Below are 69,314 nucleotides of genomic sequence, written 5' to 3'. Positions count from 1 at the left end.
TCGATCCCATCGAGACATTTAACAAACGTGTTGTCAGGCCGAGTGGTATCAAGTGCTTGATTAAGTGTGTTGAGGTGTCGGTTCAAATCCCACCCTTGAGGTTGCCCTTGGTGAAGCTATTCTTCAATACCTGAATATAATTGACAGCTTTGGAAAGAAAACACTGACGTTTCCAAAACGGCAAAGATATTATCTGTGAGTGCCACAGAACTGATGCTACAGGCGAAACCAAGATGAAATTTCAAAGAGGACGTGCCCCAGATTTTGAAGGCGCTGTGTTCCAATGTCTCCTTATATGGCTGTGAATGCGCCAGGAATGGGCTTACACTTTCTGTCGTTTCCCCAATGTATCTGCAGCATTGTGACGTATTTGTAGGCATATCATTGGAAGATTGACCATTTTACAATACATCTACCAGGTGCTCTCTTGGTGTCCTCCGTCGCAATTATTGCGTAATCTCCAGCTGCGTGTATTTTTCCATTTGCTTCCGAGGAGAAACCCAACTGCCACAAATGATTTATCATCGAATAGATATGTGAAAAACACCTTGAGAATTGATTCTAAACAATGTTTGCCATGTTTCTGTCGATATTATGGAGTTAATTTGGAAAAAAGTTTGGCGTTGTAATGACTAAATTTTCAGTTTTTTTTCTTAGCCAAACGTGATGAACAAAACGGAGCAATTTCTCCTACACAAATAATATTTTTGGAAAGAAATGAACATTTGCTATCTAACTGAGAGTCTCCTCGTTGAAAACATCCGAAGTTCTTCAAAGGTAAATGATTTTATTTGAATGCTTTTCTTGTTTTTGTGAAAATGTTGCCTGCTGAATGCTAGGCTTAAGAGGCTCCTCTGTCCTCCATTCGTTACCTGTATTAATGGCACCTGTTTGAACTTGTTATCAGTAGAAAAGACACCTGTCCACAACCTCAAACAGTCACACTCCAAACTCCACTATGGCCAAGACCAAAGAGCTGTCAAAGGACACCAGAAACAAAATTGTAGACCTGCACCAGGCTGGGAAGAATCTGCAATAGGTAAGCATCTTAGTTTGAAGAACTCAACTGTGGGAGCAATTATTAGGAAATGGAAGACATTCCAGACCACTGATAATCCCCCTCGATCTGGGGCTCCACGCAAGATCTCACCCCGTGGGGTCAAAATGATCACAAGAACGGTGAGCAAAAATCCCAGAACCACACAGGGGGACCTAGTGAATGACCTGCAGAGAGCTGGGAACAAAGTAACAAAGCCTACCATCAGTAACATACTACACCTGGGACTCAAAATCATGCAGTGCCAGACGTGTCCCCCTGCTTAAGCCAGTACATGTCCAGGCCCATCTGAAGTTTGCTAGAGAGCATTTGGATGATCCAGAAGAAGATGGGAGAATGTCATATGGTCAGATGAAACCAAAATATAACTTTTTGGTAAAAACTCAATTCGTCGTGTTTGGAGTACAAAGAATGCTGAGTTGCATCCAAAGAACACCATACCTACTGTAAAGCATGGGGGTGGAAACATCATTATTTGGGGCTGTTTTTCTGCAAAGGGACCAGGACAACTGATCCGTGTAAAGGAAAGAATGAGGCCATGTATCGTGAGTATTTGAGTGAAAACCTTCCATCAGCAAGGGCATTGATGATGAAACATTACTGCGTCTTTCAGCATGACAATGATCCCAAACACACCGCCCGGGCAACGAAGGAGTGGCTTTGTAAGAAGCATTTCAAGGTCCTGGAGTGGCCTAGCCAGTCTCCAGATCTCAACCCCATAGAAAATCTTTGGAGGGAGTTGAAAGTCTGTGTTGCCCAGCAACAGCCACAAACCATCACTGCTCTAGAGGAGATCTGCATGGAGGAATGGGCCAAAATACCAGCAACAGTTTGTGAAAACCTTGTGAAGACATACAGAAAACGTTTGACCTCTGTCACTGCCAATAAAGTATTGAGATAAACTTTTGTTATTGACCAAATACTTATTTTCCACCATATTTTTCAAATAAATTCATAAAAAATCCTACAAATGTGATTTTCTGGATTTATTTTCTAATTGTCTGTCATAGTTGATGTGTACCTATGATGAAAATTACAGGCCTCTCATCATTAAGTGGGAGAACATGCACAATTGGTGGCTGACTAAGTACTCTTTTGCCCCACTGTATATACTGTTACACATGCACTTATCACATAGTATTCCATACATAAATTAAAGGTCATGCAACCTGAGTTGAAACCTGAGTGAGGTGCACATGTACATAAACAGATGCATGCGCAATATATTCATGTGTTGGACACTTGATACGGTCACATGATTTTGTTGCATTTTAGTAGAGAGTCATGTGAATAGAGGCACTGCAGATCGTGCTGATGACTGGTCCGTCAGAACCACGCATGAACAAGGGAATCAATATTCAGAAAGACTGTTTCTGTCCTGCCCTTGACTTTGGTGCAGGGCATGTAATGTCCATAGCCGCTTCATTGCAAAACTCCCTGATCTTCTCAAAAAACTCAGTTTGTCTTGCTGTGTCCAGTCCAGGTGGTGCTTGTACAGGCAGACCATCAACGGGAAGAAGGACGCTAAGCAGCTGAAACCTGGTCCCGAAAGTCGGGACGCTCCTTGGCGACAACACCAGGCTCCAGAGCTTCAAACCTGTAATAACAAAAAAAAAAAAAAAAAAAAAAAAAAAGATCAGAAGACACTACATCCCTGCACAACATTAATTCACCTCCCAAGTTTAGATAAGAATAACCTCATACAATGAAAATTGTTTTATCTGAAGTGCTGGTACTGCTTAATCTGTGGCGGCTTCCTGAAGTATGGAGTCAGTTTGTTGTTGCCAGCCATAGCTTTCCACCAGCACCGTACCAGCCTCCAGTCCAACCAGCTCTGGGATGTTGACCTGTCACAGTGCTGTCCTTCACAACACCAGCAATCTCAGACAAAGTGTTCACTCTGTTCTTTCTGAAGCGCTGCTTGAAGAAGTCGAAGCACCAGCCATGGGCAAATTTGGTGTGGCCTGTGATCAGGAAGTGAAGGTCCAGATTGTGGTTGAGGTTGTGAATACCATTGCACAAACTTGTTCTTGTTTTGGCCACTGCAGTTATCACAATTCAGGTCCACACGTGTTTTCCCAACTCCGTATTTGAAGAAATGGTGCCTGTAGTTTATGACAGTGCTGCTGCCTTTGCTTGCTTGGGCCAGCTCTCTTTTTGATGACTGGTGGATTAGAGTCAGGTGGGTTCTACTGATTGATGCTGACAAAATAACTCCAGATACAAATATTTTAGAATTATTTGACAATAAATGCAAAAAAATGGCATTCTGCTTTATCCCTACACACAGTTCAGACAGGGAATGTTAGCTACTGTAGCTAACAGCAAGCTTTAATGAACTAGTATTACAAACAGATTTGCTAACTATGACAATGTTAACTTCCTTGGGGTAGTGGGCAGTATTTTCACGTCCGGATGAAAAGCTTGCCCAGAGTAAACTGCCTGCTACTCAGGCCCAGATCCTAGGATATGCATATGATTAGTAGATTTGGATAGAACACACTCTGAAGTTTCTAAAACTGTTTGATTGATATATGTGAGTATAACAGAACTCATATGACAGGCAACAACCTGAGGAAAAAAAAAAATCCAACCAGGAAGTGGGAAATCTGAGGTTTGTAGGTTAACCCTTTGCTTATCCAAGATAGTGGAAATGGGGTCATGTTGCACTTCCTAATGCTTCCACTAGATGTCACTTTGTCCATACTTTCCGCTGGACTTAGATTCTGTACTGATCACGCGAACAACAAGGAGGAATTTGGACATAATCGAACAAATCAAACATTTGTGGAACTGGGATTCCTGGGAGTGCATTCTGATTAAGAGCATCAACGTTAAGTGAATACAGTGCCTTGCGAAAGTATTCGGCCCCCTTGAACTTTGCGACCTTTTGCCACATTTCAGGCTTCAAACATAAAGATGTAAAACTGTATTTTTTTGTGAAGAATCAACAACAAGTGGGACACAATCATGAAGTGGAACGACATTTATTGAAATATCCAAACTTTAACAAATCAAAAACTGAAAAATTGGGCGTGCAAAATTATTCAGCCCCTTTACTTTCAGTGCAGCAAACTCTCCAGAAGTTCAGTGAGGATCTCTGAATGATCCAATGTTGACTTAAATGACTTAAATGACTAATGATGATAAATACAATCCACCTGTGTGTAATCAAGTCTCCGTATAAATGCACCTGCACTGTGATAGTCTCAGAGGTCCGTTAAAAGCGCAGAGAGCATCATGAAGAACAAGGAACACACCAGGCAGGTCCGAAATACTGTTGTGAAGAAGTTTAAAGCCGGATTTTGATACAGAAAGATTTCCCAAGCTTTAAAGATCCCAAAGAGCACTGTGCAAGCGATACTATTGAAATGGAAGGAGTATCAGACCACTGCAAATCTACCAAGACCTGGCCGTCCCTCTAAACTTTCAGCTCATACAAGGAGAAGACTGATCAGAGATGCAGCCAAGAGGCCCATGATCACTCTGGATGAACTGCAGAGATCTACAGCTGAGGTGGGAGACTCTGTCCATAGGACAACAATCAGTCGTATATTGCACAAATCTGGACTTTATAGAAGAGTGGCAAGAAGAAAGCCATTTCTTAAAGATATCCATAAAAAGTGTCGTTTAAAGTTTGCCACAAGCCACCTGGGAGACACACCAAACATGTGGAAGAAGGTGCTCTGGTCAGATGAAACCAAAATGGAACTTTTTGGCAACAATGCAAAACATTATGTTTGGCGTAAAAGCAACACAGCTCATCACCCTGAACGCACCATCCCCACTGTCAAACATGGTGGAGGCAGCATCATGGTTTGGGCCTGCTTTTCTTCAGCGGGGACAGGGAAGATGGTTAAAATTTATGGGAAGATGGATGGAGCCAAATACAGGACCATTCTGGAAGAAAACCTGATGGAGTCTGCAAAAGACCTGAGACTGGGACGGAGATTTGTCTTCCAACAAGAAAATGATCCAAAACATAAATCAAAATCTTCAATGGAATGGTTCAAAAATAAATGTATCCAGGTGTTAGAAGGGCCAAGTCAAAGTCCAGACCTGAATCCAATCGAGAATCTGTGGAAAGAACTGAAAACTGTTGTTCACAAATGCTCTCCATCCAACCTCACTGAGCTCGAGCTGTTTTGCAAGGAGGAATGGGGAAAAAATTCAGTCTCTCGATGTGTAAAACTGATAGAGACAAACCCCAAGCGCCTTACAGCTGTAATCGCAGCAAAAGGTGGCGCTACAAAGTATTAACTTAAGGGGGCTGAATAATTTTGTATGCCCAATTTTTCAGTTTTTGATTTGTTAAAAAAAGTTTGAAATATCCAATAAATGTCGTTCCACTTCATGATTGTGTCCCACTTGTTGTTGAATCTTCACAAAAAAATACAGTTTTATATCTTTAGGTTTGAAGCCTGAAATGTGGCAAAAGGTCGCAAAGTTCAAGGGGGCCAAATGCTTTCGCAAAGGCACTGTAAGTAACATGAAAATGGAAGCGTGTGCAGGTGAGCCCAGCGGACTTGTCTGGAGTTTAACCTGTTGGCCCCTCTGATATATTCCAGATTACGATGATCTGTTAGGATGAGAAAGGGATGTTGTGCGCCCTCCAACCAGTGGCGCCCGTCCTTGAGGGCCATCTTGACGCGAAGGAGTTCTGTTCCCCACGTAATTCGTAATTCCTCTCAGCGGGGATAACTTCCTGGAGAAGGCACAGGGATGTGATTTGGGAAGTGTTCCCACCCACAGAGAGTATGTGGCCTACTTCGGAGGCATCCATCACCCTGGTTGGTGAAGGACAGGAGCTGAGGTGAAGGGGCGTTGCGCTAGCGGAACCCCTCGACAACATGCCGCTGAAAAGGCAGCGAGCGAAATGTAAAAATATTTTTTTGAAATATGTAACTTCACATTAACAGCAAATGAAGGATAAACATCTTGTTAATCTATCCATGGTGTCCGATTTCAAAAATGAGTTACAGCGAAAGCACAACATATGATTATGTTGTCATAGCGAAGTAAAAAAAAAACAGCAATTATTCCTGCCAAAGATAGAGTAACAAAATGCAGAAATAGTTCAAATTAAATCACTAAACTTTGATGATCTTTATAGGACATCATGTTAGACAATACATGTATGTTTTGTTCGATAATGTGCATATTTATATCCCAAAATCTCAAGTTTACATTGGCGCCTTACGTGCAGTAATGTTTTGATTCCAAAACATCTGGTGATTTTGCAGAAATACTCAAACATTGATAAAAGATACAAGTGTTATTCACAGAATTAAAAGATAGACTTCTCCTTAATGCAACCGTTGTGTCAGATTTAAAAATAACTTAGCGAAAAAAGCATAATCTGAGAACGGAGCTGAGATCCCAAAACAGCCAGAGGAATAGCCACCATTTTGGAATCAACAACACCTTAAATGTTCACTTACCTTTGATGAACTTCATCCGAATGCACTCCCAGGAATTCCCAGTTCGACAATAAATGACTGATTTGTTCCATAAAGTTCCATCATTTATGTCCAACTAGCCACTTTTTAGCGTGTTCAGCCCAGTAATCCATCTTCATGAGGCGCAGGCACTTCATCCAGACAAACTGGAAAAGTTCCGTTACAGTCCGTTAGAAACACGTCAAACGATGTATGGAATCAATCTTTAGGATGTTAACATAAAACATCAATAATATTCCAACCGGAGAATTCCTTTGTCTTCAGAAAAGCACTGGAACGAGAGGTAATTCTGTCGGGAGCGCGCGTCATGAGACCAAGGCTCTCTGCCAGACCACTTACTCAGATCTCATGAGCCCCTGCTTTATAGTAGAATCCTCATTCAAGTTTCTAAAGACGGTTGACATCTAGTGGAAGCCGTAGGAAGTGCAACTTTATCCATATCTCAATGTGTATTTGGTAGGCCAAGCTTTGAAAAACTACAAACCTCAGATGTCCCACTTCCTGGTTGGATTTCTGTTATACTCACATACATCATTCAAACGGTTTTAGAAACTTCAGAGTGTTTATGCAATACTAATAATAGCATATATTATTATATATATATATATATATTATTAAATAAACTAAAACAAGATCCCTGTTGTGTTGACAAAAAATGACATGTTATATTAAGTCATTACATTGTCTTTGCTGATTCAACTTGGTTTATTATGAACTATGTTATGAACTAAGTTATGAACTATGTGTTCCCTCAACTTTCAAATTATATCCAATAAGTCAAATTAACTAAATGAAGACAAAAGTTGTCATGTCTTTAAAATGTCAAGTCAGGATAACTACAAATCAGTACATTAACTAACTTAAAATGAATATGTGCTTATTTAACTTCTAAGTCAGAACCAAGAATCAAGAAGTAAAATCAGTGGTCTGTGCAACTGCCTCCGGTGCACATGTACTGGTGTGTGGGTTGGAGTCTGGGTTTGAACTTCTTAATTATAGCCCAAATAGTGTACCCATTGCTAGTGGAAGCTATTTTTTTGTGTGTTTTTGCGTTTCCACATTGTGATTGATGAAAAATGGCTTATTTTTAAATCCCAGTTAAAGGGAGCCATGGAAGGCCACAATACAGTTCCTTTTTTCATACGTAAGAATCAATATTGGGTGCCAACAATTGTTCCAATTGTCATTTTGTGGATGGTTTGTTTTAAATCGAATTTGATTGGTGCAACTTTGCTGGAGTGACTTCCCCCATATTCCTTGCAGCCAATAAATTCATTTTTTGTCTCTGAGGGCAAAAGTCACATGTAATATCTCATTTTCTCATTTCTGACACCACTGCAGCTAATGCTAAAGAATATGGAGCCACATAGCATGAACTGTGGCAATTGTATGGGTTATGGGTTCCTATTGTGTTAGCTGAGAGTTACAGGTTTTTACTGCATGAAGGTCTACACGTGTAAGGCCAAGCTGCTTGCTTAGTAAGTAGGCATATTGCTTATTCCTGTCAGACTAACTGTTAGTCGCTCTGGATAAGGGTGTTGATTGATAGGGGATATTGATCAAACTTAATTTTCAGCGGTAATTTATAGGCAGCGGCGCATTTCAGGAAGCGGATTGATCAAGACCACGCTTCGTCAACTCCTATACTGCATTCAACGTCTTTCCAAGCAGGAGTGAGTAGCTTGGCAACATGTGTTTATAAAAATAATGACAACTTTTCAGCACGAGAATAGCAAGGACATTAGCCACTGTGTTACATGCTAGCTAGCTGGTTAGCACCACACACACACACACCATGTTAAAATGATAATTTGGTTAAATTAAGAAAGAAAATCAGATGTTTGGCAAATAGTATTTGACTATATCAGTTAAAATCAGATTACTTGTGCAATTCTGCTATGTGTACTGTAGTATAATTGCAGCTAAGCTTGCTGTTATCGTGCTGTTAAATAGCACCTCTCTAGCGAGCATGGCGCCAACTGACTAACTAACTAACTTGTCATTTGTTTGATAACCTGCATAACAGTAGCTAGCTACAAAAGCCAACTGTTGCTACTGTAGCTATGCTTATAGTTATAATTACTATTAGATTGGGTGGTAATGCCCTGTTATCAGTTAATTTTACTATTGTGGTTATATTCGGTGACTTGCTCGTCAAAAATCGAAAAGTCAAGCTAGTCAAAAATCAGATATCAAACATCAAACAATAGCATGGTTGTGCTGCCATCCAGTTAGAAGGTAATAGATTATTTTATTACAATGGTTAAGGTGGATTTTGATTGTGATTGTGATCCATGGTGTTATTCGCCCCCTATTGGAGCTTTCTGATACTTAGAAAGACTGTACGCAAACAATGGGTAGAGAATTCGTTCTGCACGCTTAGAAGCGGCTAAAAACAACGCTACGGTGCAGGTCTTTTAGTGTAGTTATTTCTTGTCACTCTTCAGCCTCTGAAAATATTTGTAAGTTCGATTCAAGCATTTAGCTAGTGATGATAATCTTGTTATTGATAGAGTTGCTTACATATCAATGTTGGTTGGTTGCATTTACTCACACAAATTGCAATGCCTTTCATGTATGCCATTAGCTGTATTACTTTGCTCATGCGTCATGCAAACTAATTGTAAAATATGCAATACTGTAGTTTTGTTACTGTTTTCTAGTGTAACATGCTTTGTTATTCTACAGAGATGGTTGTACATTATTAGAGTAATGAAAGGAGTTAGCCAATTACCATATAAGTAACAATTAGCTATATGGTTTGGCATCATGCCAGATGCATGGTACCTTAGCACGTGCTTTGTATTTATGCAACTTCAAATGTATAATGTACAGCTATAGTATGTTGGTGTGAATTGAATACTAATGTATATTCTTTTCTGTATTTTGCAGTTTCACAACAAACTTTTTCAACATATTCATTCAAGAAAAGTCACGCCTTGGGAGTGTTATTGAAGACTTAGTTTTTAGCTATCTGTCTAGTTTAGCATGGGAAAGCAATTCAAGGGCAGAATAATGGTATTATTTCACTCTAATAGCTACTATAAATTGGACAGTGCAGTAAGATTAACAAGAATTTAAGCTTTTTGCCAGTATCAGATATGTCTATGTCCTGGAAAATGTTCTTGTTACTTACAACCTCATGCTAATCGCATTAGCCTACATTAGATCAATCGTTCCATGGAAGGGACACCGATCCCAAAGAAGATTTATAGGGTTTTTTAAGTTAAGTTTATAGGGTTTTTTAAGTTTATTGGCTATTGGCTAATTGGCTATTTTGCTTGATGGCCTTTAGTGCCCAGGCTGATTGTTTTGGTGCACTGGCAGATTAATCACCCCTTAAGACATAGTGAGTGGCCTTGTCCCTAAAATTCATTTCCTGGTATGTTATGCTCTTCAAACAGGTTGCTCTGGAATTCATGAGACTGGTATCTGTGGACTTCAAGAAGATATTTTATGAAGGCCTGGACAGTCATCTTTCCAAGCTCCTTGAATTCTACCGGGCCAAGACCGATGGAGGGATGGAGCTAAAACACCTTATGGAAAGTCTTGACAAAGACATAGGTTCCATTATATTCACATTAAAGTATTTTGTACATTTATTACCTACATTTTGCTGTATTGATAATTGCTACTTTTTTAAATACACATCAATATTGGTGAGACCTTAATATTGACAACTACATTAACAATGTTGTAAAACATCCAATCAAAGGAAGAGAGAGGCTGTGCTTCGAGGATTGCCATACTTCCTGCGAGAACACCCTATCAATTTTTTAAAAGATGTGAGGCATACAACTGTAACGTTCAATGGGGTCAAGTTGAATGTCTGTCACCATCTGAAGTGATTGTAGCACACAGGCCAAATCAAATGTGAACCAACTACAGTATATAAGGGCATCTCTCTTAGCAATGTTTTAGATGTTTTACTTTTACTCCCTTGCTAGACATTCAATTGAGAATAGTGATTTAGCATGCTTTTTGTCCAGAAGAAACTAAGTCTTTATCTTGGACAACTTCATCTTGGACTGCAAAGCAAAAATCAGGACCATACATTAAACACAATACGAGGTTTGGGCGATAATACCTATCTACCATGTAAACTACTATTGATAGCTGTTGTCAACGGTTGTGAAATGTAAGTATGCGCAGGTTTTTGGCTATTTTTTAATGTATCACACGTCCCTGGTGTATGGCAGCACACAATACTGCTGTGCCCTTAGTGATATGTCAAATTCCCCATTAGACAATTAACAGAATTAAAGTGGCACTGTGAGGAATTCCAAATTCTATACCAAAGCTGTAAAAATATGTATTATTGATGGGACAATTAATCCCTACACCATGCAGTGCTGATTTTGCCATTTGAACAGGAATTGCAATCCGTTTTGCTTCAACATTGTTTGTCAGTGGGCTCGCTCCGGTCCGTCTTCAATATAAACTTAGCATTTTAGGCTATACTTTTGTGTAACAAACTAATTGCTTAATGTAGGGAATCATTGTCCTATTTTTAAAATTTCTAGAGAGATAGTTTTTGCAGCTTTTGTAAGCTGGTCATTTAAAAAGAAAGCAGAGGTGGAATTCTACACAGTGCACCTTTTAATATAATGAATGTTGTAGATTGCTAAAACAGCACTGAATGATGCTTTACATGGTTTTTCCCCTTAGGGTAGCCTAGTGGTTAGAGCGTTGGACTAGTAACCGGAAGTTCAAACCCCCGAACTGACAAGGTACAAACCTGTCATTCTGCCCCTGAACAGGCAGTTAACCCACTGCTCCTAGGCCGTCATTAAAAATAAGAATTTGTTCTTAACTGACTTGCCTAGTTAAATAAAGGTAAAATGTAAATAAATTCAGTGTTGGATGAACGTAGGCCTTTGTGGCGTTATAGCAGACAATCAATCATTTTTAGCAAATAGGAAAATAACAGACATGTTTTACCTCAACGAAGAACACATTATTTCTAGACCTGGGAGCAATCATGGTTAACTGACGTGCTTGAGGACCATGCTTGTTTACTGGCGCAACGCCCTCTTGACCACTAGGCTACCTGCCACCCCACTTGCCTGCATCAATATGCAACAGTACATTTGCTGACATTTTCACAGAAAGAAAATGTATTGTAGGATGTTTTGTAGGGCAATGGCTTTATTCTTTGCCTCTTTTTGTTCTGCTTTTCAGAAGACAACTGATTCTGAGGAAGTCACCCATGGATTGAAAATACACTTGTCGTTGTGGATGGAGCTGCAGCAGATGACCCAATGCCAGCTGACAATGTGGACGTTGCCCTTGTGATAGAAGAGCAGGTGATCATACATGAGCTTCACAACGTCCCAAATGCCTTTGCCACTTTGATTGGACTTCTTTATTGTCTGAACATGGGTTACCCAAAAATGTTTGAGGTAGTTCAGAAAATATTCTTGAAGATTTTGGTGCAGAAAACTACAGCAGAAGTGCATGGGCTGAAGAACCGTCTTCGTTAATTCAACTAATTGGTGTGTGTTTTTTTTCTTTTCGCAGTAGTTGAGTTAATTCCGAGGACAATGATGCTGTTATTTGCCTAAATCTTACAAATCTCAATTTTGGGAAGACTTAAGTTACCGTATTTTTACGTGTGAACTTCAGTCTACAAAGTACAACTGTCTTTTGTTAGAGACCATTGATTTGCTATCATCTCTTCCCATTAACTACAGTGCATTCTGAAAATGTTTACAGCATGTTATAGAATTTCTTTTCACACTCAACACCCACTTGTCTTCGAAATCATTGTGAAGGCTGTCTTTGCTCAGTGTTTGAATTATTAATTACCGTGCCATAAAACCATGTTTTAATGGTGCCATTTACAAATGTGTATGGGTTCATTGGACGGTTGAATAAATCAAACTTAGACAAAACATTTTATCTTAATTTAAAAAAATCTTCCCTGATATTGGTTAAAATATCAATTAGTGACAGCAGAATTTGGCTGCCCGTTTAAATGCACCCAAAGACATTAATCTAAAAATATGCGTTGTTAGATTTTTTTTAATGACAATAAAAATGCATTCTAGGGAACGATACATTGTTGCAAATGTATTTGTTAATACATAGTGTAATAAATGTTCTGAAATACACAAAAGGACTATTTTGTCATTACAAGCTGGATAGAATTAATTGATTTCAATGTAAGTTGTTGAATCGATCAATGTCCTCTTGATAGTAAAACAATCATTGTAAATATAAAGTCATTTTAAAATGGAGATAAGCTTTACTGAATCTGAACTTTGTTCAACTGTACATACGGGGTTATATTAAGTTTACAATTTTTATTAGTCAGTCATTTTGTTGAGTTAAAACAGTGGTTCTCAACCTGCAGCCTATGGCAATCTTTTCTGTTATGTCATTAATAGTATAGTTATTTATTTGTGTGTGGCCTGCTTGACTTGCTCGTAGCCACAGTGTAGCGCCACCAGCCAAACAGGTTGAGAACTATGTGTTACAATAACTCAATATGACGTAGGCTTGACTCTTTTTTTTTTAAATGTGACATTAAATCAGATAACTCACACTTTAATGTTGTTTCAACTTGTTATTTCCAGTCATCTAGTTGCGTGGCCTTTTTCAAGCTCAGAGCACTTAACATGTCACGTTATCCTTGCATAGACCATTTTGTTATGTAAACTTTAAATGTAGTTTCGATAATTATTACTAGTTACAGTAACTTAATTGAAAGTTGACTTAACAAAATGTGAAATTAACTCAACAAAAAACGGTTGGTTATACTGACATGATGATGTGGACTTAGGTGTTTTTAATTTGTCAACAAATGTTGCTTTATGTTGCTATGATAACACAACATTTATTGTTGACATAATAAACGTTTAAGTTGACTCGAATTCGAATAGTAAGTTACACTGAAATGAAGCAGGGTACTTAGCTGTCTTATTTAGCAACAATAATATAGCTTTAGTTATTAGAATTCCACATTTATTGTTAACATAACAAAGGTTTAAGTTGATTAAAATAATAATATTAAATTAACAATTTACAAACATCAAATTAACAGTCTATTGTTAGTCACAATAAATGTAATCAAAGCTAGGATACCGTGAAATGTGTAGTACTCTGAGCTTGAAAAAGGCCACTGGAAATAATAAGTTGAAACAAAATATATATTTTTTTACAGTTAGGTAAGTCAGTTAAGAACAAATTCTTATTTAAAATGACAGCCTACCCCAGGCCAAACCCTCCGCTAACCCAGACGAAGCTGGGCCAATTGTACGCCTCCATATGGGACTCCCGATCACAGCCGGTTGTGACAAAGCCCGGGATTGAACCACTGCGCCACCCCATTCCTACTTATATGCTATATTTCAAGATATATATACATACACATTCCTGCACAATGCTTGCTTTGAAGATGTAGTCTCGTTTTAAGGATATCCTTGTCTGGAACTGGGACAGATTCGATTCAAAGGAGTGCACTACTGTGTTGAAGCACCATTCAACCCTATTCCGCTTCACCAGATTTACAATTACATGTAATGAACACTAGGGGGCAATGGAACTGTATTGTAATGTATGGCCCAGTCCAGGAACCACCAAGACCCTAGTTCGCTAGCCCCTTGCCCTGACCACCTAGGCACTTTTAACATCAGACCTAGCCTATCAGAGGGCAAGGTATATGGTATCTTATTTCTAAAATGGGGCGGCAGCGTAGCCTAGTGGTTAGAGCGTTGGAATAGTTGCGGAAGGTTGTGAGTTCAAACCCCTGAGCTGACAAATCTGTCGTTCTGCCCCTGAACAGGCAGTTAACCCACTGTTCCCAGGCCGTCATTGAAAATAAGAATATGTTCTTAACTGACTTGCCTGGTTAAATAAAGGTAAAAAAAATTAAGGAGAAAATACTGCAGCTGGTGTACTTGTTCATTGTCACTTCAACATTATGTGTGTGTGCTTAATCTCCCTTTCCCATTCGCTTTGTCTTTCTCTGTCTATGTCTGACTTTCTGTTTGCCTGTCAGTCCACATTTACAGTACCAGTCAAAAGTTTGGACACACCTACTCCTTCAAGGGTTTTTCTTAATTTTTTACTATTTTCTACATTGTAGAATAATAGTGAAGAAATCAAAACTATGAAATAACATCTATGGAATCAAGTAGTAACCAAAAAAGTGTTAAACAAATCAAAATATATTTTATGTTTGAGATTCTTCAAGTAGCCTTGATGACAACTTTGCACACTCTAGGCATCCTCTCAACCAGCTTCACCTGGAATGCTTTTCCAACAGTCTTGAAGGAGTTCCCATAAATGCTGAGCACTTGATGGCTGCTTTTCCTTCATTCTGCAGTCCAACTCATCCGAAAACTATCTCAATTGGGTTGAGGTTGGGTGATTTTGGAGGCCAGGTCATCTGATACAGCACTCCATCACTTTTCTCCTTGGTCAAATAGCCCTTACACAGCCTGGAGGTGTTTTGGGTCATTGACCTGTTGAAAAACCAATGATAGTCCCACTAAGCGCAAAGCAGATGGGATGGCGTATCGCTGCAGAATGCTATGGTAGACATGTTGGTTAAGTGTACCTGGAATTAAGTATCACCAGCAAAGCACCCCCACAGCATCACACCTCCTCTTCCATGCTTCATGGTCGGAACCACACATGAGATCATCCATTCACCTACTCTGCGTTTCACAAAGAGATGGCGGTTGGAACCAAAAATGACAAATTTGGACCATCAGACCAAAGGACAGATTTCCACCCGTCTAATGTCCATTGCTCGTGTTTCTTGAACCAAGCAAGTCTCTTCTTATTGTTGTCCTTTAGTAGTGGTTTCTTTGCAGCAATTTGACCATGAAGGCCTGATTCACAAAGTCTCCTCTGAACAGTTGATGTTGAGATGTATCTGTTACTTGAACTCTGTGAAGCATTTATTTGTGCTGCATTTTCTTAGGCTGGTAACTGTAATGAACGTATTCTCTGTGGCAAAGGTAACTCTGGGTCTTCCTTTCCTGTGGCGGTCCTCATGATAGCCAGATTCATCATAGTGCTTTATGGTTTTTGCGACTCCGCTTTAAGAAACTTTCAACGTTTTTGAAGTGTTCCATAATGACTGACCTTCATGTCTTAAAGTAATGATGGACTGTCATTTTACTTTGCTTATTTGACTTGGTCTTTTCCCAAATAGGGCTATCTTCTGTATGCCCCCACTACCTTGTCACAACACAACTGATTGGCTTAAAAGCATTAAGCAGGAAAGAAATTCCACAAAATAACTTAACAAGGCACACCTGTTAATTGAAGTGCATTCGAGGTGACTACCTCTTGAAGCTGGTTGAGAGAATGCCAAGGCAAATGAGAATACCAAGGTAACTGGTGGCTACTTTGAAAAATCTCATATAAAATATATTTTTATTTGTTTAACACTACACGAGTCCATTCACATTTTTGATGTCTTCACTATTATTCTACAATGCAGAAAATAGTAAAAATTAAGAAAAACCCTTGAATGAGTAGGTGTGTCCAAACTTTTGACTGGTACTGTATGTCTGCCTGCCTGCCTGCCTCTCCCTCTCTCTCTCTCTCCCTTGCTCTCTTTGTTGCTCATATCAAAATCCTCCCTCCATCCTCCTCCTTCCTCCTGCCTCTCTCTCCTCCCCCTCTCAGGGCTTGGTCCCATGTGTGATGTTGGCCCAGTCAGGGAAAGTGCTGAGCTGGAACATTGCGTCTCCCCAGGTGTTGATGCCCATGTTGATGGTCACGATCCCGATCATGTTCAGCATGAAGCCTGCCTTCACCTGGACAACACAACAACAACACAAATTCAGGGTATACAGTAAACACTGTTGTATCTGAATGTGTAATAACATAATATATGCCTTTTAGCTGACACTTTAATCCAAAGCGATTTACAGTAGTCGGTGCATACATTTCAGTGTATGTGACCCCAGTGGGAATTGAACCTACTATTTTGGTGTTGCAACACTATGTTACCATCTGAACAACACAAGACCACTACTGTGGTTGTGTGTCTGTGTCTATCCATTCGTGTGTGTGCACTTATGCACCTGTGTGTGTGCATGTGTTGGGTCTCACCATGTCCATGACTTTGAGATTTCCATAGGAGAAGACGATGGCATTGGGAGGTGTTGCCACAGGCAACATGAATGCCAACGAGGCACAGATGGTGCAGGGCAGCATCACGTACAGAGGATGCAGCCTAATAGCTGTGGCCTGGTGGGAAGTAGAAAGGAACACACCGAGTCAGTCAACACACTTGGACATGTGTATGAGAGAGACAGAGAGAGGGAGTGTGTGTGTGTATGCAAATGTGCATGCATGCATGCATACGTGCGTTATTGTGTGTGTGCGTTCGTTCGTGCATGAGTGCGCATGTGTCTGTTTGTGTGTGGTTACCATAGAGGCCAGTATGGGCAGGAACAGTGTGGTAGTAGCTGTGTTGCTGGAGCACTCAGTGAAGGTCCCCACCAACAGACAGAGTAGCAGAGAGATACCGAAGGGAGGAATGGACTGTAGAGGAGCTAGACTCTCACCCAGCCATTGAGACAGACCAGATGCCTAGAGAAACAGATGGGGTGGGCGAGATGAGGGGGGTGAGTGGAGGTGAGAGCGAGAGAGACAAGATACAGGGCATTATGAACTAGATGCCTGCATACAAACCTCGCTACCGCTGGCCAAAGCAAAACCTCCTCCCAGCAATAGGATGATATTCCAGGGCATGCGTTCGTGGACCACATGCCAGTTCAACAGAGCAGCTGGGGCCTTTTGCTTCTTCTTGCCTGGAGAGTGAGGAGGGGAGTAAGAGAAGGAATAAGTGAAATGAACATTAACAATGCACATTAAAGGCCTATCTCTTCATTAGAGAGTGAAACTGAACTTTGTCTCATTGAGTCTTCTTAACTGAACAGAATCTGCAGACAAAGATACAGTTGAAGTCGTTTACATACACCTTAGCCAAATACATTTACATTTAAACTCAGTTTTTCACAATTCCTGACATTTAAGTAAAAATTCCATGTTTTACGTCAGTTAGGATCACCACTTTTTTTAAGGATGTGAAAAGTCAGAAAAATAGTGTAGATTGATTTATTTCATCTTTTATTTCTTTGATCACATTCCCAGTGGGTCATAAGTTTACAAACACTCAATTAGTATTTGGTAGCATTGCCTATAATTGTTTAACTTGGATCAAACTTTTCTGGTAGCCTTCCACAAGCCTCCCACAATAAATTGGGTGAATTTTGGCCCATTCCTCCTGACAGCTGGTGTAACTGAGTCAGGTTTGTAGGCCTCCTTGCTCGCACACGCTTTTTCAGTTCTGCCCACATATTTTCAATGAAATTGAGGTCAGGGCTTTGTGATGGCCACTCCAATACCTTGACTTTGTTGTCCTTAAGGCGTTTTGTCACAACTTTGGAAGTGTGCTTGAGGTCATTGTCCATTTGGGAGACCCATTTGCGACCAAACTTTAACTTCCTGACTGATGTCTTGAGATGTTGCTTCAATATATCCACATAATTTTCCTGCACTCATGATGCCATCTATTTTGTGAAGTGCACCCGTCCCTCCTACCCTCCACAACATGATGCTGCCACCCCGTGCTTCACGGTTGGGATGGTGTTCTTCGGCTTGTAAGCCTCTCCCTTCTTCCTCCAAACATAACAATGGCCAAACAGTTATATTTTTATGGCCAAACAGTTATATTTTTGTATCATCAGACCAGAAGACATTTCTCCAAAAAGTACAATCTTTGTCCCCATGTGCATTTGCAAACCATAGTCTGGCTTTTTTATGTCGGTATTGGAGCAGTGGCTTCTTCCTTGCTGAGCGGCCTTTCGGGTTATGTCGATATAGGACTCGTTTTACTGTGGATATAGATACTTTTGTACCTGTTTCCTCCAGCATCTTCACAATGTCCTTTGCTGTTGTTCTGGGATTGATTTACACTTTTCGCACCAAAGTACGTTCATCTCTAGGAGACAGAACGCGTCTCCTTCCTGAGCAGTATGACGGCTGCATAGTCCCATGGTGTTTATACTTGTTTATACTATTGTTTGTGCAGATGAACGTGGTACCTTCAGGTGTTTGGAAATTTCTCCTAAGGATGAACCAGACTTGTGGGGGTTCATCCAGGTCTTGGCTCATAATTGCCCATGATGTCAAGCAAAGAGGCACTGAGTTTGAAGGTAGGCCTTGGAATACATCCACAGGTTCACCTCCAATTGACTCAAATTAGCCTCAGAAGCTTCTAAAGCCATGGCATCATTTTCTGGAATTTTCCATTGGCAGTCAACTTAGTGTATGTAAACTTCTGACCCACTGGAATTGTTTTCAGTGAATTATAATGTAAATCATCTGTCTGTAAACAATTGTTGGAAAAACTTGTGTCATGCACAAAGTAGATGTCCTAACCAACTTGCCAAAACTATAGTTTGTTAACAAGAAATTTGTGTGGTTGAAAAACGAGTTTAAATGACTCCAACCTAAGTGTATGTAATATTCAGACTTCAACTGTATTTGTAATTGTGTCTCTTTCATTGAACCCCCCTCACCTTCCTCCCCAGCCTCTCCCTCCTCTTCCTCAGCACTCCCACAGCAGAACGGCCGTGAGGGGATAATGAAGAAGAGCGTGGACATGAAGATGGCAACAGTCCCGTCTGTCACAAACCTGAAGGAAAAAACACAGCGAAAGAGTTTAGAATTCAGTTAGAAGAACAGACATTCACATTTTATTGGTGTGTGTTTGTGTGTGTGTGCATGCATCTGCCAGCCTGTGTGCATGAATGTATCTGTATGTGTGTGCTACTCACGCTCCATCCATGTTAAACAGTACAGTGGCCCAGCCTGGCATGAAGCCTGGTTCTCTGGTGAACCACATCACCACCAGCAGGACAAAGATGGTCAGCACAGCCCCCTCGGCGAAGGTCATGCTCCCCAGCTTCCTGTACTCCTCCTTCATCACTGCGAACGCCTCCTTGTCTCCCTCGTTCTTCTTCCCGCAGCCAAATGACTTCTTCATGCTGTCAACGACACACACGGACAAGGAGTGAGACCTCAAAGAATCAATTAATGTCAAACTTAATTGAATTAGGAGCTATTATTTAGAAGTAATGTTCAGCGGCTTCTGCTAAAAGTGATGTTTCATCGCTGCGCTTTCGGTGTAAATGTCCATTAATTTGTTATTTTAAAAAAGTAGAGAATTGCCTCACTACACAGAAATACCAGTGTTTCTGCATCTCGCCGGAAGGGAAGGGCCATCTACATTTCCTGGTTGTAAAGCAAACCATAATATGTGGAATTCATGGCGATTTCAGGATGTAGTGCCGCACCTGTCGGAGTTGATCCAGTTGAGAATTGGTGTCAACAGATAGCTAACGTTAATTACGGAACCAGCCACTCGTTCATAGAACATCAGAGGGTGTCTCAGGGGAGTCGGGATATGCAAAAAAAAAGACATTTCCATTTACACCTCACACTTGTGCTTACACACCTCACACTTCCAGGACAAATATAAACACTCCCTATTTGGCCTTTTGAGATTGCGAAGAACTTTTTATTTTTCTGTCAACAACAACTGTAAAGTTTAGTCATGTTGTAGTGCTCAATAGCTGGATGTGCAAACTTCAAGCAAGTGCAGGCTGCTGGGGTAACATTTCATTGGTTACCTGCCGGAAATATTCCTTTGAGCCGATAGTGGCTGGCGGCAGTGCTTAATTTAAGCAAAAGCCTGCCGGAACAGGATCCGGCACTTCTCCGTTTTGGATTGTGTCGTTCCGGGAACCCATTTGGCCGGCAGGTACCTCTCATGGCATGGAAAATAATTGTCAAAAATGTCAATAAACGCGGTGAAAGTTCATTCGAGTTGCCTCTGTTAATTGTCCTCACTATTAGGACTATGATTTACTCCTCGTATTGTAGCATACAATATGTGTCTCCACACACCTAGGCCATTGATGGATTCAATACAACGTTGTTTTCATTGATTTCAGATCATCAGTTCGTCAGTGTCAATGTAGCCTGACTTTTTGATAATTTGTGCATTCAAGACAACTGGGAACTGAAAAAAATGAGGTCGAATCATGACGTCAGTGATCTTCAGGTCGGGAACTTTGGGCATTTAGAAAGAGGCCAGGGTTCCCCACTTGAAATTCTGAGTTGGCTGACCATTCAAACATATTTTCCCAGTCGGAGATCGTTTTTTCCCGATTTCCCAGTTGTTGAACGCACTGAAGTTGGAAGTCAGAGATTTCCCAGCTCTGAGTTCCCAGTTTTGAACGTGACATTAAAAAGATTATGCCTATGTCTCCAATCATGTAAAATGACGCAGAATTGCAAAAAATACTTTTATTAAAGGCAACAAAAAAATCCCATGAGTGCAACTTCTGTAAGTGCCTCTACTCTACTGCTCTATACGCGTTGGACGAGTAACCGGAAGGTTGCGAGTTCAAACCCCCGAGCTGACAAGGTACAAATCTGTCGTTCTGCCCCTGAACAGGCAGTTAACCCACTGTTCCCAGGCCGTCATTGAAAATAAGAATGTGTTCTTAACTGACTTGCCTGGTTAAATAAAGGTAAAATTAAATTAAATTATACCACTTTGCAAATGTGATGATATGCATGCAATGCTTTACTACCAAGGTAAAAAATCATTCTCATGTTTTCCGATCCCACCCCCCGTCTCACGCTCACTTTATGTTCCATCACCTCCCGATTTACAAATTAAGCACTGGCTGGCGGCAGTAGAGAACGCTGCCTATGATGTGAAACCTCCTGTGGAGAAATATCCAAGTGTGTATGTTGGTTGCCAGCACTTTCAGACAGAGAATTTCGAAACAGACCTGAAGTCTTAACTGATGGGGTTGCCAGGTCGTAGAACATTGAAATGTGAAGCTATTCCATCGATTTGCACCTTCACTTCAAAGAGGAAGCATTCCGATCAGCCAACATCAGCGCAGCAGAAAATACGTCAAGCAGCAGTAATGTAGTTAACTAGCTAGCCAGTGGCGACCCGTCATTCAGGGCAGATGTTCACCTGTTTTGAGCCCCACCTGTAAAACATAATTTTTTTGCAGTAATTTGTGTCATATCAATTTGCAAATAATGTAAAAACAAATGTATTGAGTGAATAAAGCCACATGCTATTTTTCTTGGATTCTTGAGTAAGGCAGCTCCAAAATGCAGGTGTTTCAGCCTAGACCAGTGCTTTCTATGGTGGGGGGCAGCCAGTGGAAAATACAGAGCGTAGGTGTTGGTAATCTTCTCTAGTTGCGCTGTGATAGGCTCAGTGTTCTGTCATTCATGGGGACACATAATCTACAGGGAGAGCTAGGCAGTTGAAGCCCCCTTGGGTGTTGCCATAGATTTACATTAGAAGTGCTCATCCAAGAAGGCTCGAGGTCATAGGCCACAGATAAAATGACTTTAAATCACGTTATGTGTGCTGTAGTTTTGATTGGACTGATCGTGTCAACATCATACTTTCAAAATCTTAACAAGACATCATGAATCACCTCAACAATCTACTGGCAAATCCTTTCTAATCCTTATCGTATGAAGAGAAATGATAGATAAAAGGTATTGGTGCTCATCGGCCATTGGACCGAATATTACAAATTCAACAATGAGTGGTTTGGAAGGAATAAGTGGCGCACTGCAAGAGTTGCAAAGCACTTACCCTGCCTGCTATAAGTTTGAATACATTGGCCATGCTGTGACTCCAGCGTGACTTCTGCCAATTTCAAAACAACTGGAAACTCAGAACTGGGAAATCTCATACTTCACTAAGTTCAAGACAACTGGGAACTCTGGAAAAAAATTAGCTCAGAAAGTGAAAGGTGAAGGTGAAAATACATCTTGAATGGTCAGCCAACTCAGAATTCCAAGTCGAGAACTCAGCCTCTTTCTAGAGCTCTGACCTGAAGATCACTGAAGTCATGTTTTGACCATGTCATGATTCGAGTTCCCAGTTGTCTTGAAAGCATCATAAATCCAGAGAATGTCAGACTTTTATGACAAAGTTTGATGATAAAGGACCGCTGCGCCACCTTCCTGTTCAAGTGGGCACAGCACAACGAAGGTAGTCCAAAAATGTATTGTATGCTGCTGCATCAATGATGTAATATGCCAGGGAGATATGTATACTGTAGATAAGAAAGTAATACTAAGTGTATGTTGTGTAGTAAGCTGTTACTATACCATGTGCTTCACCCTAATAATTGTGTCCCTTTTTCCCCCTCAGCACTTGGTGGTGCACATGTAGCCTATAGCCTGTTTTAGAGAAATGTCATCATCAAACATTGTAAGAGCTTTCTTTGTCTGCTTATATGCCCCCTTTATTTATCCTATGTTTCTGACTTGGTGTACATAGAGAACACTGTACAAATGGCCCATGTTCTGAATTCTGTCTCTGTACATTTCAAAAGTTCTGAACAAATAGTTATATTGACTAAGTCCATATTGGCTTGGTCATTAATGTCTTAATCGAAATTACGGATTGCCTCTTGTCTGCTAATCTTTCGCTTTTGCCATAGTTTGTACATCTCAACAGTCTCTTCCCGTTCAATTATTTGTTTCAACAAACAGTTCAGTAATAGACCCATGTAATTCAGTTGATATTGCGAGGGTTGTTTTGTTTGCGCAATGCGCTGTCTGTGTATTGTCTATAAAATAGATCTTCATGATTTGTATTTTAGTTTGGGTGACTGACGGGTGTCTGTTGGGGGTAGGTATTGTGAGGGAAGGTCAGTGTGCATGATCTATTGATACGAGGGAGTTGGATGCTTATAGTACAGTGCCTTCAGAATTTTTTCCCGCCCCTTTACTTTTTCCACATTTTGTTGTCTTACGGCCTGAATTTAAAATAGTTTAAATGGAGATTGTATGTCACTGTTTTACACAAAATACCCCATAATGTCAGTGGGATTGTGTTTTAAGAAATGTTTAACAAATTAATAAAAAATTAAAAGCTGTCTTGAGTCAACCGGTTTAATGGCCAACCGGTTTGTAATTCATGCAGTGAATTTAGGATTAAAGATGTGCTTAATAAGTTGCATAGACTCTGTGTTTTAATAATAGTGTTTAACATGATTTTTACATAACTATCTCAGCTCTGTACCCCACACATATAATTATCTGTAAGGTCCCACATTCGAGCAGTGAATTTCAAGCACAGATTCAACCACAAAGAATAGGGAGGCATTCCAATGGTTCTCAAAGAAGGGCACCAATTGGTAGATTGGTAAAATAAAATAAAAATCAGAAATTGAATATCCCTTTGCGCATGGTGCAGTTATTAATTATACTTTGGATGCTGTCTCAATACACCCGGTCACGACAAAGATACAAGCGGCTTTCCTAACTCAGTTGCCGGAGAGGAAGGAATCCATTCAATTGATTTTAACTTAAAAAACTAAACATGGCGCTCTTCGCCTTAGCAATCTCACTGCAATAAAGACCTCCTCCGTTCCTGTCATTATTGTAAGAGATCGTGATTTCTCACAACTCAAAATAGAGCTAGTCACTTCCAAGGCAGTCAGTCAGTCAACTAATAACTGATCATAACATTGATGTGATTGGCCTGACTGAAACATGGTTCAGTGGGGTTCAGTGGGGTTTGTCCAGCATGTCTAAGGACCTACGCATTGCCACAGTCATACCCTGGATCTAGGTTTGTCTCGTGGAATACAATTTGTGAATCTAAATGTTTTTCCTGATAATCCTGGAGTATCGGACCTCCCTTTTATTACAATTGAAATCTCTAAAAAAAAATCTGCTAAAACCCCAACAAACTGTTATTAAAACCTGCGAAAAATAATTATCGGACAACCCAAAGACTCCCACCACCTACCCAATGACACCGGAGTACAACAATCAGTTAACCACCTACATTTAGGCTTTGCATAATACCCTAGATGCAGTCACACTTCAAAAAAAACATTTTTCAAAATAAATGAGCTCCCTGAAATACAGAAAATACCCGACCCCTGGGGCAAGCTTCCAGAAAATTGGAACGGAAATTACGCTCCACTAAACGAAGTCTTCTGACGAGCTTGGAAATACAGTAAAGTGCAAGATTGAAGAGCCCTCACTGCTCCTCGATCAGTCTACTTATCCAACCTGAGTAAGGAGAATAAAACAATCCAAAACATATTGTTGATACTGTTGCAAAGCTAACTAAAAAGCAGCAATCCCCAAGTGAGGATGGCCTTCACCTCAGCAATGATGAATTCATGAACTTCTTAGATTAAAAGATTATGATTATTAGAAAGCAAATTACGGACTCCTATTTAAATCAAGTCAGGTAAGGCAGGTCCTCACCAGACACCAACGGCAACAATGTCGCCTATGGGCACAAATCCACCATCGCTGGACCAGACAGGACTGGCAAAAAAAGTGCTCTTCACTTCTTCGTTGCACCGAGGCTTGAACTCTGGAGCGGGATCGATTTTGAGGTGGAGGATCCGTCATGGTCTGGGGTGGTGTGTCACAGCATCATCGGACTGAGCTTGTTGTCATTGCAGGCAATCTCACCTCTATGCGTTACAGGGAAGACATCCTCCTCCCTCATGTGCTACCCATCCTGCAGGCTCATCCTGACATGACCCTCCAGCATTCCACCAGCCATACAGCTCGTTCTGTGTGTGATTTCCTGCAAGACAGGAATGTCAGTGTTCTGCCATGGCCAGCGAAGAGCCCGGATCTCAATCCCATTGAGCACGTCTGGGACCTGTGAGGGTGAGGGCTAGGGCCATTCCCTCCAGAAATGTTCTGGAACTTGCAAGAGCCTTGGTGGAAGAGTGGGGTAACATCTCACAGTAAGAACTGGCTTATCGGGTGCAGTCCATGAGGAGGGGATGCACTGTAGGACTTTATGCAGCTGGTGGCCACACCAGATACTGACTGTTACTTTTGATTTTGAACCCCCCTTTGTTCAGAGACACATTATTTCATTTATGTTAGTCACATGTCTGTGGAACTTGTTCAGTTTATGTTTCAGTTGTTGAATCTAAACACAGTTGACAGTGAGAGGACATTTATTTTTTTGCTGAGTTTATATCTGCCTATATTGAATCTTCCTTTCCTGTCAACATTTTTTGAAAAAGTTGTTTAGCAGCTACTCACAGCCTTGCTGAGGACAAATAATGTATATGAAACACTCAAGGCTGGTTTTAGACCCCATCATAGAGACTGCACAGTCCCCTCTATATTGGTTTCCTGTTAAGGCTAAGGCTGATTTCAAGGTTTTACTGCTAACCTAAACAGCAATAAATTAACTTGCTCCTACCTATCTCTCCAATTTGGCCCTGCCTTACATATTTACATGTACTCTATGTCACAAGACACAGGACTCTTTATTGACCCTAGAATTTCTAAGCAAACAGCTGGAGGCAGGGCTTTCTCCTATAGAGGTACATTTTAATGGGATGGTCTGCCTATTTATGTGGGAGACGTCTCAACCTTTAAGTCTTTACTAAAGATTCATCTCTTCAGTAGGTCCTATGATTGAGTGTAGTCTGGCCAAGTGGTGCGAAGGTGAACAGCAAGGCACTGGAGTGACAAACCGTCCTTGCTGTCTCTGCCTGGCATGCTCCCCTCTCTTCATTGGGATTATCTGCCTCTGACGCTATTATGGGGGCTGAGCCACTGGTTTACTAGTGCTTTTCTATTCCATCCCTAGGAAGGGCGATGGACTAGAGTGGGTTGAGTCATTGACATGATCTTCCTGTCCGGTTTTGTGCCCCATTGGGCTCACGCGGTGGAGGAGATATTCATGGGCTACACTCAGTCTTGTCTCCTTGTAGTAAGTTAGTGGTCTATTGATATCGCTTTAGTGGTTGGGGGCTATTCCGTGGCAAAGTGGGTGGGGTTATCTCTCTCTCTCTCTCTTTCTCTCTCGGTCTACCTCTGGCTCTCTCTCTGTTTCTCTCTCTCCTTCTTTCTACCTCTCTACTGCACCTGCTGTCTCTGAATGCTCGGCTATGAAAATCCATTTGACATTTACTCCTGAGGTGCTGGCCTGTTGCACCCTCTACAACCACTGTGATTATTATTTGACCCTGCTGGTCATCTATGAATGTTTGAACATGTTGAAGAACAATCTGGCCTTAATGGCCATGTACTCTTATAATCTCCACCCGGCACAGCCAGAAGAGAACTGGCCACCCCTCAGAGCCTTCCTCCCTAGATTTCTTCCTAGGTTCCTTTCTTTTCTAGAGGGGTTTTCCAAGCCACTGTCACGCCTTGGTCTTAGTATTTTGTGTTTTCGTTATTTATTTGGTCAGGCCAGGGTGTGACATGGGTTTATTTTGTGGTGTGTTTTTGTATTGGGGTTTAGTAGGTATTGGGATTGTGGTTGAGTAGGGTTGTCTAGCATAGTCTATGGTGATGGAGTCAGGTGATTCTCGTTGTCTCTGATCGGGAACCATATTTAGGTAGCCTGGGTTTCACTGTGTGTTTGTGGGTGATTGTTCCTGTCTTTGTTGTCACAAGATAGGCTGTATAGGTTTTCTCGTTTTGTAGATTTAGTTATTTCATGTATCGTTCATTGTTTCATTAAAGAACATGAGTAACCACCACGCCACATTTTGGTCCGCTCCTCTTTCAACAGACGAACACCGTTACAGCCACCATGCTTCTACATCTGCATTGCTTTCTGTTTGGGGTTTTAGGCTGTGTTTCTGTATAAGCACTTTGTGACATCTGCTGATCAAACTACATTTGATTTGATTTGACATGGAATGTTTCTGAGTGGTCTAGTTACCGTTTTGATTTAAATTGGCTTGAAGATCTATGGCAAAACTTGACCATTGCTGTCTAGCAATGATCAACAACCAGCTTGAAGAATTTGTCAAATAATAATGGGCAAATATTTTACAATCCAGGTGAGCAAAGCTGTTAGAGACTTACCCAGAAAGATTCACCGCTGTAATCGCTGACAAAGTGTCACGCCCTGACCTTAGACTCTCTAGGTTAGGGGGCAGCATTCGGAATTTTGGATGAAAAGCATGCCAGAATTAAACGGCCTGCTACTCGGGCCCAGAAGATATGATATGCATATAACTGGTAGGTTTGGATAGAAAACACCATCACTAGATTCCAAAACTGTTAAAATAGTGTCTGTGAGTATAACATAACTGATTTGGCAGGCTGAAACCTGAGAAAAATCCATTCAGGAAGTACTTTTTTGGGGGGTTTTGTAGTTTTCTATTCAATGCCATAACATACCTTAAAACCACTTAAGCCTACCCCTTACTTTTTCGAACATTCTGTTAAAAAATTGCTCAACATTTCAGCGTCCTGCTACTCATGCCAGGAATATAGTATATGCATATGATTAGTATGTGTGGATAGAAAACGCTCTGACGTTTCTGAAACTGGTTCAATCACGGCTGTGACTATAACAGAACGTGTGTTTCATCGAAAAGCGCAAGGAATACTGATCACCGAAAACTGGAAAAAATATCAATGCGCCACTTGCATGTATTATCTATGGGACAGCAAATTAGATGGGGCCGAGATTGCAAGTCTTACAGCTTCCACACGATGTCGCCAGTCTTGTCAATTGCCTGGGCGTTGTATCTTGGTCAAACGAGTAATCCGGTCTCCGACAGGATGTTTTGGAAGAGAGATTTCCGACCATGATTTGAAGACGTGGAGCTATTGAATACACATCGCCCCGTGATCAATTTGATAGATTATTAATGTTTACTAATACCTAAAGTTGGATTACAAAAGTATTTCGAAGTGTTTCGTGAAAGTTTATCGTCGACTTTTTTAATTTAAAAAAATTACGTTGCATTTTAAAACAGTTTTTTTCTGGATCACACACTTTTCATAGATGGATATTTTGGGTATATATGGACCGATTTAATCTAAAAAAAAAAGACCCAATAGTGATGTTTATGGGACATATAGGAGTGCCAACAAAGAAGCTCGTCAAAGGTAATGAATGTTTTATATTTTATTTCTGCGTTTTGTGTAGCGCCGGCTATGCTAATTTTTTTGTTTACGTCCCCTTCAGGTATTTCGGGGTGTTGCATGCTATCAGATAATATCTTCTCATGCTTTCGCCGAAAAGCATTTTAAAAATCTGACTTGTTGGCTAGATTCACAACGAGTGTAGCTTTAATTCAGTACTCTGCATGTGTGTTTTAATGAACGTTTGAGTTTTAACGAGTGCTATTAGCATTTAGCGTAGTGCATTTGCATTTCCAGATGGCTAGATGGGACGCCTGCGTGTCGGGTGGGCTTAAGGAACATTTTGACATTTGCCATATGGTTAGTGAGAAAGTCCACATTGCAAATGTACGGTCCCTTAATAGACGTCCAAATACGTTTCTAAAATTCGCAGACGGCGTCGGGTCGTGCGGCAGGGCCGGATCTTCCAGGAAGTCATTAAACGAACTCTCTCGGACATTCGGTTTCTGTTTTATAAAATAATCTAATTTTGGTCATTTTTCCGCTGTCCCGGTAAATCCCACAAGAGGGCAAATGGAATCATATTGCAAATGTACAAAACATCACCAATCACGACGTGACCTTATCTCCTTTAATGGAAAATATTTCGAAGCCAAAACTTGGTGAGCATAGGTTTGGCATAATGGGCAGTTGGCCCCGAACAAGAGGGCGTCTAGGTTTTTGAGTTATGGACATTTTTCGGGGATAAAAGGTCCAAAATGAAAATAGAGCAATAATTTTTCCGCTTCACATCAAAGTAAAGGAACCTACGGTGTCAATAAAAAAAGAACCAGCCATTTATCTATAGTCATTTAAGAGAAATCGTACAATGTCAAATTAGTGATGTTCAAAAATAGTTTTTATTTTTTAAACAGTTATCGATCCAGTTGCAGCATGTTCATACAAATCTTTTTAAAGTGTGCTTCGGAGCTCTGCGAGATTTCTGTGATTTTCTGAAGTAATAAACACTCAATAAACCCTCCGCAAATAAGTCAGTTCTTAACGTAGACTTAAAACTCAATATTCTATAATTGCCTACCCCAGGGAGGATATGTGTTCACTTTCAGCTTCCTGTTTAAACTGGAAGTGCCTTAAAATGGTGTCATAGGTGCTGTTTCGAAGGGTTTTAAAACTTCATATGTGTGATTAGGCAACCCTCTTGAACTGTATGTCAGCCATTTCTCCCAACAGATATCAAAGGGCGGCAGGGTAGCCTAGTGGTTAGAGCGTTGGACTAGTAACCGTAAGGTTGCAAGTGCAAACCACCAAGCTGACACGGTACAAAGCTGTCATTCTGCCCCTGTACAGGCAGTTAACCCACTGTTCCTAGGCTGTCATTAAAAATAAGATTATTTTCTTAACTGACTTGCCTAGTAAAATAAAGGTTAAAAAAAAAAAACTCTCACACACACACACACACACACACAGCAACGATGGAGTGACAAAGTGCAGTGCTTGAAGACACACAGAGCCTGCAATGGCATTTCCATATTCTCAAGGCTGTGCCGAGTTCAACGAGATGCCCCGCTTGACCATAGCACGCTCTGAGTGCAGCGACCGTGAAAAAAGTAGGCCCAAAATTAAGCCTGGCCCTAAATGTCATTTGCTTTTGGGTGACAGTGAGAGAAGGGTTAGTGTGAGAAGCACAATTCGACCTCAGGTACTTTCCTGAGGTCCTCCCGATCTGTGCAAGCCTAACCTTGACCGTGGCATTAACCCTTAACAGTTAATCAGGGTTTTTTGATCTCACAGATTACAATGACATCGCTCCCCATAGGAATACATTGCCTGCTCCTCTAAAGTCAACCTGAAGCCTATGTGGGTTATGAATGCCTTATGAACCTGTCTTCAATGACAATCCATCAGGCCACTATGAGGTCTACCTGTGTTGATTCTAAGCCTTCCTGGAGCAACCGGAAGTGGTTAAAATCACCCTAAAAATGTTTTTCCATACCCAAGCAGGTATTGTGATAAATAGTGCATTCAACCCTGTGTAAATTGGTCAGTTCTTAACGTAAACACTGTAAAGATTCTGTAAAGGCATTCCCCAATCAGGATATGTGTTTACTTATAGCTTCCTGTGCCAATCGGAAGTGCCTTAAATGGTGTCATAGGGGCTGATTCAAAGGGTTAAAAAGGTCAGATCTTTTCAAAACTTCATATGTGTGATTAGGCAACCCCCATGAACTGTAAATCAGTCATGTCTCCCATAAAATTTCCAAGAAAAAAATCACACACACACACACAGCTAGGACAGGGGGACACAGTGTGGTGCGTAGAGACAGACAGTGCCTGCAATAGTTACCTTTGTTCGAGCTAAAAAATAACCGTCAGACTTAGAGTTCTGAAACTTTAGAAACCTGTTCTAGACCTCAGGTTGATAGTGCGTGGTGAGTTACTTGGATCTAGAAGGTTCTCGGACCGAGAAAAAGCCTTGTACATTTGCTATGACTTAAATTCATTTTGACCATTACGAAAATGACGACATTTAGAAAAGTCTCAGAGACACAAGACTAGGTGCATTGAAACCGGCTCGGCCCATAGAGACGGACCCCAATGTTTCTGTCCGATAGCTCATTCATGGACCCCGTAGCAAGGCATGGAAAAAAGTGGATTTTCAGCACCAATTAAGGGCTTGCTCGGGCACCGAAGGACCTATTGAGCCGAAACTCGGGATTCAGGGTCGCCTCATATAGGCCTACACATAATGTCAGAACTGGACCCGCAGCTAGAACGTAACTATGTGTTTTACGTTTTTATTATGTTTTAAACTGAAGGCGCTGTGAATTATGGGCCTGCTCTGATATATGTGATGTTTGGTGTCAGATGGTATCAGTTTGGTGTCAGAATGACATCTAATTGACTGACGAACACTGACTTGCTTGTTAACCTTTGTACATTTGCAATATGTTTAAACGGAGAGGGACCATCAGCCAAAATGGCATTCTGAAATCATCACTAAAAATGTCATCACCATAGTCTCCAGACTGTGCCGAGTTCAATGAAACACCCGATGGACCATAGCTCACTCTGAGTGCAGCAACAGTGGAAAAAAAGCAGGCTCAAAATGAGGCCTGGCCCTAAATTTCAGGGGCTTTTGGGGGACAGCGGCGGAACCGTTAGGTTTAGATAGCCTAGCATAGCATTTTGTCCAGCTAGCAGCAGGTAACTTGGTCACGGAAATCAGAAAAGCAATCAAATTAAATCGTTTACCTTTGATGAGCTTCGGATGTTTCCACTCACGAGACTCCCAGTTAGATAGCAAATGATCCTTTTTTCCCAAAATATTATTTCTGTAGGCGAAATAGCTCCGTTTGTTCTTCACGTTTGGCTGAGAAATCGCCCGGAAATTGCAGTCACGAAAATTGCGAAAAATATTCAAAATTAGCTCTATAATATCGACAGAAACATGGCAAACGTTGTTTATAATCAATCCTCAAGGTGTTTTTCAAATATCTATTTGATAATATATCCATCGGGACAATACATTTTTCAGTAGGACCGATTGGAGTAATGGCTACCTCTTTATTTTACGCGAGAATCTCTCTGGGAGCATCAGGTGACCACTTGCGCAATGTAGCCGCCTACGGGTATTCTTCAACATAAAATGCGTAAAACTACGTCACAATGCTATAGACACCTTCGGGAATACGGAGAAAGAGTAATCTGGTTGATAGCCCATTCACTGCTCAATAGGGATGTATTGGAACGCAGCGCTTTCAAAACATGAGGCACTTCCGGATGGGATTTTTCTCAGGCATTCACCTGCAACATCAGTTATGTTATACTCACAGACAATATTTTTACAGTTTTGGAAACTTTAGAGTGTTTTCTATCCTAAGCTGTCAATTATATGCATATTCTAGCATCTTGTCCTGACAAAATATCCTGTTTACTACGGGAACTTTTTTTCCAAAAATGAAAATACTGCCCCCTAGTCACAAAAGGTTTTAAGAGTAATAATTCTAATTTGATTTTCAATGTTGTTTTTTTTACACATGAATCACGTTGTGAGTCGTGTGTCAAAATGGGCCAGTTACCAGTCCTTTAAGGTTTTGGATTGAAGTTTACACACCTAAAAGAGACCACTGTTTACTCACCTAAAAGAGACCACTGCAAAATGATCAGTTTCTCTGGTTTTACTATTTATTGGTATGTGTTTGGGTAAAATTAACATTTTTGTTTCATTCTATAAACTACTGACAACATTTCTCTCAAATTCCAAATTAAAATATTATCATTTAACCTCCTGTCTGGCGCAGGCGTTCTGCTGGCGACCCACCTCGACGACAAATGGTGAAATTGCAGAGCGCCAAATTCAAATTAACATTCATGAAAATACAATAATTATTCATCAACATAAAGCTTAACTTCTTGTTAATCCAGCCGCTGTGTCAGATTTCAAAAAGGCTTTACGGCAAAAGCACACCATGTGATTATCTGAGGACAGCGCCCCACATACAAAAGCATGAAAAACATATTTGAACCAGTCAGGTGCGCAATGAAAGTCAGAAATAATGATATAATAAATGCCTTACCTTTGAAGATTTTCTTCTGTTGGCACTCCGAAAGGTGCCAGCTACATCACAAATGGTCATTTTGTTCGATAATGTCCTTCTTTATATCCCAAAAACTCAGTTTAGCTGGTCGCGCTTCAGTCAATAATCCAATTCCCTCCTTCAAAATGCATACAAAATGAATCCCAAATGTTACCAATAAACTTCTCCAAACAAGTCAAACAACGTTTATAATCAAACCTCAGGTACCATAATAATTAAATAAACAATACAATTTAAGACAGAGAATCATTATTGTCTTTACTGGAGATAAATAACAAAGAACGCACTCTCATCCATGCGCATGAAAGCACTACAGCCAAAATTGGAGCAAATTAGAAAAACTACAAATTCTATCAAATTTTTCCCAAAAACAAGCCTGAAACTCTTTCTAAAGACTGCTGACAGCTAGTGGAAGCCCTATTAACTGCAATCTGGGAGGACTTGCCTCATAATAAAGATGACAGCCAATTGTAATTTTTTTGGGATGGTTTTTCCTCTGAGTTTCGCTTGCCATATCAGTTCTGTTATATACTCACAGACATAATTTTAACCGTTTTAGAAACTTTAGAATGTGTCCTATCCAAATCTTCCAATTATATGCATATCCTAGCCTCTGGGCCTGAGTAACAGTTTACTTTAGGCACGCTTTTCATCTGGACGTCAAAATACTGCCCCCTAGCCCAAAGAGGTTTTAAAGCATTTACATGCAGACAACTGGTCAAAATAGCAAAAACAATGCAGTGTTGTCAGACCTTGAATAATGCAAAGAAAAACATTTCATATTCATTTTTAAACAACACAATACTAATATTTTAACTTAGGAAGAGTTCAGAAATCAATATTTGGTGGAATAACCCTGATTTACAATCACAGCTTTCATGCATCTTGGCATGCTCTCCACCAGTCTTTCACATTGTTGTTGGGTGACTTTATGCCACTCCCTGGTGCAAAAATAAAAAAGTTCAAGCAACTCTGCTTTGTTTGAAGGCTTGTGACCATCCATCTTCCCCTTGATCACATTCCAGAGGTTTTCAATAGGGTTCAGGTCTAGAGATTGGGCTCGCCATGACAGGGTCTTGATCTGGTGGTCCAAAAAATCCCAAGGTTGAAGGCACGATAGACTCTGATTACCTACCCGTGAATGCGCACTCTTCAAAATCTCCACGCAATGTTGCTAGCTCTTGCCCCCAAAACGTGTACCATCTGGGTCAACTTTCTTGAGTTTACCAAAACAAATCAGACATAAATCATCCTCACTGGCTGGTGTCAACGATACGGGCATCATCCCAGATTATAATAAACAATTATTTGTAATATTTAGAAAAAAGGTACAAAATTATGAATATGTTTGTTCCCCATTTCAACAACCTGAACCTCCTTTCTGTACAAGTGAGAGGATAAACCCACAAGTACATCACAAAGTACATATCTTCATACACGTCTTCATAAGGACAATATAATTACTAGGTGTTACACAGGATATAGCTAGTTAAAATATATGTGTATCTTCAGGGGTACTTACTTGTAACTAGTGTGTACTTATATAGTACATTACCCATCCTGACAGCAAATGTATTTGGAATTAACTAGAAGTAACTAGTTACAATCTTACTGTCACGTCTATTCTCCCTCCCTGGCGCTCGAGGGCGACAGTCTGCCCTTCATTTAGCACACCTGTTATAACGTCTGCTTCCAACTCACACCCTCAAACACATAGATCCCTTAATTAAACGCAGCTCACTTTCCAGCCCACTTTCCAGCTCACACTCTCAAACACCTAGGTCCCTTGAACGCAGCTCACTCTCCAGATCCCAATCACCTGAATTATAATCACCTGTTCACACACCTGTATGTCATTATCACACAATATTTAGTTCAGTTCTTTGCACCCCAACACTGTGAGATATTGTTTGTTTTGTGACACACGTCTTTCGGAACTCTGTTTTTCCCTGTGATTTATTCCTCCCATGTATGATAGTTTTTGCCTGCCTCACTAACGATGCCTTTGGCATATTCCCAGTCTTTAGCCTATCGGATTTCCTGTTATCTACCTATTGCCTGATCACCCGGACGACGTTACTAGCCTTTTCCCTGCCTGTACTTTAGCCTGTCGAATTTCCTGTTATCTACCTATTAACTGATCACCCGGACTACATTACTAGCCTTTTCCCTGCCTGTACTGTTGCCCTTTTGGACCCCCTGTGTATAACCTTCTGCCTGCTCAGCTACCTGCCCTGCTCTTGAAACCAGCTCTCTGTCTCCCACCGTGTTCATTATACCGGTCACCATCATTACGCACAGCAGCGCTCATTGGACTCACCTGGACTCCTACCCTTGGTTGATTGGTTGATTACCCCGTCTATAACTGTCTGCTCCCCCCGTTTGTTCCCTGTGTCTGCATTATTGTCGTTATGTGTTCATGTCCAGACGCTGTCCTGTCCTGTATCATGTGTGTTGCCATTAAATGTTCACTCCCTGTACCTTCTTCTCGTCTCTAGCAGCATTGATTCTTACACTTACTGCTATAGAAAATGGTGAAGGGACATTCAACATTCATTCATTTGCAAGTAAACGTTTCAATAAAACTAGATTGGTCTGTCAATATAGGAAATAGTTTAAACATGGCTTGTATGCAAGACAACATTTATTTGTGAGTTTACACAGCAGTATGCAGGGACAGTTAGGACCACCTGCTCTTTCCATGACAGACGGACCAGGTGAATCCAGGTGAACGATATGATCCCTTATTGATGTCACTTGTTAAATCCACTTCAATCAGTGTAGATGACGGGTTAAAGAAGGATTTGTTAGCCTTAAGACAACTGAGACCTGTATTGTGTATGTGTGCCATTCAGAAGATGAATGGGCAAGACAAAATATTTAAAGTTACTTTGAACGGGGTATGGTGGTAAGCGCCTGGCGCACTGGTTTGTGTCAACTCCAATGCTGCTGAGTTTTTCACGCTCAACAGTTTCCTGTGTGTATCATGAATGGTCCACCACCCAAAGGACATCCAGCCAACTTGACACAACTGTGGGAAGCATTGGAGAAAACAATGGGCCGGAATCCTTGTGGAACTGTAACGGATTTCCTCCTCTTCGTCTGAAGAGATGTAGCAAGGATTGGACCAATACGCAGCGTGGTAAGTGTCCATGTTTTAATAGAAAAGACTGAACATGACACAAATACAAAATAACAAAGTGAAACGGAAACGAAACTGTCCAGTGTGGCACAAACACTGACACAGGAAACAATCACCCACAAAATACCCAAAGAACATGGCTGCCTAAATGTGGTTCCCAATCAGAGACAACGATAAACACCTGCCTCTAATTGAGAAACCAATCTAGGCAGCCATAGACCTACATAAACACCTAGATGGAAACAACCCCATAAATATACAAAAAAAAACGAAATAGTACAAACACCCTAGATTAGACAAAAACGCACGTATCACCCATGTCACACCCTGACCTAACCAAAATAATAAAGAAAACAAAGACTACTAAGGTCAGGGCGTGACAGAAACGCTGTCAACATCTTGGCTGTTCTGAGGGCAAAAGGGGGCGAAACGAAATGTTTTGTACACTCAGTGTATATACCGTTGTTGAGAATATATACTACTAACACCTATAATAAATACTACAGTTCTACAAAGGGAATACCTGGATATGGTGTGTTTGGCCTGTGTAGTGAGGTGTTACAAGGGGAGATTGTTATTATGGGACCTTTCACATCTCCTCTTGAGAGTAATTGACACGCAGAGAAAGGGATTCGATTCCCCTGCCTAGATTCTCCTCACATAGAACCAACTCCAAAAATAACCGATAGGCCAACAAGCGGTATTGTCTGTAAGAGATTGACAAAAACGCTATGAGCTTTTCACGAGCAGTCCTGGTGTACTGTCTGTATTCCTATTGTAGCAGCACAGTGCAGAATATGACATCTCACAAACACGTTCGTTAGCTACAACACACATGTAGTTACTCAGACTCATATGAGTCATAAAGCCAAAGTCATTACTTTTTTGCTCCTAATGAGATGCTCTGAGGCTAGCTAAGCTAGGTAGCTAATGTCAACCTACAGTACATTTTGGGTATAGCAAACAAAGCTAGCCAGCTCAACTTGGCTAGTGGTACCAGCAAGCCCTGTTATGGCTGAATTGATCACAAAATTATACTGTACTGAACAACACCGCCTTGTGTAAAAAGATAGCTTATATTGCTAGCTAGTTACCGACAGCAAAACAACTTACTTGTTTGTGATTTGCCCTCCTGGTCCAGCTGGTCAAGGCTGCCGCCACCAATTGATCTTGGAGGTTCTGAAGAACGTCCCCAGCACAATTGGACAAGGAAGTAAAACACAATTGGACAAGGAAGTAGGGCTCCCGTCACATTGTAGTCTCTACAAAGCCAGGGAAAATGAGTCAACTTAGATATCCTGCAATGTCGTGGCAGATTGGAACATTGTTGTGATGCAATGGCTATATTGAAAGAGGAAAACCATCTCTACCTGCTGCTAGCGTGATTGTGCAGTCGGCGAACAGAGGCCACAATAATTGCTACAAATCATGACTCATTTTTAGATCAGGCTCAATCAACTGATGACGTCATTGGTTGAACTCTCGAAAATGTTAAAATACAGCTATAGTCCATAATTATGTCTGTAGGGAGACTGGAAACAGCCCAAATAGTGTCTACTGATGAAGTTTCTGTTAAGCGGAGTGGAACAGGGAAACCCAAGAGCAGACTCAGACGAAGAGACTGGAATGAAGTAACCAAGGTATTTATTGAAACCCAGGGGGAAGATGAAGTGTAGGCCAGGGGAAGCTCTGGCAGGTTGCAGGAAACCAGGTGTGGAGGCTGAGGCTGGAGTGAGAGGGGTTGGGACAGGGTAAGCAGGTCTGTAAGGGAATCCAAGGCAGCAGTGTGGGAAATCCAGGGCAGAGTAGCAGGATGAGGAGACGTGGGACTGGAGACGGGAACCAGAGTCAGAGTATTTGTAGAGGTCTTGATTATGGAACAGGTTGCAGCTGGTGGGGATCTGCTCTGACTCCAGCACACCTGTCTCCACCCACACAATCACACACACACAGAGACAGAGATACAGAGACAGAGAGAGAGAGAGGGCACTGGGGGAGTGGCGGCAGGTCAAGGAAACACAGGTTGAGCCGTAGAGGGCGTGACGAGCAAATGTAAGTTTCCCTAAAATAAACCCTTTCTCAAAGTTGTGTAAGGACAGACGCTGGAGACGAGAAGCAGGTACGGGGAGTGAACATTTAATGAAACATGGACATGAAACAGATCACGGACTGCGTCTGGAAAGGGCAAATGTAAACGACAAGAATGCTGACACCGGGAACCAACAGAGGAACAGACATATAAATATGGGGCAATCAACAAAGTGAAGGTGTCCAGATGAGTCCAGGGAGCGCTGATGCGCTTAATGATGGTGACAGGTTTGCGTAATGAAGGGCAGGAGCAGGCGTGACAGTACTCCTCCCTCTAGGGGCGCTACCTGACGACCCACCTGCGCGAGCCTGATAGGCTGGCCGAGGCATGGGCACAGGACAAGCCGGCTGGGGCGTAGAAGCCCGACAAGCCAGTATAGGCGTGGGAGCCTGGCGAGCCGGCTGAGGCAAGGGAGGGAGTCGGGAGCGAGAGGGAGAGCGGGACCAGGCGTGACAAGTTGTGTCTTAAATTTTACTCTTATTCCCACAATAAAGCAGTACACTAGTGATCTGATCAAAATGTGTGCACTTTGTGGGGAATAGGGTGTCATTTGAGCTGCAGCCTTACAGTTAGTGGTTTTTGTGGTTATTGTGAGTGTCTGACAATTATTTATATATACACTAGATGACTAATAGGGGGATCTGTTTTGAAGCAAATACACCTCCATCTTGGCACTTCCCCACCATTGTAAAACATATGTTGGATGGTATAGAAATGCATTTATTAAAGGGCCAATCAGCAATAATAACAAAGCACCACTGTTTCGGTAAAAACCTGAGGGATGAGGCAGGAAAAACGTAATCACTATCAACTTCTTATACAAAGCAATGACTGCAAGGACTGAAAATCCATGATATCAAAATTAAAGTTTAACCATGTTTTGAGGCCATACAGTGTTTGATTACATTTACTTTGTTTGCAAACGTTGTAAGTAAACAAGCTTAGAATTTGGGTTCTGACAGGGTACGAAAGTTAAACTAACCTCATGAGGCATTTAAACTACATGACCAAAAGTTTGTCAAACATCTAATTCCAAAATCATGGGCATTAATATGGAGTTGATACCCCCTTTGCTACTAGAACAGCCTCCACTATTCTGGGAAGGCTTTCCACTAGATGTTGGAACATTGCTGCGTGGACTTCAATCAGCCACAAGAGCATTAGTGAGGTCGGGCACTGGTGTTGGGCGATTGGGACTGACTTGCAGTCGATGTTCCAATTCATCCCAAAGGTATTCGATGGAGTTGAGATCAGGGCTTTGTGCATGCCAGTCAAGTGCACAGGGGGCATTGTCATGCTGAAACAGGAAAGGGCCTTCCCCAAACTGTTGCCACAAAGTTGGAAGCACAACATCGACTAGAATGTCATTGTATGCTGTAGTGTTATGATTTTCCTTCACTGGAACTAAGGGGCCAGGCCCAAACCAGGAAAAACAGCCCAACACCATTATTCCTCCTCCACCAAACTTTACAGTTGGCACTAGACATTGGGGCAGGTATCATTCTCCTGGTATCTGCCAAATCCAGATTTGTCCATCGGACTGCCAGATGTGTTTCAGAGAACGTATTTCCACTGCACCAGAGTCCAATGGCGGTGAGCTTTACACCACTCCAGCTGACGCTTGGAATTGTGCATGGTGATCCTAGGCTTGTGCGACTGTTCAGTCTTTGAAACCCATTTCATGAATTCCCGACGAACAGGTCTTGTGCTGACGTTGCTTCCAGAGGCAGTTTGGAACTCTGTTGAGATTTTTACACATTACACGTTTCAGCACTCACCGGTCCCATTCCGTGAACTTGTATTGCCCACCACTTCGCGGCTGAGCCGTTGTTGCTCCTAGACATTTCCACTTCACAATAACTGCACTTACAGTTGACCGGGGCAGCTCTAGCCGGGCAGACATTTTACAAACGAACTTGTTGGAAAGAAGGCATTCTACAGTATGACAGTTCCAGTCACTGAGTCACTGTCACTGAGCTCTTCAGTAAGGCAATTCTAATGCCAATGTTGGTCTATGGCGATTGCATGGCTGTGTGCTCGATTGTATACACCGGTCAGCAACGGGTGTGGTTGAAATAGCCAAATCCACAAATTTAAAGGGGTGTCCACATACTTTTGTATAAACAGTGGCTTTGGAAAGTTTTCAGAACCCTTGACTTTTTCAAAATTTTGTTACGCTTCAGACTTATTCTAAAATTGATTAAATAAATCCTCATCAATCTACACACAATACTCCATAATGACAAAGCAAAAACCGGCTTTTAGAATTTTTGGCAAATTTATAAAAAAATTATACTTATTTACATAAGTATTCAGACCCTTTGCTATGAGACTCACAATTGAGCTCAGTTGCATCCTGTCTCCAGTGGCGCAGCGGTATAAGGCATTGCATCTCAGATTGGGACTCCCATAGGGTGGCGAACAATTGGCCCAGCATCGGTCGGGTTTGGCCGGGGTAGGCCGTTATTGCAAATAAAATTTGATCTTAACTGGCTTGCCTGGGTAAATAAATGTTAAATAAAAAATCATCCTTGAGATGTTTCTGCAACTTGATTGGAGTCCACCTGTGGTAAATTAAATTGATTGGACATGATTTGGAAAGGCACACTCCTGTCTATATAAGGTCCCACAGTTGACAGTGCATGTCAGAGCAAAAACCAAGCCATGAGATCGAAGAAACTATCCATAGAGCTTTGAGACAGGATTATGTCGAGACACAGATCTTGGGGAGGGTACCAAAACATTTCTTTAGCATTGAAGGTCCTCAAAGACACAGTGGCAGCATCATGCTGTGGGGATATTTTTCAGCTGCATGGACTGGGAGAGTACAGAGATATTCTTGATGAAAACCAGCTCCAGAGAGTTCAGGACTGGGGGCAAAGGTTCACCTTCCAACAGGACAACAGCCCTAAGCACACAGCCAAGACAACACAGGAGTGGCTTCGGGACAAGTCTCTCAATATCCTTGAGTAGCCCACCCAGAGCCCGGACTTGAACCTGATTGAACATCTCTGGAGTGACCTGAAAGTAGCTGTGCAGCAATGCTCCCCATCCAACCTGGCAGAGCTTGAGAGGATTTGCAGAGAAGAATGGGTGAAACTCCCCTTATACAGATGTGCCAACCCAATTAAATTTGAGACAGTAATCACTGCCAACGGTGCTTCAACAAAGTACTGAGTAAAGGGTCTGAATACTTATGTACATGTCATATTTCAGTGTTGATTTTTTATAAATTCACAAAAAGTTAAAATAAATCAGTGTTTGCTTTGTCATTATGATGTAGGGTATGGTGAGCAGATTGATGAGGGAAAAAAATATTTCATCCATTTTAAAATAATTCTGTAACGTAACAAAATGTGGAAAAAGGGTTCTGAATACTTTCCAAATGCATTGTATAGTGTACGTTAGATTCTTCAAGAATCAGTGGACTTAATTTATATCCACACATTGATGTAGCAACTGCTGATTGGCCTTTTAATGTCTACATTTGTTTTGACATGTTTATTCTCTTACAGATACCTTCATGCAGGGCTACCCAACCCTCTTCCTGGAGATCTACTGTCCTGTTGGTTTTCAGTCCAACCCTAATTTAGCATATCTGATTCAGCTAGTTAAGGTCTTGTTGAGCAGCTAATTAGCAGAATCAGGTGTGTTAAATTAGGGTTGAACTGAAAACCCACAGGAAATTAGATCTTCAGGAAGAGGGTTGGGCAGCCCTGCCTTAATGCATACTTTTAAATGCTATTATGTGAGCTAAACATAACAAAAAAAGGAATACAATTTATAAAACATTTTCATTCAAGTATAAAAAAAAAAGTTTGAATGTTTACTGCCCCAACTACAACAAGAAAAACACTTAAATACATTACAAAACTGTAGAATTCCATTCGTTTTTCTGGGGAGTGCCAACATGGCCAACTTATGGCTTCAAAGCCTCTTATTGGCCAATACATAGCATCAGCATTCCAAGGTTGATACAGCAGGTCTATAAATATTTGGACATTGACCAAGTTATTATTATTTTAGGTGTCTACCACAGCATATTGAAATAATGAATATGAGCTGAAAGTGCATACTTTAGGGATAGGGGGCAGCATTTTCACTCTGGATGAATTGCGTGCCCATAGTGAACTGCCTCCTACTCTGTCCCAGATGCTAATATATGCATATTATTATTACTATTGGATAGAAAACACTCTGACGTTTCTAAAACTGTTTGAATTATGTCTGTGAGTATAACAGAACTCATAGGGCAGGCAAACATCCAAACAGGAAGTGGAAATTCTGGGGCTGGTTGATTTTCAACTCATCGCCTATTCACATCCAAATAAGATATGGATCGGTTCGCACTTCCTATGCCTTCCACTAGATGTCAACAGTCAGTAGAACGTGGAATGAAGCCTCTAGTGTGATGTGTGACCGGATGGCAGCTATTTGAGTCACTGGTCTGGCAGAATGCCAGTTCCTGGTTACGCACAGTACTTATTATATCGCCTTGCGTTCCATAACTCTGTAGACAAAAACGAATGCTCCGGTTGGAACGTTATAGGATATATATGATAATAACATCCTGAAGATTGATTCTCTACTTAGTTTGACCAGTTTATTCGACCTGGAATATAACTTTTTAAATTTTTCGTCCGAGTTCGCCTGGACCAGCGCCAGCTTTTGGACATGTGAACTAAAAGTGCTAGCAAAAGTAGCTAATTGGACATTATGGAACAAAACAACGATTTATTGCAGAACTAGGATTCCTTGCACTGCATTCTGATGAAAGATCATCAAAGGTAAGGGAATATTTATGATGTAATTTCGTATTTCTGTTGACTCCAACATGGCGGAGAAATATATTTACGTCTGAGCGCCGTCTCAGATTATTGCATGGTAATAATGCTTTTTTCGTAACGCGTATCTTTAATTATATGTAAATATAAGTGTATCTTTAATTATATGTAAAACATGTATCTTTCGTCAAAGTTTATGATGAGTATTTCTGTTATTTGACACAGCTCTCTGTAATTACTCTGGATATTTTGGAGGCATTTCTGAACATGGCGCCAATGTAAACCGAGATTTGTGGATAGAAATATGCATATTATCGAACAAAACATAAATGTATTGTGTAACATGATGTCATATGAGTGTCGTCTGATGAAGATTATCAAAGGTTAGTGATTAATTTTATCTCTAATTCTGCTTTTGTGACTGTCTTTGGCTGGGAAAAATGGCTGTGTGTTTTTGGGGATTTGGTGGTGATCTAACATAAATATATGTTGTGTTTTCGCTGTAAAACATTTAAAAAATCGGACACGATGGGTAGATTAACAAGATGTTTGTCTTTCATTTGCTGTATTGGACTTGTTAATGTGTGAAAGTTAAATATTTCAAAAGAATATTTTTGAATTTCCCGCGCTGCCTTTTCAGCGGAATGCTGGGGGAGGGGGTTCTGTTAGCGGAACCTGTGTCCTAGTGTCCTAATTTGAGGGTATTTACATCCAAATCGGGTGAACGCTGTAGGAATTACACCCCTTTTATATGTGCTCTCCCCCTTTTTAAGGGACCAAAAGTAATTGGACAATTGGCTGCTCAGCTGTTCCATGGCCAGGTTTGTGTTATTCCCTCATTAGTTTACATTTACATTACAATAGTTTACATTTACAAGTAAGCAGATGAAACGTCTAGAGTTGATTTCAAGTGTGACATTTGCATTTGGAATCTGTTGCTGTTAACCCTCAGTATGAAGTCCGAAGAGATGTCACTGCCAGTGAAGCAAGCCATCATTAGGCTGAAAAATCTAAACAAACCCAACAGAAAGATAGCAAAAACATTAGGTTTGGCCAAATCAACTATTTGCTCCATTCTTAAAATTAAAAAAAACTCACTGATGAGCTCAGGAACACCAAAAGGCCAGGAAGACCACAGAAAACAGCTGTGCTGAATGACAGGAGAATTCTTTCCCAGATGAAGAAAAAACCTTCACAACAGTTGGCCAGATCAATAACACCCTCCAGGAGGTAGGTATACCTGTGTCAAAGTCAACAATCAAGAGAAGACGTCACCAGAGTAAATGCAGAGGGTTTCCCAGAAGATGTAAACCATTGGTAAGCCTCAAAAAAAGGAAGACCAGATTATCATTTGCCCAAAAACACGTAAAAAAGCCTGTACAGTACTGGAACAATATCCTATGGACAGATGAGTCAAACATCAACTTGTACCAGAATGATGGGAAGAGAAGAGTATGGAGAAGGGAAGGAACTGCTCATGATCCAAAGCATACCACCTCATCTGTGAAGCATGGTGGAGGTAGTGTTATGGCGTGGACATGTATGGCTGCCAATGGGACTGGTTCCCTTGTATTTATTGATGATGTGACTGCTGACAAAAGCAGCAGGATTTATTCTGAGGTGTTTAGGGCTATATTATCTGCTCAGATTCAGCTAAATGCTTCAAAACCTATTGGATAGCGCTACAGAGTGTAGATGGACAATTACCCAAAGCATACTGCGAAAGCAACCCAATACTTTTTTAAGGCAAAGAAGTGTAATGTTCTACAATGGCCAAGTCAATCACCTGACCTGAATCCAATTGAGCATGCATTTCACTTGCTGAAGGCAAAACGGAAGGCATAGCATCCACCAGGGGAGAAAGCAAGCATCTGGTGATGTCTATGGATTCCAGACTTCAGGCAGTCATTGACTGCAAAGGGTTTGCAACCAAGTATTCAAACTCACAATTTAATTTCCGATTACGTTTATCCAATTACTTTTGAGCCCCTACAATTGGGCGGCTGTGTTTAAAAATAGTTTTAATTCCTACACGGTTCATATAATAAGTTTGACAAAACCCTTATATTAAAGACGAAAGTCTACACTTCAAGCGCATCTTGATTGTTTCCTTTCAAATCCATTGTAGTGGCGTACAAAGCAGAAATTATGCAAATTGTGTCACTGTCCAAATACTAGTTTCGCACAGTGATTACGCATGTCAGCCTTGAAGGAAAAAGACGCCCCTGCAGTGGATAGTAGACGTGTTTTTCTTACTTACTGATCTGAAGTTTTTTTGTACATAATATCACCACCATCATATCCTGTGACCGAAAACAGCTTCATGACATCAGAACAGCAGTCACTAACCTCAATGTGGATTAACATTTCTACTCCAACTAGTTGACAGCTCTGGATGTTCTGCTTACACTGGACCAGACCATAATTCCCGGGAATCGAAAGAGGAAGTGTCGGCGAAAGAGGCAGGCGAGGCAGCATCCTGCTGATACTATGCCGGTGAGCAAATAGACCATTGTCCTCTGTTCTATTACCGAACGTGCAGCAAATGATGGATGAGCTCCGTTCGAGACTATCCTATCAACAGGTCATGAAAACTGTACATTTCTATGTTTCTGAGTTGTGGTCGAATGAGGACATCAATAATGTACTGTACATCTTTCTGATTTTTCCATGCATGGTCAAGACCGGACGGCAGACTCGGTTAAGACAAAGTGAGGCAGGGTGTTTCTCTATTTTAACAACAGCTGGTTTTTGCTGACCTGAGTTAGAATACTGAGTTAGAGTACCTCATGATAAGCTGCAGACCATACTATTTACCAAGAGATTGTTCATCTATATTTTTTTGTCGCTGACTATTTACCACCACAAACCGATGCTTGCAACACTCAACGAGCTGTATAGGACTATAAGCAAACCAGAAAATGTACATTCAGAGGCAGTGTTTTGTCATGGCCAGTGATTTTAATGCAGGGAAACTGAGATCATTTTTATACCAGCATGTCACCTGTGCAACTCGAGATGACAAAACTCTAGATACATTTTACTCCACACACACACACAAACACATGCAAGGCCCTCCCTTTGGCAAATCAGACCACAAATCTATCCTCCTGCTCACAAGCAAAAACTCAAACAGGAAGTACTAGTGATGTGCACAATATGGAAGTGGTCTGATGAAGCAGATGCTAAGCTACAGGATTGTTTCGCTAGCACAGAATGGAATATGTTCCGGGATTAATCTGACAACATTCAGGAGTTTACCACATCAGTCATCGGCTTCATTATTAAGTGCATCGATGACAGTGACCATACATATCCCAACCAGAAGCCATGATTTACAGGCAACATCCACATTGAGCTAAAGGCTAGAGCTACCTCCCGCTTTCAAGGAGCAGGACACCAATCCAGATGCTTATAAGAAATCTCGCTACGACCTCCGACAAGCCATCAAACAGGCAAAGCTTCTATTACGGCTCTGATGCTCGACAGATGTGGCAGGGCTTGCAAACTATCACGGAATACAAAGGGAAACACAGTCGTGAGCTGCCCAGCGACACGAGCCTACCAGACCAGCTAAATGCTTTCTATGCTCACTTTGAGGCAAGCAGCACTGGACCATGCATGATAACTGTTCCAGGCGACTGTGTGATCTCGCTCTCTGTATCCGATGTGAGTATCTTTAAACAGGTAAAATTTACAAGGACACAGGGCCAGATGGAATACCAGGACGCATACTCAGAGCATCTTTACTGATATTACAACCTATCCCTGACCTGGTCTATAATAGTAACTTGTTCGAAGCAGTCCACCATAGTACCTATGCCCAAGAACACCAAGGTAACCTGCCTAAATTACTATCGCCCTGTAGCACTCACATCATCACATCAATGCTATGAAAAGCTGGACCCATTCCAATTCGCATACCGCCCTAACAGATCCACAGATAATTCAATCTCTATCCCAGTTCACACTACCCTCACCCAACTGGAAAAAAGGAATACCTGTGTAAGAATGCTGTTCATTGACTACAGCTCAGCATTCAACACCCTTGTCCCCTCCAAGCCCTTCCAAGCAAAGGGCCCTGGAACTGTAAACCTCTCTCTGCCACTAGATCCTGTACTTCCTGACGGCTGCCCCCAGGCGGTGAGCGTAGGTAACGACATATCTGCCACACTGACCATCAACATGTGGGCCACTCAAGGGTGTGTCCTTAATCCCCACCTATACTCCACAACTGCATGGCCGCGCATGACTCCATCCCCATAATCAAGTTTCTGACAACATGTCGGTGGTAGGAGTGACCAGTGATTATGATGAGGCAGCCTATAGGGAGGAGGTCAACCTCTCCCCAAGGTAAGCAAGTTACAGCGTGGCTGCTCTAACTGTGGTGAGTTCATTATGAAATCTGAAAAATAGTAATTGTTCTCCACCCAGTGTTTTTCTACATAGAGAGTCATCCATCCACCATCTAAAGAACCCTCCACCGACAGGTGCTGCAGTCCCAGGAAATCTGGAGACAGAGCTCTGAGAGGCTACACCAAAAACGAACACTCAGACGGGCTGGTGCATAGCAAGGAACAGTCGGCGACCTGCCACTAACAACCGACCCAGACATCACCCACCCCTCTGCGCTTCTCTCTCACATTCACATTCAACGAGAGACAGACATTAACACAGTTGTGCGAGGGCTGGTGTGGGCATCTGCGGCCACGGAGGGAGCATCTAAGTCCCCAGCGGAGCCAGGAAATGTTTGTTCCCTTGGACTGTTGGCGTGCAGCAGTGAAAACTCATTTGAATATGCTGGGTACTCGCGTTCTATCAAATATATAATCTGCAACATGTTCGTTGTTGTCACAAGGAAAGGTCTGATGGATACCTTCATTTGTGAAAAATGTATAGAACTTAATAACGCTAAAGAAAGGACTATTTGACCAGGCGCCTTGAACTGAATAAGGATGCTTTGAGACTATCGGTATCTTTAAATGATTCCTATTAAAACACCCAAGAGGATCATAATGGGACCTTCCTGGACTGTGATCTATTTCCACCACTGCAACCCTTTACTAGCTTGGACCAGAAAATGGTTGCTCATAATTTGACTCCAGGTGAGTGAAAAATAAATGCGTATCTAAACCAGAAAGAAGGAGAATAATCGTTCTCGGCATACCTGCTTTCTTCCCCCGCATCCAGACTTAAAACTTTCAAATCGCTTTGAGCCCTTGTACCAGCTGTCTTCTGCCGGGGGCTTGGGTGTTCCCTCCATGGCTGTGGATGCCCCTCCAGCTACCTCTTCATGTCCTAGTCAATCAACAGCCTGGGCACAGCCTGGACCAAGGTGGCCCCTTTTGGCCCCGCAATAAGCCTGTTACCAACCCTTAGTAAATTTTTAGTAAACTGTTATAACACACAAAAATGTGTGTTATAACAGGATCCCAAACTATTTTACAGTAATCAAATTGACAACAGACTTTCAGCAAGCTTATAGGGAAGGAAATTCAACAAGCACAGCACTTACACAAATTACTGATGATTGGCTGAGAGAAATTGGTGATATAAGATTGTGGGGGCTGTTTTGTTTGACTTCAGTGCGGCTTTTGACATTATAGATCATAGTCCGTTGCCGGATAAATGTATGTGTTATGGCTTTACACCCCCTGCTATATTGTGGATAAAGAGTTACCTGTCTGACACAACACAGAAGGTGTTCTTTAATGGAAGCCTTTCCAACAAAATCCAGGTAGAATCAGGAATTCCCCAGGGCAGCTGTCTAGGCCATTTGATTTTTTCAATCTTTACTAACAACATGCCACTGGCTTTGTGGAAAGCCAGTGTGTCCATGCATGCGCATGACTCAACACTATACACGTCAGCTACCACAGTGACTGAAATGACAGTAACTCTTAACAAAGAGCTGCAGTTAGTTTCAGAATGGGTGGAAAGGAATAAGTTAATCCTAAATACCTCAACTAAATCTTGAAATTAATAATGTTGAAATTGAGCAAGTTGAGGAGACTAAACTGCTTGGAGTAACCCTGGAATATAAACCGTCTTGGTCAAAACAATCTGTCTATAATAAAGCGCTTCTCTAGATTCTTAAGAGCACTATCAGCAAGGCAGGTCCTACAGGCCCTAGTTTTGTCGCACCTGGACTACTGTTCAGTCTTGTGGTCAGGTGCCACAAAGAGGGACTTTGCAATTGGCTCAGAACAGGGCAGCACGGCTGGCCCTTGGACGTACACAGAGAGCTAACATTAATCATATGCATGTCAATCTCTCCTGGCTCAAAATTTACTTCATCACTACTTGTATTTGTGAGAGGTATTGCCATGTTGAATACACCGAGCTGTCTGTTTGAACTACTGGCACACAGCTCAGATAACCATGCATACCCAAAAGACATGCCACCAGAGGTCTCTTTACAGTCCCCAAGTCCAGAACAGACTATGGGAGGTGCACAGTACTACATAGCCATGACTACATGGAACTCTATTCCACATCAAGTAACTCATGCCAGCAGTAAAATTAGATAATAAAACAATATAAATATACGCCTTATGGAACAACACAAGCATAGACACATGCACACTATAACATATGCACTATACACACATTTACACATGGATTTTGTCTAATAGATACGTGGTAGTAGAGTAGAGGACTGAGGGCACACAGTTAATATGTTGTGAAATCGGTTATGAATGTATTGTAACGTTTTTAAAATGTATAACTGCCTTAATTTTGCTGGACACCCGGAAGAGTAGCTGCTGCCTTTGCAGCAACTAATGGGGATCCATAATACATTCAAATACAAATACAAAAGGAGCTGATCATGGACTACAGGAACCGTATGAGCGAGCACGGCCATGTGAATGATGCTGTAGTAGAGTATGTCGAGATGTTCAATTTTCTTGATGTCCACAACACCTTAGTGTTAACATTAACATTTTCCACACACACCCACACAGTTGTGAAGAGGGCACAACAGCACATCTTCCCCCTCAGGAGGCTTAAATATTTGCCATGGGCCCTCAGATCCTCAAAAAGTTATACAGCTGTACCATTGAGAGCATCTTGATTGGCTGCATAACCGATAGGTACGGCAACTGCATGTCATCCGACCGTAAGGCACTACAGAGGGTAGTGGGTACGGCCCAGTACATCACTGGGCCCGAGCTCCCTGCCATCCAGGACCTCCATACCATGCGGTGTCAGAGGAAGGCCCATTTTTTTTGGGGGGGGGAGACTTTTTCAAAGACTCCAGCCATAGATGGCAAGCGGTACCGCTGCACACACTCTGTAACCAACAGGACCCCGAACAGCTTCTACCCCCAAGCCATAAGACTGCTAAACAAGACTGATAAATAGCTAATCAAAATGGCTAACTGGACTATCTGCATTGACCATTTTTTGCAATAACTCTTTCACTGACTCTGTACACACACACTGGACTCTACCCATACACTAACACATACTTACACTGACACCCCCACACACACACACACACACACACACACACACACACACACACACACACACACACACACACACACACACACACACACACACACACACACACACACACACACACACACACACACACACACACACACACACACACACACACACACACACCTTTACACTCCTGCTACTGCTGCTACTGTCTATTTCCATCGAGTTGCCTAGTCACTTTACCCCCTACCTGTATGTTAGTACATGTAGCTACCTAAATTACCTCGTACCCCCTGCACATCGATCGGTACTGGTACTCTCTGTATATAGCCATGTTTTACTTATTATTTTACTTATTATTAATCTGGTTTGAATGTTGTACAGGGATGACATGTGAAGTGAGCCTTGTGAATGTCGCCCAGTGAGGACACATGATGTGAGCATTGTGAATGTCACGCGTTCAAAACAACTGGGAACTCGGAACTGGGAAAATGGAAATCTCCAACTTCTGACTTTTTGACATTTTTATTGAACCTTTTTTTAAAACTAGGCAAGTCAGTAAGTAACAAATTCGGCGTGTTTAAACTACTGGGAACTTGAGTTCTGACTGGGAAAAATCGATTTGAACGGTTCTGAGCTGAAGATCACTGATTTGACCTCCCATTTCTCTGTTGTTCCCAGTTGTTTTGAATGCAGCATTACTTACTTGAAGCCCATGTACATGAACTGCAGCCAGAGCCAGGACAGGATAAGCATGATGATCATGTTGGGAAAGGCAAAGCCAAACCATGACGCAAAGTTGATCACATCGCCATTACCTGGGAAGATCCTATAGGGAGGAGGAGAGGGGGAGAAGGAGGAGAAAGGAGAGGGGAGAAGGGGGAGAAAGGAGAGAGAGAGGAGAAGGGAGAAGGGGGATAAAGGAGAGAGAGAGGAGAGGGGAGAAGGGGGAGAAAGGAGAGAGAGAGGAGAGGGGAGAAGGGGCAGAAAGGAGAGAGAGAGGAGAGGGGAGAAGGGGGAGAAAGGAGAGAGAGAGGAGAGAGGAGAGGGGAGAAAGGAGAGAGAGAGGAGAGGGGAGAAGGGGGAGAAAGGAGAGAGAGAGGAGAGGGGAGAAGGGGGAGAAAGGAGAGAGAGAGAGGAGAGGGGAGAAGGGGGAGAAAGGAGAGAGGAGAAGGGGGAGTCAGGAGAGAGAGAGGAGAGGGGAGAAGGATGGGGAGGAGATTTAGATATGGCCCGATTTTTATCTTCATCAAGACTGTATGAACATTACGGTCATGTACTCAATGTCATATTTATGGAGTGTGCGAGCATGAATGCATGCAGTCTATTCTTGTTCTGAGAAATGAAGACTATTCCATCCGAGAAATTGCCAAGAAAGTGAAGATCTTATACAACTCTGTGTACTACTCCCTTCACAGAACAGCGCAAAATGGCTCTAACTAGAATAGAAAGAGGTGTGGGAGGTCCTGGAGCACAACTGAGCAAGAGGACAAGTACATTCGGGTCTAGTTTGAGAAACAGATGCCTCACAAGTCCTCAACTGGCAGCTTGATATGGGCAGATATGCATTCTCATTAATCTAACTGCACTGTCCAGTATACAGTAGCTATTACAGTGAAATAATACCATGGTTTTGTTTGAGGAAAGTGCACAGTTGTGAACGTGAAAATGTATTAATTAACCAATTAGGCACATTTGGGCATTCTTGATAGAACATTTTGAACAGAAATGCAATGGTTCATTGAACAGTCTAAAACGTCGCACATACACTGCTGCCATCTAGTGGACAAAATCGAAACTGTGCCTAACCTGGAATGGTACATTATGGCCTTTCTCTTGCATTTCAAAGATGATGGGCCAATTTTTTTTTATAAATGCATGTTTTTCTTTGTATTATCTTTTACCATATCTAATGTGTTATATTCTCCTACATGAATTTAATTTCACTTTTCCACAAACTTTAAAGTGTTTCCTTTCAAATGGTATCAAGAATATGCATTTCCTTGCTTCAGATCCTGAGCTACAGGCAGTTAGATTTGGGAATGTCATTTTTGGCAAAAATTGAAAACAAGAGCATGATCCTTAAGAGGTTTTAATTAACACCATAGTACCCAACAAAGTCGTCATTAGGCTCGAGACCCTTGGTCTCGACCCCGCCGTGTGCAACTGGGTCATGGACTTCCTGACGGGCCGCCCCCAGGTGGTGAGGGTAGGTAACAACATCTCCACCCCGCTGATCCTCAACACCGGGGCCCCACAAGTGTGGATTCTCAGCCCTCTCCTGTACTCCCTGTTCACCCATGACTGCGTGGCCATGCATACCTCCAACTCAATCATCAAGTTTGCAGACGACACTACAGTGGTAGGCTTGATTACCAACAACGACGAGACGGCCTACAGGGAGGAGGTGAGGGCCCTCGGAGTGTGGTGTTATAACCTCACACTCAATGTCAACAAAACAAAGGAGATGATCGTGGACTTCAGGAAACACCAGAGGGAGCACCCCCCTATCCACATTGACGGGACAGTAGTGGAGAAGGTGGAAAGTTTTAAGTTCAATGGCGTACACATCACGGACAAACTGAGGCACTGGTCCACCCAATGTATCACTAGCCACTTTAAACAATGCCACTTTACGTGTATATAATGTTTACATACCCTACGTTACTCATCTCATATTTATATACTGTACTCTATACCATCTACTGTATCTTGCCTATGCCGTTTGGCCATCGCTCATTCATATATCTTTAGGTACATATTCTTATTAATTTCTTTACAGTTGTGTGTAAAAGGTAGTTGTTGTGAAATTGTTAGATTACTTGTTAGATATTACTGCATGGTCTAACTAGAAGCACAAGCATTTCGCTTCACTCGCATTAACATCTTCTAGCCATGTGTATGTGACAAATAACATTTGATTTGATTTGGGAAGGGTTCTGAATACTTTCTGAATGCACTGTATGTGTGTGCCTGTGTGTGTGTAACTTACTCATCCATCTGTCCCTTGAGGATGAGGTTGGGTGTGGTGCCAGTGAGGGTGGCTGTGCCTCCGATACTGGCAGAGTAGCACACACTCAGACTCATCCCTTTAGTCAAGAGCTGGTACTTCAACTCTCTCTCTTTTCTTCTCCTCTCCAGAGGTGAGTCCGCATCCCTCTCCTCATCCTTGTCTGGAGGGAGGGAAGATGAGGAAGGACAGAGAGGGAGAGGAGGGGTAGAGAGAGAAAGAGGAATGTGGTTAGCGGGCTAGGAGGGGAAAAGGGCTAGGTTTGAGAGTTAGTCAGGAATAGGGTCACATTAAACGAGACATGTTCCTGTCATTCCCTGTTCTCCATTCATTCACACACACCTGTCTCAGGAGAATCATTAACACTGTATTCAGGGTACTCTTTTCAACTTATTTAAACATATTGAAAACATATTGAAAATGGTTCTAGGAACCAAATCAGGCAATAATGGGTTGTTCTTTATGACATCACTTTTAAGTTTTTAAGAAAGAACCATAAAACTCCCCTTAAAACAGATTACATTCAGGAAAGAAAGTACTGTATCTTTACACTTACTCATATAATCCTGCTGAATCTTGACCAGGTCCTGTTTGGTGTTGATCTCTTCTTCTTGGGGTGCTTTGGTGTCCAGTTCAAAGGCCTGGTTGTCTTTCCCTTCAACCTGCAGCTCCCGCTCATCCTGCCTGGCCTCTGTGGCACACAGCTGTCCTAGCACAGCCTGGGCGATGGGCACCATCATGGCTGTGGTGGCTGTGTTACTGATCCACATGGAAAGGAAGGCTGTCACACCCATGAACCCCGACATCAGCCTGGAGAGAGTGAGATGGGGATGGTGATTGCATTCAAACGTTACTTTTTGTATTGCATGTCATTTCTATCTGTATTGTTTTTTTTTATACCTAAGATAGACCTACTTCTAACATTGTTCTTATTGTTTAATGTGATACAGTAGCTAATGTTGCTAACTCTGACTGTATTTTGGAGGACGATAGCTAATGTTGCTAACTGTCACTGCATTTTACAGTACAGTACCTAATGTTGCCAAATCTGACTGTTTTTTGTAGAACTGTAGCTAATATTGCTAACTGACCGTAATTTGTAGAACAGTCGCTAACGTTACTTACTCTGACTGCATTTTGTATTACGGTAGCTCTTGTTGCTAAATCCGACAGATTTTTGTAGAATAGTAGCTAATATTGCTAAATCTGACTGTATTTTGTAGAATAGAAGCTAATATTTCTAAATTTGACTGTATTTTGTAGAACGATAGGTAATGTTTCTAACTCTGACTGTACAGTATACTGACTGTAAATGCTACTGTATTACAGTGGCTACTAGCAAACTTAGTATACTTACAGTGCCGGCCATATCCCCACTACCAGTAGTAAGGTAGCTAATGTTTCTAACTCTGACAGTATTTTGCCGGACGGTAGCTAATATTGTTAACTTTGACTGTATTTTGTAGAACAGTCGCTAATGTTGCTAACTCTGACTGTATTTTGTAGCTAATATGGCCAATTCTGATTTATATTTTGTTGTACGTTACCTAATGTTGCTATCTCTGACTGTATACGAAGGTAGCTAATATTCCTAACTATGGCTGTATTTTGTAGTACGTAGCAAATGTTGCTAACTCTGACTATTGTTGTATTATGGTAGCTTTTGTTGCTAACTCTTACTGTATTTTGTAGAACGGTAGCTAATATTGCTCACTGACTGTATTTTGTAGAATGGTAGCTAATATTGCTAACTCTGACTGTAATTTGTAGAGCGGTAGCTATCGTTACTAAATCTGACTGTATTTTAGTTCATTAGAACATGCATTGAAGATGTCGTTCCCATAGCAACGATTTAAAACATTCCCAAACCAGAAATCGTGGATTGAAGGCAGCATTCGTGTGAAACTGAAAGCGTGAACCACTGCTTTTAACCAGGTCGGTGACCGGAAACATGACCGAATACAAACAGTATAGCTATTCCCTCCGCAAGGCAATCAAACAAGCTAAGCGTCAGTATAGAGACAAAGTAGAGTTGCAATTCAACGGCTCAGACACAAGAGGTATGTGGCAGGGTCTACAGTCAATCACGGATTAGAAAAAGAAAACCAGCCCCGTCACGGATCAGGATGTATTGCTCCCAGGCAGACTAAATTACTTTTTTGCCCGCTTTGAGGACAAAACAGTGCCACTGACACGGCCCGCAACCAAAACATGCGGACTCTCCTTCACTGCAGCCAAGGTGAGTAAAACATTTAAACGTGTTAACCCTCGCAAGGCTGCAGGCCCAGACGGCATCCCCAGCCGCGCCCTCAGAGCATGCGCAGACCAGCTGGCTGATGTGTTTACGGACATATTCAATCAATCCTTATCCCAGTCTGCTGATCCCACATGCTGACTGTAAATGCAACTGTATTACAGTGGCTACTAGCTAACTTAGTCTACTTACAGTGCCGGTCGTACCCCCACCACTAGTAGTACTCGGAGGGCGATGCGTTTGTGAAGATTCCAGTTCTCAACAGCGATGGCCACCAACAGACCACCGATGAACAGCATGTTAGAGTCTTTTAGGTACTGGACACACACCTGGAAAAGGTAACATGCACGCACACGCATGCACGCACACACACACGCACACGCACACGCACACACACACACACACACACACACACACACACACACACACACACACACACACACACACACACACACACACACACACACACACACACACACACACACACACACACACACACACACACACACACACACACACACACACACACACACAGGTCAAGACCTAGTCAGCCCGCTGACTAAAGCGTAGACATCAGGTTTCAGTAATTTGTTTTGATTTGTTTGTGTAATGTTTGCGTACTTCTCCAGACTCCATGATGCCCATCATAGGGAAGAGGACAACAGGCAGTAGGGCAGTCACAGCCAGGGGCATACACTCTGTACACCAGTACAGTGCCATCAGGATGATAGCATAGCCACACTTAGCCTCCTGTACACAGACACAAATGGAGAGAAAGAGAGAGAGAGTGAGAGGAATAGGGGGGTTAGAATACAAACTTGAAACAGAATATGGCCAGTTTCATTACACGTTGAACAACAGTAGCAACTGCCTAGCTCTCCATTAGACCAGAAAGGGATTGATTTTCACTTGTGGGTTCTGGGATTGCTAAACTGACTGAATTAGAAAATGTATAGCACTACTACTGTTTCTCTGTATTAAGTCTCTCTCTTAAACATACATGCACATATTCTTAAACACACACACACACACACACACACACACACACACACACACACACACACACACACACACACACACACACACACACACACACACACACACACACACACACACACACACACACACACACACACAACAGAGAAATAGTAAATAGCTGTAACCTTTGATCATAAAAACGAACAGTTATCCATGCGCTTGTCTTTTATGACACCCTTTATGGGCCTGAGGGAGAAATACAAACTCATGGAGATTATTTAACCTCCCTGGCTGAAAACTTTCCATTCCAACAAATTGGTTTAGAACAGATAACCTTTTACAACAAACCAGGAGAGAGTTACAGTAGAAAGGAAACGGTGTGAAAGGTAATCATAGTAGTAGCTAGCTAGTTGACCTAAGGTCAGGAATTCAGCTTTGAACTGAGCTTTCCATTATCCCTTGGTCTACCATGTAGCCTTGGGTTTGGGTTCTCTCTCTCTCACACACACACACACGCACGCACGCACGCACGCACGCACGCACGCACGCACACGCACAGTACCATGGTCACCTCAGAGAGTCCAATGAGCCAACATATCCATTACAATTTCATCATGTTATTGCTGTCAGCTGTACTCTTGTACAATTCCATTGACTGTGCTGTTCAGTTTCAGGTTGTGTCAGTGTGCCACCGACAAAATGTGTATGGGCAGAATGCAATATACTGTATGTATTATGTATGTGGTGGTACAACATGTGTATGACATGGGCAATGTCCACTGTATGTATTGAGTATTTGTTGAGTGTGAACAGTGCAGATCTGGGTTCAAATACTATTTAGGCTATTTCAATTACTTTCAAATACATTTTGACATAATCTTTCTTGAAAATACAAGTAGATGAATATGATTGATTGATATGATTTATTTAAGTCTCTGAAAATCTACCGGTGCCCAGCCACATGGGCTTACAAGACACTACGAAACACAATACCATTTTCCTTGTACTGAAAGCCAAATAACATTTGACAAATTATACACATATACAATAATTATGTACAGCTACCATCTAGCCACATTACACAAATAGTACATTTCTCCTCCTCCTCCTCCTTCTCCAGGCATTGTGAACAAACTGAGCAAACTAAACATAATTGCAAGCCTCCTACTGAAGAGTTGATCTATCTCCAGCTATTCATTTGGTCTCGCAATCCAGGGTTTTAATCAAGCCCTGCCCTGCTTAACTCTGATATTTGTCACTGACTACTACCTGAGAATGATTATTGAGAGATCTCTTAATACCTAAATATATTCACTGTTGTTTTCGAAGTCAATCCAACATTTTGGTTTAAAAGAACAAATTAAATGTAACCATACTTCATTAGTCACACGGTGATTTTTCGGAAAGTATTCAGACCCCTTGACCCTTTTTCACAACTTGCGTTACAGTCTTATTCTAAAATGGATTAAATGAATTAAAAATCATCAGCAATCTACAAACAATACCCCATAATGACAAAGCGAAAACGTGTTTTTTAAAACAGAAATACCGTATTTACATAAGTATTCAGACCCTTTGCTGTGAGACTCGAAATTGAGCTCAGGTGCATCCTGTTGCCATTGATCATCCTTGAGATGTTTATACAACTTGATTTGAGTCCACTTGATTGGACAGGATTAGCAAAGGCACACTCCTGTCCATATAAGGTCCCACAGTTGATAGTGCATGTCAGAGCAAAAATCAACACATGAATTGGAATTGGAATTGTCTGTAGAGCTCCGAGACAGGATTGTGTCTAGGCACGGATCTGGGGAAGGGTACCAAAAAATATCTGCAGCATTGAAGGTCCCCAAGAACACAGTGGCCTCCGACATTCTTAAATGGAAAAAGTTTGGAACCATCAAGACTCTTCCTAGAGCTGGCCACCTGGCCAAACTGAGCAATCGTGGGGAGAAGGGCCTTGGTCAGGCAGATGATCAGGAACCCGTTGGTCACTCTGAAAGAGCTCCTGAGTTCCTCTGAGGAGATTAACCTTCCAGAAAGACAACCATCTCTGCAGCACTCCACCAATCAGGCCTTTATGGTAGAGTGGACAGACGGAAGCCAGTCCTCAGTAAAACGGCACATGGCAACCCGCTTGGAGTTTGCCAAAAGGCACCTAAAGATTCTCAGATGAAACCAAGATTGCACTCTTTAGCCTGAATGCCAACTTTCACGTCTGGAGGAAACCAGGCACTATCCCTACGGTGAAGCATGGTGGTGACAGCATCATGCTGTGGGGATGTTTTTCACTGGGCAGGGACTGAGAGTCTTGTCAGGATTGAGACTGGGGCGAATGTTCACCTTCCAACAGGACTTGAATCTGATTGAACAGCTCTGAAAATACCTGAAAATAGCTGTGCAGCAATGCTCCCCAGCCAACCAGATAGAGCTTGAGAGAATCTGCACTGAGGAATGTAAGAAACTCTCCAAATACAGGTGTGCCAAGCCTGTAGCGTCATACCCAAGAAGACTCGATGGTCTAATTGCTGCTAAAGGGTCTGAGTAAAGGGTAATAAGTAATAAGTAATAAGTATAAGTAATACTTATGTATGAATACTTTCCGAAGGCACTGCATATCATCAATGATATTATTTAAGCCTATATATCATTTGAAAAGTCACCAACAGCTTTTGCTTCAATTCAACCCAGGGTTTAACAAAAAAATGCACAATCAACTCAGCAGAAAAATAAAAATACCTTTTTCAGGACTCTGTCTTTCAAAGATAATTAGTAAAAATCCAAATAACTTCATAGACCTTCATTGTAAAGGGTTTTTAACACTGTTTCCCATGCTGGTTCAATGAAACATAAACAATTAATGAACATGCACCTGTGGAATGATTGTTAACATCTTACAGACGGTGGGCAACTAAGGTCACAGTTATGAAAACTTAGGACACTAACGAGGCCTTTCTACTGACTCTGAAAAACACCAAAAGAAAGATGCCCAGGATCCCTGCTCATCTGTGTGAACGTGCCTTGGGCATGCTGCAAGGGGGCATGAGGACAGCAGATGTGGTCATGGCAATAAATTGCAATGTCCGTACTGTGAGACGTCTAAGACAGCTCGACAGGGAGACAGGACAGACAGCTGATCATCCTCGCAGTGGCAGACCACGTATAACAACACCTGCACAGGATCGGTACATCCAAACATCACACCTGCAGGACAGGTACAGGATGGCAACAACAACTGCCCGAGTTACACCTGGAAGGCACAAGCCCTCCATCAGTGCTCAGACTGTCCGCAATAGGCTGAGAGAGGCTGGACTGAGGGCTTGTAGGCCTGTTGTAAGGCAGGTCCTCATCAGACATAGGCGGCAACAACGTCACCTATGGGCACAAACCCACCGTCGCTGGACCAGACACGACTGGCAAAAAGTGCTCTTCACTGACGAGTCACGGTTTTGTCTCACCAGGGGTGATGGTCGGATTCGCGTTTATCGTCGAAGGAATGAGCATTACACCAAGTCCTGTATTCTGGAGCGGGATCGATTTTGGAGGAGACTAAAATTAAATAAAACCTTAAATGTACTTTACATAAGGTTTGATGTGATTATTGGTTGAGATGGAGTCGTAAATCCAACGTATCAATTCTTAATTTGTAGAAAAACTGAAATTGAAGCCAGACTAAGTCACCTGTACAAAATATACGTCTCCTTCAAATGTTTATATTTGGTTGAGTTGACTATCAAACACAATTCATAATTTTTATATATTACTTTTGTAATACAGTAAATAGCCAAAAGTTAATCTTACAAACTAATATAACAGTATTTATTTAACCTTAAAATGAGTAACGGCCACATTGAGGGTAGCCTATATTAACTATGAATATAAATATATTTTTATGTAATCATGGAGCGTTTGCATGTTCAAGATAACATGCAAAGATCGCAGGTCGGTGGAGATCTTCACAATTGCTGTAATAATTTGTGCAGGATCTCGAACAGCATTGATCACTTGCACCATGTACTTTTAATGTAATCTCAACTGGATACCATGTCATTTGGTTTTGCTATTAGATGAAGCACAGTGATAAAACATCACGCTTTTGTATGAATCAAAAATATCTGACATTGTATTCCCATTTTAACTTTCTTTTGCTTTTAAATGGTTGAAGGTGCAGTAATAACACATCTAGATGACCACTAAACCAAAAATCAGACATTGTTATTCCATTGTAATTTGCTTGGGGTTTTAGATGGTTGAAAGCATAGTGATAACACATCGGGAAGTCAACAATTCTGGCTGTCTTTTTGAGTGAGTGAATAAAGGTTGAAATCTCATTGATCAATGTCTCAGCCAAATTTGACCCACATTGAAATGCCGTGGTATGTGTGCCCAGTGGGAGTGTACATTCTAAGTTGAAGTTTAAACCGAATATCAGCTTCCCATTTCTCCTTGTGGATTAGAAAAAGTTTATCCTTGATTTGGGTTACATCACATGATCTGTTCCTGAATATTTATACTGAAAATCAGTTTCACAAAAAATAGATAACAATTCTCTAGTCCACGGATTGTTGTTATGAGTAAGGTCCCAGTCTAACTCTTTTTTTGTGATTCTGTGTTCTGGCAGATTTATCCGTCTGCGCCATAGACATACCATGTCACCTTTTTGCCTAACCACACATGGTTCCCAACCCATATCTCCACAGATGGCCAGGTTTGGAGTCAGTTCGCGCCCTACAAGAAAGCAGCGGATTTCTCTGTTTTGAACATTGTTACAATTAGTACGCAAGTTGGATCCCCATACCCCAGCAGAATAGTCCATCACTGGAAAAACAAAAGGTTTATGCATCTGAGAATAAGCACACAGTAGAAACACAATATTGTGTATTTAGAAATACACTAGCAAATTATTGGCAAATTATTGGCATGTATTTGCAAATATTAATGTTTAAATACTCCCATGCATTTGAACCCGTGTCTGTTTGGTATTTCAAATATTGTATTTGGAAATAAGTATTTGAAAATAGTTCAAAAGAGTATAGTAAATTATTTGAAAATACTTAAAAATACTTCCAATAGAAGTAGTTCAGGGATTCTTGAAAGTCTGGAAAATGTATTTTTATAGGTGAAAAAAGTATGTTGTTATTTGAGCTTACCTTTAGGGGGAATTCTTTGAAGGTGAAAGATTTGCTTTTAATATTTTCAATATTATTCATATCCATGTAAGCTCCATGCCCAGAAATGCCCATGTCCAGAGTAAAGGATCCCAATTTCAAGCGCTCCCCCAAAATGATTTTACTGTTTTAAAAACTGTGATTCCTGAAAAATGTGTCTAGAGATTTGGTCAACTCAGTCAAATTTGTCTACAATCCTAAATGAATCAGGAATTAGCAGTATTCGTGGGCAGGACCCCTTATTCATGTCCTCATTAGTGCAACACGACCTCATGGTCTGTAAAGTTATCTTTTTTTTGATTGATTTAAACAAACAATATTGAAATTATTATAAATGGTCAACTCCATCTCCCTGATAGATTAAGATAGGATGTACACTTTTTTGTTTATTTTAATTAGGTTTTAGAATCATAAAGCAATGAAGGGAGCGTGTGTGTGTGTGTGTGTGAGAGAGAGAGAGAGAGAGAGAGAGAGAGAGAGAGAGAGAGAGAGAGAGAGAGAGAGAGAGAGAGAGAGAGAGAGAGAGAGAGAGAGAGAGAGAGAGAGAGAGAGACACAGCTGCATGTGAGCTCTCACATTTTTTTTATAAGAAGATAGATTTAGAGGTAAACTTGCATTTTTCGGGTAGGCACATATACAGGATGCTACCCTCCACAGCTTAACCTTTAGTCCGCTTTCAAAACTCCAAACCTAAAACCAAATTTTTGGACAAAAATTACCTTTATGTAACGATTCTCGTTGATGGAAGAAGGAGTAGACCAAAACGCAGTGTGGTACGTGTTCATGATGCTTTTAATAAACTGAACACTGAACACAAAACATAGAATACCCACCGCAACTCACGCCCTGACCAAACTAAAATAGAGACATAAAAAAGGAACTAACGTCAGCACGTGACACTTTAAGGATTACTACTATCAAGCATTCTTTCTTCCAAGCTAACAAACAGCAGAAACCTGAGGACACCACACAACCGTTGACAGACGAGATACAACTTCTATTAGCACTGAGGTGTGAAGAGAGAGGTGTCGAAGCCGTTGAGCCCAACAAATGGCAGGAGTCTCTCACAGCCTTCCACACCCAAATCCGAAAGGCCTTTGAAGCACCCTCCCACTGTTAAAATACCATTCAGTGGCATTTTCTTCAAGAAATCTGCCTCCAGATATAAAAGCTTCTCCCAAGTGGGTGTGACACCTACTCCCTTTACCTGCTGCGCTGCTGCTTGGATTCCACCTGGTGATCTGTTCACCGTCTGCACTGTTGACTCTGAACTTACAATGGCTAGCCCCACGTCGTTCTTTTTTTCTTGTGCATTTTCCTATTTTGCTATTTTGCCTCATGACTCCTGCATGCTTTGTTGACTATGAACGTGCTTGTTTACCCAACCGTGGGATAGACTATGTTTGTTCCCACACTCGGGACTCTGACTCTATTGGTTACACAGACTTTTGGCCTCCATCCTATTCTAACCACCTCTCGCCAGCTTGATATTCATGTTACCTGATGACATTTCTGTACAATATGATTCTGTTGCCATCTAGCTCACATTCAAATGTCATAAATCAGCACTGCAGAGCTCTCCCTGTCCTTGATTGTATTACTTCTGATGATATCTAGAAATGTACATGTACACCCTGGCCCATCTACTGTTGCTTGCCCCAATTCTGACCCCAATTGTGCTCTGATATCTGCTTCACTGATTTCTGCTCTCGTAAAAGCCTGGGTTTTCTGCACGTTAACACGAGAAGCTTATTACCTAAAATTGATCAATTGAAAGCGTGGGTTCACAGTTCCAATCCAGATGTGTTGGTCATTGCTGAGACGTGGTTGAGGAAATGTTTTGAATACTGATGTTAACCTTTCTGGTTGTAACCTTTTTTAGCAAGACAGATCTTTCAAAGGTGGTGGAGTGGCAATCTTTATCAAGGATCACCTTCAGTGCTCGGTTGTCTCCACCAACTCTGTCCCCAAACAATTTGATGTGCTGGTTTTAAGCATTACCCTTTCAAATAGCTCTTTGTTGACTGTTGCTCGTCCTCCATCAGCAACCAGCCTGTACCCTACCTGCCCTAAGCTATCTCCTGGCCCCTTACACTAAGTCTGAATTTGTCCTCCTAGGTGACCTAAACTGGGACATGCTTAAAACACCTGACCAAGTCCTAAAGCAATGGGACTCCCTAAATCTTTCTCGTATTATTACCAATCTCACAAGGTATGACTCCAAACACCAGAAAAGGCTACTCTCCTCAATATTATCCTCACAAATAAACCTGATAGGTATCCGTCTGGTCTTTTCTGTAATGACCTTAGGGATCACTGTGTTACAGCCTGTGTTCGTAATGGGCGCTCAGTGAAATGACCTGTCCTGATTTGTCATACACGCTTGCAAAACAACTTTAATGGGCAAGCGTTCCTTCGTGACCTGGCCTCTGTAAATTGGTATAGAATCAGCTTGATCCCTTGTGTTGAACACACTTGGACCTTCTTTTTTTATTTTCAGTGGTACTGTTAACAAACACACCCCCATAAATAAAATGAGAAATAGAAACAGGTTCAGCCCCTGGTTCGTCCGTGATCTTGCCGATGTCACAGAAAGGCCATAAAGATCACCAAGGACAACAACCACCCGAGCCACTGCCTGTTCACCCCGCTATCATCCAGAAGGCGAGGTCAGTACAGGTGCATCAAAGCTGGGACTGAGAGACTGAAAAACAGCTTCTATCTCAAGGCCATCAGACTGTTAAACAGCCACCACTAACATTGAGTGGCTGCTGCCAACATACTGACTTAACTCCAGCCACTTTAATAATGTAAAAATGTATGAAAAAAAATGTATCACCTGCCAATTTAAACAATGCACTTCGTATAATGTTTACATACCCTACATTACTCATCTCATATGTATATACTGTACTCGATACCATCTACTGCATCTTGCCTATGCCGTTCTGTACCATCACTCCTTCATATATTTTTATGTACATATTCTTCATTCCTTTACACTTGTGTGTATAAGGTAGTTGTTGTGAAATTGTTAGGTCAGATTACTCATTGGTTATTACTGCATTGTCTTAACTAGAAGCACAAGTATTTCGCTACACTCACATTAACATCTGTTAACCATGTGTATGTGACAAATCAAATTTCATTTGATATTATTATTTGTTGCAGGTAAATGGTAACAGTTGAATATAAGATGAGAATGAGTTTTCTTCTGAATCTTGAAAAAAATCCCAAAACAATCAAAAATGGTTTTCCCTGGAGCATTATACAGCACTACAACATAAAACTAAAAGGAGATTGGAGAGATTTGGAGATTTGTATGAAATATTTGAATAATCTAATGTTTATCTAATAGAACAACCAACCAAAAACTTGTTGAACAATAAATTAAATGCCAGACTGTTGGCAGCAGCCACTCAATGTTAGTGGTGGCTGTTTATTAACAGTCTGATGGCCTTGAGATAGAAGCTGTTTTTCATTCTCTCGGTCCCTGCTTTGATGCACCTGTACTGACCTCGACTTCTGGATGATAGCGGAGTGAACAGGCAGTGGCTCGGGTGGTTGTTGTCCTTGATGATCTTTATGGCCTTCCTGTGACATCGGGTGGTCTAGGTGTCCTGATGGCAGGTAGTTTGCCCCCGGTGATGCGTTGTGCAGAACTCACTACCCTCTGGAGAGCCTTACGGTTGTGGGCGGAGCAGTTGCCGTACCAGCCCGACAGGATGCTCTCAATTGTGCATCTGTAGAAGTTTGTGAGTGCTTTTGGTGACAAGCCGAATTTCCTCAGCCTCCTGAGGTTGAAGAGGCGCTGCTGCGCCTTCTTCGCGATGCTGTCTGTGTGGGTGGACCAATTCAGTTTGTCTGTGATGTGTACGCCGAGGAGCTTAAAACTTACTACCCTCTCCACTACTGTCCCATCGATGTGGATAGGGGGGTGCTCCCTCTGCTGTTTCCTGAAGTCCACAATCATCTCCTTAGTTTTGTTGACGTTGAGTGTGAGGTTATTTTCCTGACACCACACTCCAAGGGCCCTCACCTCCTCCCTGTAGGCCGTCTCGTTGTTGTTGGTAATCAAGCCTACCACTGTAGTGTCGTCCGCAAACTTGATGATTGAGTTGGAGGCGTGCGTGGCCACGCAGTCGTGGGTGAACAGGGAGTACAGGAGAGGGCTCAGAACGCACCCTTGTGGGGCCCCAGTGTTGAGGATCAGCGGGGTGGAGATGTTGTTACCTACCCTCACCACCTGGGGGCGGCCCGTCAGGAAGTCCAGTACCCAGTTGCACAGGGCGGGGTCGAGACCCAGGGTCTCGAGCTTGATGACGAGTTTGGAGGGTACTATGGTGTTAAATGCTGAGCTGTAGTCGATGAACAGCATTCTCACATAGGTATTCCTCTTGTCCAGATGGGTTAGGACAGTGTGCATTGTGGTTGAGATTGCGTCATCTGTGGACCTATTTGGGTGGTAAGCAAATTGAAGTGGGTCTAGGGTGTCAGGTAGGGTGGAGGTGATATGGTCATTGACTAACTAGTCTCTCAAAGCACTTCATGATGACGGTGAGTGCTACAGGGCGGTAGTCGTTTAGCTCAGTTACCTATGTTTGAAATGTTGTTAATATTAAGAAATATATTTTTGAAAAAAGTAGAGATGGTTCTGTATTAAAGAATCCCTGAGTTGATTCCGGACACATTATTTGAAAATTCTCAAACACAGAGAAAATACGTATTTCAAATACAAATAATCAAATACACATGCATTTGAATCCAGGTCTGGAAGAGTGTATATTTAAGCAATAAGGACGAAGGACGTGTGGTATATGGCAATATACCGTGGCTAAGGGCTGTTTTTATGCATGGATTTTCCTCTGTATATTGACCATATACCACAACCCCCCGAGGTGCCTTACTGTTATTATAAACTGGCTACCAACATACTTAGAACAATAAACAAGTCATGTTGCATCATACCCATGGTATATTGTCTGATAAAACTGGCTTTCAGCCAAAGAGCATCCAGGATAATTTGACAATTTCCATGAACAATAAAGCATATCCCATCTTATTGCCTTATTATCCCCTTATCTATCCACATGTAACCGCCTAATAGGACATGCTTTGTGTTCAGTAGGCATGAAGAAAGAGAAAACAGTTTGAAACAGATGAGATATGTTACTAAATGTCCTGAATCTGACCAATAATAACACTCATTTGATTTAATTGTTCTGTTTCAAAATCTTTCAACATGTTTTTCAATCTTGTGCATACTGAGCATGCGATCACAGTTTTATTTGTTTATGTTTGATTCTCTTCCAGGCAAACTAGCATGGTGAGGAATATTTGGTAGACCCTAGATGTCACACCTTGACCATAGAGAGCCTTTTTATTCTCTATTTTTAGTTAGGTCGGGGTATGACTACGGTGAGTAATCTAGGTTGTTTTAATTCTATGTTGGCCTGGTATGGTTCCCAATCAGAGGCAGCTGTTTATCGTTGTCTCGGATTGGGGATCATATTTAGGCAGCCATTTCCCCACTGTGTTTGTGGGATCTTGTTTCTGTGTAGTTGCCTGTGAGCACTCCATAGCTTCACGTATCGTTTGCTTTTTTTTATATTGTTTTGTGCGTTTCAAGAATAAAAAGATGTGGAACCCATATCACACTGCGCCTCGGTCCGAATGTTATTTAATGTATATCTACTAGTATCTGCTGTTATCTAATAATGAACCTTGGTATTTTGGAGCCTCGCTCCTCACAGTGTTTTGCACTTGATGACATCAACATGTTCCCTCCTCAGAACTGCTGGCTCATTCTGATTTAGGACCTCTTTCTCTTCATTCTGGACACCAATCAATATCCCTCTAACCAGGCAAGTTCCTCTGTGTTCACATCACTAAGGATTTCACATGGTCCACACACAAATGCACCATTGAGAGGATTTAAAACTTCTTATGGCTGGGGGTGGTATTTCACGTTCGGATGAAAAGCGTGCCCAGAGTAAACTGCTTGCTACTCAGGCCCAGAAACCAAGATATGCATATTAGTAGTAGATTTGGATGGAAAACACTCTGAAGTTTCTAACATTGTTTGAATGATGTCTGTGAGTATAACAGAACTCATATGGCAGGTGAAAACCTGAGAAAAATCCTTGTAGTTTTGTAGGCTTGTAGTTTTTCAAGTCATTGCCTATCCAATATACAGTGTAAAATTTGGTCCGATTGCACTTCCTAAGGATTCCACTAGATGTCAACAGTCTTTAAAATTTTGTTTCATGCTTTGACTGTGAAGGGGGAGCGAATAAGAGCTGTTTGTATCAGGGGTCTGGCTGAAAGCCATTAGTTTAGTCACGTGCGCGGCCTTGAGCACGAGCTCTGTTCCTTCTCATTTCTAAAGACAAAGGAATTGTCCGGTTGAAACATTATTGACGATTTATGATAAAAAGTAAGTAAGTAAGTAAGTATAGTAAGTATTTCACTGTTAGTCCACACCTGTTGATTACGAGGCATGTGACAAATAACACTCGATTTGAAAATACTTTTTAATAAGAATGTAAATGCTAGCAACACACACACACACACACACACACACACACACACACACACACACACACACACACACACACACACACACACACACACACACACACACACACACACACAACACACACACACACACACACACACACACTTACTGGTGTGGGGATGAGCAGAGGCAGAGGCAGGAGGAGAAGTGGGGTGAGGAGGATAATGAGGTAGTTCCTATGGCTCCACATCCAGCTACACCCAACCATGGCTCTCCAACAGACAGGTAACCCAGAGACAGAAACACACCTGGACCACAGGTGACCTAGCGTTAACTTACTACTAACCTACAGGTAATACGAAAAACTGTTTGGTCAGGTATACACCTGGGCACCAGATAGCTCAACCTTCAGGGTACCAAAATGTAAACCGGAAAGCAGTGAACAGAAAGGTACATCTGCACTCCTGGCTGAGCTCCAGGTCGAATACAGGTAAGCCTCAGGTTAGCTACTGGTAAGGTAGTGGGAAAGGTGTGCTCCAGGCTGACAGCGTAGCAGGAAATGTGCCTAATAAGACTGTCATTTACTGTTTATATCACAGAGAAAGTATTAAACATTAACTCAACCACAAGGGAGGGTGATCATAGAGAGTGAGGGAGAGAGATAGGAAAAGGAGAAAGAGGGAGGGAAGGGTAACGGATAGGAGAAGTGAGGGAGGGAGGGAGGGAGGGAGGGAGGGAGGGAGGGAGGGAGGGAGGGAGGGAGGGAGGGAGGGAGGGAGGGGGAGGGAGGGAGGGAGGGAGGGAGGGAGGGAGGGAGGGAGGGAGGGAGGGAGGGAGGGAGAAAGAAAGAGAGAGTGATCACCAAACTATAGAGGATTGATTTACCAGACAATA

The 69,314-nt window shown here is 41.7% G+C and overlaps 1 protein-coding gene across 1 annotated transcript; it reads right to left on the bottom strand.

The window, feature by feature from the left end:
• Window positions 1-12,522: 12,522 nt before the first annotated feature.
• Window positions 12,523-68,968, bottom strand: slc13a2 (solute carrier family 13 member 2). Its single transcript, XM_052491700.1, has 12 exons — window positions 68,590-68,968; window positions 56,379-56,507; window positions 55,950-56,086; window positions 54,060-54,313; window positions 53,486-53,666; window positions 51,200-51,322; window positions 19,326-19,535; window positions 19,068-19,183; window positions 17,176-17,294; window positions 16,912-17,073; window positions 16,591-16,728; window positions 12,523-16,292 (listed from the first exon to the last, which is right to left on the bottom strand). The coding sequence occupies exons 1-12, from the start codon at window positions 68,686-68,688 to the stop codon at window positions 16,158-16,160; spliced, it is 1,803 nt and encodes a 600-aa protein (XP_052347660.1). The 5' UTR covers window positions 68,689-68,968; the 3' UTR covers window positions 12,523-16,157.
• Window positions 68,969-69,314: the final 346 nt, after the last annotated feature.

Source organism: Oncorhynchus keta, chromosome 33 (genome assembly GCF_023373465.1).
Source record: "Oncorhynchus keta strain PuntledgeMale-10-30-2019 chromosome 33, Oket_V2, whole genome shotgun sequence".
In the NCBI taxonomy this organism is placed as follows: Eukaryota; Metazoa; Chordata; class Actinopteri; order Salmoniformes; family Salmonidae; genus Oncorhynchus; species Oncorhynchus keta.
This window is presented reverse-complemented; position numbering and strand designations above follow the sequence as displayed.

What these genes read in the sequence shown, in the direction of transcription:
- slc13a2 (XM_052491700.1), bottom strand. Translation starts at nt 68,688, where the DNA reads ATGGTTGGGTGTAGCTGGATGTGGAGCCATAGGAACTACCTCATTATC. An exon ending in CTCTGCTCATCCCCACACCA is followed by an intron (nt 56,508 to 68,589) that starts GTAAGTGTGTGT and finishes GTCTGTGTACAG; the next exon opens with GAGGCTAAGTGTGGCTATGC. An exon ending in TGCCCATACTGGCCTCTATG is followed by an intron (nt 16,729 to 16,911) that starts GTAACCACACAC and finishes ACTTCCCACCAG; the next exon opens with GCCACAGCTATTAGGCTGCA.